At 41.8% G+C, this 69,908-nt stretch overlaps 7 protein-coding genes and 1 long non-coding RNA gene across 19 annotated transcripts; 2 read left to right on the top strand and 6 right to left on the bottom strand.

Moving 5' to 3' along the window:
- On the top strand, positions 434-2,492 carry LOC8059988 (transcription factor MYB52). Its single transcript, XM_002466511.2, has 3 exons — positions 434-963; positions 1,525-1,956; positions 2,082-2,492. Exons 1-3 carry the CDS (start codon positions 849-851, stop codon positions 2,252-2,254), a joined length of 720 nt encoding a protein of 239 aa, XP_002466556.1. The 5' UTR covers positions 434-848; the 3' UTR covers positions 2,255-2,492.
- Positions 10,556-12,876, bottom strand: LOC110434378. Its single transcript, XR_002451817.1, has 2 exons — positions 12,593-12,876; positions 10,556-11,010 (listed from the first exon to the last, which is right to left on the bottom strand). It is a non-coding gene; the product is annotated as an uncharacterized LOC110434378 (long non-coding RNA).
- On the bottom strand, positions 16,081-19,601 carry LOC110431714. Of its 12 annotated transcripts, none has more exons than XR_002449163.1 (5): positions 18,041-19,598; positions 16,912-17,829; positions 16,789-16,821; positions 16,477-16,558; positions 16,081-16,372 (listed from the first exon to the last, which is right to left on the bottom strand). XR_002449163.1 is itself a non-coding variant. In XM_021451113.1 (5 exons), exons 2-5 carry the CDS (start codon positions 18,188-18,190, stop codon positions 16,458-16,460), a joined length of 363 nt encoding a protein of 120 aa, XP_021306788.1. In that variant the 5' UTR covers positions 19,033-19,601; the 3' UTR covers positions 16,081-16,457. The 12 variants fall into 12 exon arrangements, 4 of the variants coding, with proteins under 4 accessions (XP_021306788.1, XP_021306786.1, XP_021306787.1 ...); XR_002449164.1 differs by having other exon boundaries at positions 16,932-17,829; XR_002449165.1 differs by having other exon boundaries at positions 17,731-17,829.
- LOC8059986 (protein ILITYHIA) lies at positions 25,025-47,472 on the top strand. The gene is made up of 60 exons (XM_021450978.1): positions 25,025-25,260; positions 26,571-26,944; positions 27,026-27,157; positions 27,307-27,688; positions 27,835-27,978; positions 28,058-28,242; positions 28,617-28,743; positions 28,825-28,898; positions 29,205-29,281; positions 29,380-29,416; positions 29,572-29,738; positions 29,863-30,046; positions 30,114-30,191; positions 31,419-31,538; positions 31,618-31,677; positions 32,264-32,386; positions 32,592-32,685; positions 32,764-32,942; positions 33,582-33,884; positions 34,024-34,140; positions 34,235-34,336; positions 34,425-34,565; positions 34,709-34,873; positions 35,242-35,418; positions 35,506-35,628; positions 35,758-35,838; positions 35,911-36,027; positions 36,132-36,304; positions 36,536-36,613; positions 36,687-36,834; positions 37,531-37,653; positions 37,740-37,796; positions 37,878-37,988; positions 38,113-38,304; positions 38,431-38,604; positions 38,694-38,804; positions 39,290-39,359; positions 39,430-39,508; positions 39,589-39,691; positions 39,777-39,947; positions 40,094-40,216; positions 40,297-40,410; positions 42,204-42,310; positions 42,382-42,433; positions 42,521-42,627; positions 42,745-42,804; positions 42,913-43,027; positions 43,149-43,259; positions 43,367-43,504; positions 43,579-43,701; positions 43,842-43,913; positions 44,005-44,117; positions 44,793-44,951; positions 45,025-45,121; positions 45,217-45,399; positions 46,106-46,300; positions 46,383-46,550; positions 46,638-46,770; positions 46,901-46,985; positions 47,101-47,472. The coding sequence occupies exons 1-60, from the start codon at positions 25,131-25,133 to the stop codon at positions 47,138-47,140; spliced, it is 7,878 nt and encodes a 2,625-aa protein (XP_021306653.1). The 5' UTR covers positions 25,025-25,130; the 3' UTR covers positions 47,141-47,472.
- Positions 47,433-49,788, bottom strand: LOC8059985. Its single transcript, XM_002463924.2, has 2 exons — positions 49,344-49,788; positions 47,433-49,184 (listed from the first exon to the last, which is right to left on the bottom strand). The coding sequence occupies exons 1-2, from the start codon at positions 49,462-49,464 to the stop codon at positions 47,566-47,568; spliced, it is 1,740 nt and encodes a 579-aa protein (XP_002463969.1). The 5' UTR covers positions 49,465-49,788; the 3' UTR covers positions 47,433-47,565.
- LOC8063362 (calcium load-activated calcium channel) lies at positions 52,179-55,621 on the bottom strand. The gene is made up of 2 exons (XM_002463923.2): positions 54,612-55,621; positions 52,179-52,559 (listed from the first exon to the last, which is right to left on the bottom strand). Exon 1 carries the CDS (start codon positions 55,222-55,224, stop codon positions 54,613-54,615), a length of 612 nt encoding a protein of 203 aa, XP_002463968.1. The 5' UTR covers positions 55,225-55,621; the 3' UTR covers positions 52,179-52,559; position 54,612.
- On the bottom strand, positions 58,880-61,537 carry LOC110436365. Its single transcript, XM_021463300.1, has 3 exons — positions 61,186-61,537; positions 59,468-61,107; positions 58,880-59,382 (listed from the first exon to the last, which is right to left on the bottom strand). Exons 1-3 carry the CDS (start codon positions 61,372-61,374, stop codon positions 59,058-59,060), a joined length of 2,154 nt encoding a protein of 717 aa, XP_021318975.1. The 5' UTR covers positions 61,375-61,537; the 3' UTR covers positions 58,880-59,057.
- On the bottom strand, positions 62,177-63,678 carry LOC110435727. Its single transcript, XM_021461715.1, has 2 exons — positions 62,596-63,678; positions 62,177-62,516 (listed from the first exon to the last, which is right to left on the bottom strand). The coding sequence occupies exons 1-2, from the start codon at positions 63,676-63,678 to the stop codon at positions 62,295-62,297; spliced, it is 1,305 nt and encodes a 434-aa protein (XP_021317390.1). The 3' UTR covers positions 62,177-62,294.

Raw genomic sequence — 69,908 nt, 5'->3', positions numbered from 1 at the left:
ATAATAATAATAATAATAATAATAATAATAATAATAATAATAATCAAAGCATATATAATTCTAATAAAATACGCCGGTTCCTTCTAACTAATGTCGTCATGTGTTGTTGGCACTACAGCATGCACATGCAGATATATGCCTCGCTGCGCTGGGCCCCCTCTGCTGGTCTCTAGCTAGCTCTATGTGTTGCATGTTTGTTGAACAATTGTGTAACCGGCGAGGTAGTTAGTCGATCTTGTGGACCTATAGCATGTAACTAACATTTTCTATTCAATCCCCTCCCCCTGGCGAATGAAGCTTAACGTACAAAACCACCCGTTAGCCCACACGTAGCATCAAACTAACTCTGGTGTAACTATCTCCTAACTCACTATCTTCTCACTCACTAACGATCAACCACAACGAGCGAGAGATCGATCGAGAGCCCAAATAAACTGCCCTGCCCACCACTTTCCCTTCTCCCTCCTTATATACCCCCGGCACCGCGCGGCCCCCTTATCTCCCTCCTGTGCCTCCTTTTGTTGCCCTCCCCTCTTGCATCATCCTTGTTCATCTCGTCTCTCCCCCTCCTTCCCTCCAGCCGCCCAGCGCAGCGTTCTCGATCGATCGATCGATCCGTGTGTTCTTCCTGTGTATCGCCTAGCTAGCCAGCTAATTAATTGTTGATTCTTCTTCAATTCTTCGCCTGCTGCCAATTAATTTATTCCACGCTCGCGATTGCAGCAGTGGCTTTAGTTAATTAGTATAGGAAGCTGAGTAAGAGACGGTGCAGGATTATTGGAAGGAATAGAGACAGGGAGCTTAGCATCAGGCAAGCTGTTGTTGATTGGGTGATCGATCGATCGAGGATGTGTACGAGGGGCCACTGGAGACCGTCAGAGGACGAGAAGCTGAAAGAGCTCGTTGCGCTGTACGGGCCGCACAACTGGAACGCCATCGCCGAGAAGCTTCAAGGGAGATCAGGTCGGTGCTGCTACATGCATATATGATCATCATCATCAAGACTATATATGATCAATCTCTTATAGACAGCATATATATATGTCAAGTTTTTTTTTTGGTTGGATTTGGTAAACTATGTCGGCCAAAGCTAGCTAATTCCTTCTCTTTGGTTCATTAACCTGTTGGCGTTGGGTTTGACTTTGCAATTGAGGTATGCATGTTTAGTTAGAAGAAGTTTAGATCTGTTAGGGTGTCATATCAGAGAGGTGTACGTGTTACGTTTATCTTCCATTCTCCACTATACATACTACTAGCTCCTACAAGATATATTCGCCTTGATGTGCATGTCATATCTGTATCACTTGTAGAGCAATTTTATCTAAAAATATACCCTCTAGTGATTCATCTTTTCTTGTTTTCTAATTTATCTGAGTGGCCGTGTTCTTTCTAGCACAAGCTAGCCCTTGATGGAGTAGCTGCCGCATTCAGATCAGGAGAATATATATAGCTAGCAGCCACTAGCGTGATTGAGGAGCTATAGAGCTAGCTAATTAATTAAAATGGCAAATTAAATCGTTTCAGGTAAAAGCTGCAGGCTGAGGTGGTTCAATCAGCTGGACCCGAGGATCAACCGGAGCCCCTTCTCGGAGGAAGAGGAGGAGCTGCTCCTCGCCTCCCACCGCGTCCACGGCAACCGGTGGGCCGTCATCGCCAGGCTCTTCCCGGGGCGCACCGACAACGCCGTCAAGAACCACTGGCATGTGATCATGGCGCGGCGGTGCAGGGAGCGGATGAGGCTCTCAAACAGGCGTGGCGGCGGCGCTGCAGGTGCGGCTGTCGCCGGCGCCGGTGCTGTGGAAGATGACAATAACCCTAGGAACGCCAAGAAGCCGAGGCCTGATGCGAGCAGCATGGCCTCCTTGCTAGACAAGTACCGAAGAGAATTTTCCGTCGTCCCGTTTGCCATTAACCATAATAGCAACCAGCAGGACTATTGTTCAACTACTAACGAAGGTGAATACTATTTTGCATGCATGATATGACTGAACTTGTGTGTGTATACACACATGTAGTAGGGATTGTGGTAACATATATATCAGCTTAATTAACTAATTATATGCGGTTTCAAATTTGATCAGCCGACACAAACAAATCAGTTGAATTCTATGATTTTCTCCAAGTGAATGCGAACTCGAGCGACACCAAGTGTGGTTCGAGCATTGAAGAGCAAGAGGAGAACCGGGATGATCAAGCTGAAGGGCAGGTGCAGTTCATAGATTTCCTGGAGGTTGGGGCTTCTCATCGCCAGTGATTTATCTATTCTATATATTTAACTAGGGATGCATCCAAAGCAGGTTGTAATGCTTTGTGAAAGAGGCATGCTGCAAATAGCAATCTAACACCAAACGTACTTATAGAGGAAGGAAAATGCACCGTACATATGACATGTAATTTATTGATGTATACATATCTGTCCATATATCCACTGTTGGGGGTACATATATATGCAAAATTATTCTGAGATAAATGAGAAATTAATTATTATCTCAGCTATTTGTAAATTTTATCTGATAATTATAAATAATGTTTAATTTTCTGTCCATGTTTAATATTACAATAATTGATCAGAGCACGCCAATTTCACTACCGTCTCAATTTATATTAATTATGCATAATTCCTTCAGGTTTAGCTAGTCCAATTTACATTAATTCATGGTCATCAAAATATGACGACGATTAATTATATGCCCAGTAGCATATACATATATAGCACATTTATTATGAGAGATATTACCATCGGAATACTTTATTAATGTAGTTGATAATCGTGTGTGTGTGTGTGTGTGATATTGAACTACCACCCTCCGTACGTCTCAAATTATTATATAGGTCGTTTTACTCTTATTTTTTAATAATAAGATATGTAGCGTTTACTATGTAAAGATATATGATATATCTAAGTATATGAAGTTGTGTATTTAAAAAAGACAAAAATGACGTATAAAAATTGAAGCGGGGCCGGGGAGTATATACAACCTTAATTTAGCTATGTACGCAACCGATGATGATGCCGCCATCTCGATCCGATGGTAGCTGTGTACCGTCAATAAATCACCGTGTGCTTGCTTTGTTTTCGACGACTTCCAACTCGTCTATGATAGCATGTTTGATTGAACAAAAAGATTTGGAAAAAGGAGAAAAATAAGATCCAGTAGCTAATTGGTATTTGTCGACTTTCGGCGACGAAACTTGATCCATTCACGTTTCTGTCGAATCGCTTTAGTGACATTATCCTAGCAAGACAGTGTAACGGTGAAGACTCCTGTTGCTACTATATGCTCGACACGACATTTAACAACCTGAAAGAACTTTTACAATGCCGATGTACTGTGCAAAGCTAATTAAGTCACTATAAAGGGACGATCGATCGTTCATATATCATGCACGTGTGTATGGCTTAATAATATTTTAACTAGCTACTCCCACCATCCCAAATTGTAAATCATTCCAAGAATCTTAAAGAGTCAAAGTATTTTCACGTTTGACCAAAATTATAGAGTGAAATACTAAGATTTGTAACGTAAAAATGAGTATACTATGAAAATATAATTAAAGAAAAATCTAATGATATTTAGTTGGTATCATAATAATTATTATTTTATCATGTAAATTTGGTCAAACTTTGAAAATTTTGACTCTCCAAAATTCTTGGAATGACTTACAATTTGGGATGGAGGGAGTATTTTATTACTACTAGTTGTTCACGATGAATAATGGATATATACTATATGTAGGACCAAATAAGTCTAGTACTTGTCGCTTTAGTCAAAACAAAGCGCACGCATTTCCTCTAAATTAGTGTGTTGCCCTTAGCGAAATTGATTGAGAGGAAATTACTGTGAAAATCCATATCTGAAAGCTGATTTATGGTAAAAGAAAAATATTGTTGAATGACTGATAGATTTGGTAGATAAACTCAAACGAGCAGACTCACACATCTATATGCTCACAATCTATCTATCATTACGATGAGCACCTTTGAGAGATTAATCTGGCGTGTGTATATATATATATATATATATATATATATATATATATATATATATATATATATATATATACACACACACACACTTTTACAATCTACCTCTATATATATGATTGACAAAGTGGAAGATCCAAACTTTAGGTGGTGGATAATTTTCATCACATGCAACTTAACCAACGTGGGTTGTCTTGTTCATTTGGCTAATAAGTTGTGGTAGAAAGTAGTGCTGGCTACTTTGTTGTGAGAGAAAACCATTGATGAATGGCTGGTTGATTCGGCTAATAAGCTCAAGCGAATAGGCTCAAGTCGTCATAAGTTGTGCTTCCTCACCTAAAAGTTTACACTCTACCCCATCAAATATTTAGACACATGTATAGAGTATTAAATATAGACTAAAAATAACTAATTACACAGATTGCGACTACTTTGCGAGATGAATCTTTTAAGCCTAGTTAGTCTATGATTTGATAGTAAATACTAAAGTAACACATGTGCTAATGATAGATTAATTAGGCTTAATAAATTTGTCTCGCAGATAATTTATTTATTTTTTAGTATCCGAATACCTTATGCGACATCTTTTCTCCGAAGAGATTCATATTCCAGTTTTTAGAAGAAACGGATCTAAAATTAAATTCTAGTATGTGACAGAACAAAACTTTACACCCTGAAACTAATTAAACAAGTCCACCATCTTTTTCTCCGAAGAGATTATCATATTCCGGTTTTCAGAAGAAACACGGATCCAAAATTAAATTCCATTATGTGCTAGTAGAGAACTAATGAAACTATGACTTTCAAAAATATATTTAATGAAACTACTAGCTAGCTAGCCAGGAAGAAACAAATGAACACACGCTTGTGCGGAAAGGTACTGTGCGCTGCGTGCACCTAATTAAGCATGCGTTGTGTGTTGCCCCGGGAGCGAGCAAAAGTACACATTTTTCGGCCGTTTTGCAACTGATCCGGTACTTAATAATCATTCCGCTCGAGAGGCCAGCATCGTGTTAGTTATAGAGCACTTGCCAGAGATGTCATGTCAGCGTCGATCATAGCAGGGGAAGCTAGCTAGCTCGCGCGCGAGGGTGTACAGCAAGCTGTGCTGTGCCCGGCCGATCGACGACGACGGGGGCTTAATTTGATCTCAAGCAACCTACGCGCGCACGGAAGCGCACGACCGCGCTGCACCACCACGGACACGCCGTCGTCGCCGCGCGCGAGCGCGCACCGGCGTCGCTTTCCAGGACGGTATATCATGGCGCGCGGCCGTGGCGCCGTGCTGCGGCTGCGTGACGCGCGAAGATACCCGGACCCGGCCGCGCGCGCGGGGCTGGGGGTGGATGCGTCAATCCTAGCTGCCGAGCCCACATCGCGTTGTTGGTGGCCGATGTGACCGCGCGAACGGGCGCCGGACGTCCGCGCGGGCGCGCGCAAAGGCGGCCGGTTCAGTAACGGGCAAGCGGGGGACCCGACGACAGCTCGCTCGACCGGTCGCTTGCCGTTTCGTTATTTCATGGCATCGGAGGGAGAGGGGGATCAGCTCGCTCGCGTCGCGTGCGCGCGCGGCGGGATGGATGGATGGTCGGGGTCGACGACGGCGACGTCGATCGATCGAGCTAGCTAGCGTCTGATCAATGTGGATGCAACGTGCGCGTCGTGTGGCTCGTGGGGCCGGTGACGTACGAGTTGGATCATCCTCGCCTGGCCTCCGGGGGGGCAAGGTCCAATGATCCATCACCGGTTTAATTTAGTTTCCATCGGATCAGATGATTTATAGAGCACTCGTGGAATTAGTGGATACAATGTTGCTTTCGATCTTCCCATCTAATAAGATATATATGCACGGTTGGATATAAAGCTTTTCATCAGTGCTATTTATGCTAACTAGACTATATATCCCTGGTTGTTGCGGAATTTTGTAGCGTTATATGGAAAATAGAATTTATGGAGGGAGCATTTGTAGAGGAAAAAAAATTGCGCCATAGTTGAATAATTTTGGCTTCATTATAATTTAATTAAATTGAAATCTTAAACTTGGTAGACAGTCACCCATCTTATACATAAATGACTGAAAAGCTTGACAAAACACCTATCAACTAAACGGTATCTTTTGATAAAGACGAAATGTACATAGAGAGAAGATGAAACCATCATTCCAAATACTCACGTGAAAGCTATAGATAGGAATCCATTATTATTATGAATAAATAATGATGCTATACAAACCATTTTTCCTTCTAAAAAGGAGGACACGAAGGAAAATAATGTATCATTCTTATTTTCCGAGGAGTCAAATGGTTTTCATTTTGACTAAATATAAACAAGAAAATATTAACATTTATAGTACATTATCAGTATTGTTAGATAGATTAATGAATATATTTTTATTTTGAGACATAAATGTTGCTAATATTTTCTATAAACTAGTCAAAATTTGACTGACACGAATGACATTTATTTTTTAGATGGAGGGAGTATATGCTAATAACACCAAAAACATCAAGTTAATGGAATGATGGTCGCATTACAAAAGAAATACTACTGCTTATATTTACGGCAATAGAGAAGGACAAGGCGACAAAGCAAACATATATGCAAAATGAAAAAAAAAAGAACTAGAACCTATTTTAGGCCATCCAAACGGGTAGATTAAACTTTATTAGTTTAATAAGTAATAATTCAACTTTAGTTGTTATCTATCTCTGTAGTCCATATATTGAAACAGTATTATATGACTATAAATTTAATTCAATTTTCTAAATTTTAGTTACCTATATAAACTAAACTTTACATATGGACCAAATGCACCCTGATCTTCCTCAATTCACCATGGATCAATCCTCGTCTTCGTCCTCAACCTCCTCGTAGGCGCACCCATACGTGATATATTAGATTTTCATCGGTAGCTTCATCTGCTTCTTCTTCGCGATCCTGCGGGCTCGCCCTTGCCCTCTATCGCTGCGTCAGGCTTATTCCCCGTCGGGCCTCTACCACGGCATCCTAGGGCGGTTGGTCACGTAGGTCTCCAAGTCGCACTGGTGCCGGCCGCCTCCAAGTTCACTATGCCACTCCCTGCCTCCATCTTGTGCGGGCCAGGGTTTTGTTGTTGCACCAGGACACCATGTCGGCATCGGTATATATGGCGCGACCGCAACTTGGGTGCCCAGAATCTGTCTCCGGCTCCAAGTCTCCAACTCCAAGAGGGCAAGAGCCTGAGAGTTCTTCTTTGAGGCCTTGTTTAGGCCATCCGCAGCGGTATTGGTGATTTCGCTAGATGACCTCGAATGAGAAAAGATTTAGAAAATAAAAAGCTAAACGCATTGATGACTAACCTCAAGAGGAGAGGTCAGACATAACATGACGTCAGCGGACAAAGTCGCTGACCCGGTGCGGACGCCCTTAGTTCTCTTTGCGATTTTTTTGTCGTTATAATAATTTCGTTTGTATTTGACAATTATTTTTCAACCATTGATTAACTAGACTCAAAAATCGTCTCGCAAATTACAGTAAAATTATACAATTAGTTATTTTTTTAATCTATATTTAATGCTTTATGTATATGTCACAAGATTCGATGTGATAGAAAATCTTAAAAAATATATTTTTCGGTGGAACTAAATAAGATCTGAGGCGAAAGAAATTAGTGCAGGATACATATACACAGAACCTTGATTGAAATACGATCTCGAAACATGACAACGCATTGATTGAAGCACCCCCGGCTCCATCTTGTTCAAGTCACCGTGAACACAGACCTGCTCGCCAAAGCTTGGCCGAACCGTATCGTCGTTGGAGACGAACTTCAGAAAACGAGCCCCGGACGGATAAGTGAAGACACTAGACAGCCAAGCCCATTATAAACCAAATACATGGGCGTTTAAAGGAAGCCACAGTGAAAGCCTACCTCGAGAGGCTGGAGCAAGAAGATGAATGAAGCAGTTTTTTTTTTCTCTTTTTGACAAGAGAAGACGAATGAAGCAGTTAACGGCGAGCTGAACTGCTGAAGGCAGGCTCCTAAAACAGGGTAGCTCCCGACCCTGGCCACCGCAACTCGTGACTCGATACACAAGCTCCGAGCTGTAACTGTAAGCGAGCCACCTAACAGCCCCCGGCGTCGTCAGAAGAAACCGTCCGTTCGAAGAAGGGTAGTTCGTGTTTGTTCTATGTCGCTGTCGTCGTCACCGGCTCTTCGCCACGTTCCCTTTTTCGCTCCTCTGGCACGGGAACGGGGTTTGGGCCAGCAGGGCGGCAGATCCATCGAGCACCGCGCCGCTCTGGGCAGGTGGGCTGCAGCCGCAGCGCCGTGAGGCCTCATGTGGCCCTGTTCGATTGTGTGGGCAGGCCGGATTTATGGGCCAATGGAAAGAAGAACTAAGGTCTCTCTTTTTTTTATTATAAGGGTGATGATGAGTTGTTGCTTGAAAACCGAAAGTTATTGCCTTCTCAACTCGAGTCTTCCAAAGTCGAGAGTGATAAAAGAAAACATTTTTCATCGTTAAAAGACATACTCTCGGTTTTCATGATGAAAATATCAGGTTGACCTAAAATAAATGTCGTTATGGTATTCGTGATGGTCAAAATTTTTCAAATTAGACTAGACTAGTATATTGCCCGTGCTAACGCTACGGTAAGATTTAGAAAAAAATTACAAAACTAAAATAAATCATAAAACTAAAAAACAAACCTACCCCACTAACAAAAAAGTCTATATAAAAATTACGATACTTCATTTGGGACCATATATTTGGTTTTAACAAATGCTATGTAGAAAAGTTGAGGAACACAGCTGATCTACAAATGCCCATCATTTGTCTTGTAACCTTGATAACAAGTCCAATAAAAATGAGAGACTTGATTGTAGTTAGTGTAGGTGTATACCTGCCTTACTGGACAAACAAGCAAGAAAAACAAAATTGTAGAGATCGATTAAAGGAATAATAAAACAAAAAATGCCTCACAAAATCAGGCACCTATCTTCAGTCTATCACGCAATGCCAAGAAGACAAGCAAACACTAAATTATACACAAGGCTAAAGGAAAATTAAAATACTCTTGTTCAGAAGTTTCAGATGGTCTAGATCATTGTACAAAACTGCTCCAGATAGGAGAACATAGAATTTATTTATTCTCTCATCACGAATTAAGGGTGCATATAAAGTTGGCATTCTAGTGTGTAACATTATATTCTCTCCATTTTTGGCTGGTGCTCGCGCTGGTAGGACTATCTGCCAAGTTCATCAAAGTTCCAAGAAATTTTCAGTCTTGAATACTGAACCAAGAGCAAAACCACAAATTAAGGCCTGAATATTGAAGACTAAATTAACACCAACTTTTGTAATTCAGGAACACATTTACCATATCAAAACTTAGCAATCACCATATAGAATATTTTACTATAAGCAATTTGTATAATTGTATTGTACAAATACTCAAACTGAGACCATTCCAAGTCTTGATAAATTGATCTGACAATCTGGTGAATTAGACTGAAAAAAAAAACTAATGAGCCTCATCTATTCTCACATCAAACTGGTTCTGTTATTCAAGTGAAATAACATACTGCATGAACAAACTCATGTAAATACTAAAGCCATTGACGGGATGAGTAAAAAAAATACAAGCTCTACTGAGATAAATAGTCACATTTCGATACCGTTCATATAGCCTTTGCCAAACTTCTTGCGGCACCAAAGTATAGTGCTCCCCTTCTCTCAAGGTCCTTTGAAGCTCTGGCTCATCACTACCGTTGATCCTTTCTGCCGAAACAAGCTTCGAGTTATCAATCTCTCCAGGTCTATTCATAGCCTGAGAAAACTGCTCGGTGCCATTCTCATTTTCTCCACGGTTTCTTCCTAGGGCTTGTTTCTTCGATCGCGGATGGAGCAGCAGACGATTGAGATTTATCGACAGCCGTTGGAAGAGTCGGAGTTGTTTTGGGCGCCGATTGAACAAGCGGAGCAGGGACTCTATGGCTTTCTTGGCGATCTGTTGCTCAACATTGCGAGTGGCATCCCCCACGGACTACAGGTAACGAAGATCGCCTCCTCGATTACACTTATCCGTGGGAAAAAGTAACGGGGAAATTGGGAGGCACCAACCTCTGCGAGACGAGATAGCGGAGATCCCCGTGCTTGACATTCTTCTCGGCCTCCCTGGTGAGCGCGTCAACGACCTCCCGCTCCTCCGCCGCCGTGCAAGGGAGGCAGAGCTCGACGCCTGGAGGAACCCCTCCACGCTCGGGATCATCATAACGCCGCCGATATGATCCAACACCCCCGTCCAAATCCAAGCAGCACGGGCGAGACGCCGGATCGGGACCTAGGGTTCGGTCCGGCTTGGCAGGTTGAGCGTTTTAATTCGGTAGGAGGGAGATGTGTGATTGACGCGAGGCTGAGTCAAAATGGGGGTGGTTCAACCATGGATCGAACCGCAACCGATCCACCAACCCATTTGCTGTCAATCCATTTAAATAACTTTCAGCCCCGCGGTGCACCAATGGATATTGCGGTTCGACCCACCCCAATCTTTGTTGTGACCAGTGTAATCTGATTGATCCTCACACACATGCTATTATCAACATATCGTCATCATACCTTACAAAATACTATTGCAGAAGCAATTGTTACAATATGAAATCCAAAACTTTAAGCAAGTTACACATGACACACTATAAGCGTATATGAGCGACCAAGAGATAGTGCCATCAATCTCAGTCCGGTGCATAAAAAAGTACCGTGCAGTCACAACACAATCTTAATAGCATGCCACTTCAGAACTAACAACCACAAAGCTACAGTAGCATTCCCATTTCTAATAAACATTCAAAGGAACAGGATGATAGGAAATGAGTGACCAAGCGACAGTAACTTCCATCTTACAAAAACCAACATCAAGCACACCATGGCTTCTCATGTCTTCCTTAGGTTTGAAAACCAATTCATCTTTCATAAACTTTTTTCCACATCCTCCCATGACTTGATGCAAACTTTTAGATTTCCCATTGCAAATCAGATCCACACCTGGAATACATTAAAGCCACAACACTGCAGTTAGATGGATTCGATCAGTATTACTTTTCTGGAATCTAGAACACATGATGGTAGTAGTCCATACTCCACACTCCATATCATCAGACTTTAACCCACAGAAAGTAACTATAATATCTTCATTCAAACCATACAGATTTGTATTTGAGACAAAAACGTGCATCATTGTTGTGCAATATTACTAAAAAGAGCTGCCAACAGTTTTGTGATTGAGCACAACATGTTCTCATCTGAAAGTACTGGTGATTATATATTGCCTCATCATATTTCAGTCCCAGATGGGCATTTGTTCAAAGGCACAAGACATAACCGGGGATGAAAACGGATCGGATACGGACGGATATCACTGATATCATATTTGTTTTCATATTTTTGGTCGGATTCGGATTCGAATACGGATAATATCAACCATGTCGGATAAGATATGATTGGATGTCGACATCACAAATATACGATTTAAGTATTCGGATACGGATACGGTATCGGATGTTGAATATTCGGACTCGGATACAGACAGATGTAAACCCCTCTAAACGAATTCAGTCTCGAATACGGTCGGAAAATATCTGTACCATTTTCATCCCCTACTGTTACCTCAGCCATGACATTTATTTATTCTTCACTTTAAGTCGTGACATTTTAATTACTACAACTATGACACATATGTAAAATTGAGAACGTCTTATAATAAGAAAAGCCAAAACGTCTTATAATTTGAAACGGAAGGAGTATTATTTTTCCCATTGATATAATACAACTCTTTACTGCTCTGTACAATTTACTTGTCTTGTTTCTGTTACTTCTAGTTTCTTCAATATTATTTTCAAAAGAGATAAACTCTCATAAGAAAAAGCATAACATTTGATAAATATTTTCAGGTATATAAGGATACCTGATAAACCGGCTGCACCTACTGATGTCAACAAATTGAAAGAAGCCACTAAACAAATAGGCTTGGGTCCTCCTCGGCTGAGTAGGACAAGGTCATTATCAGGGACACCTCAAGACTTTAATCAGGCTCCTACACAACCAGGAGGTCGAGCAGCAGCTGTTTCCCCAGCAATGCCAAATGCTGCGATTGATTTCTATGGACTCTATTCCCTAGCAATGCCAACCGCAGCAGTTCCAGTTTCCTCAGCAAGGCCAAGCTCTTCCTCAGCAACAACAATACATGAACCAAAGACACCAGATTTTGAAGTGGCCCAGCCAGCCATCCCTTCCCTGGCCTGTTCGAGTTGCCCCTCGCCAGCACAGCACTAAACGTGTAGTTATACTACTCGAGTCGTCGAGCGCGTGTAGAACGGGTCCGGTCCATCCCGGCCATCCCACCAATCCATGCCGCAGTCCGCAGCGCACCGCCCAGTCTGCGTCTTCCTCCTGGTGGGCCGCGGCCGCCGGACCGCCGCCGGACTCGCTCGCCGCCGCCAACGTGCGGCAGAGCCGCTTCATGGCTGGGACACTGGGTGGTGGATCTAGCACCTAACGGGAGCGTGGAGGAGCTAGAGCTCGGAAAATGCAGTTACTGGCTAAGGGAGAGGAGGTGGGGGGTTGGTACCTTGGGAGGAGGAGAAAGGAGAGCAGCGGATGGCGCCGGTCGTCCTGTGCCCGTGTCCACGGCGGCCTTCTTCTTGGGTGCTTGTGCGGATGGCGCTGGACATGGTTGAGCCGCCGCCGCCAGCATGGGTGCCGGCTCGCCGCCGCACAGATGAGAGGCAGAGGCGGATCGAACCACTCGACCCTAAGGTTCGACATGTTCTAATCCGCTGACCCAACGCGCCTTGATGGATTGAAAGAGGAGCGCATTAGAGTCGCTTGTTTGGGCCGGTTCGCCGAACCGCTGGTCGAACCGAACCACCCTATCTTGAAGGTTGAGGGTGTGTAAGGTTGTGATCATACTTCTAATCTGGGCCGTTAAATCTGTAGGATATGTGCTGTGAGTCGTTGATCTTGCAGGTAGGATTTGCCTGGAGAAGATTTCAATTATAGTAGAGATTTGTAGAAAATATTAGTAATATTCTTATTTCCAAATAAGTTTACTATAAAATAATTTCAATGATCTATCTAGTGATATTAATAATATACAATAAATATTAATATTTTTAAGATATATTTGGTTAAAATTAAAAGAGGTTGACTCCTTTGAAAATAAGAACGACACTTATTTGGGATGAATGGAGTAGTTAGTTTTCATTATAACCATGCATTAAGTTTTTTTTTTGCTTGAGAGTAATTTTTGAAAAAAAAACTTATTATTTGGCTATAATCGTCCTCACTCGATGTTTCCAAACTATGTCCACTTTTTATTTTCTCAGGTAACAGAGAAAGTTTCTAGCCTTTGCATGTCACATCGCCAAGATCTTCTAACATTGTTTTTAGCTAATTAGCCAAAAACATAAACAAGAACATAGTTTGGAACATTTGTATATATGACACACCTCTCATCATCTACAGTTCTACGGGCTTGAAATCATGTTCTCGTGCTTTCCTTTTTTACATTTACAAGTACAGAATACATGTGCGAGTGTACATAAACTTATCACTGCAAAATTAGTACAATCACTCATTTGTGTATATATATGACTACAAAAACTTACGTTGACCAGATACTTGCTGCTCGTGACATGGAGTCATATACCATCTACCAGTATTATTATGTTCCTGGTTGTAATCAAACTACGGTGATTTTTTTTAGAGCTGCACGTGGGAGATTGATTCTATATCAAAGGTTTGTGTCAGATAGATGCAGCAGATCAAATGCCTTAGGGCCTTGTTTAGTTTCAAAAAAAAATTGAGAAATGGATACTATAGTATTTATATTTATATTTGACAAATACTCTCTCCGTCTCAAATTATAAGTCATTCCAAGAATCTTGGAGAGTCAAATTTTTTCAAGTTTGACCAAATTTATATAGCAAAATAATAACATTTTTGGTACCAACCAAGTATCATTAGATTCTTTATTAGTTATATTTTCATAGTGTACCTATTTTATAACATTAATCTTTATATTTTTCTCTATATTCTTTGTCAAACTTAAAAATACTTTAACTCTACAAGATTCTTGTAAAGACTTATAATTTGGAACGGAGGGAGTATTGTTTAATCATAGAATAAATAGATTCAAAAGATTCGTCTCGCAAATTACAAGTAAACTATGTAATTAATTATTTTTTATTTATATTTCATATTCCATGCATGTGCTGCAAGATTCGATTGATGAGGAATCTAAATTTTTTGGCAAAATTTTTTAGAACTAAACAAGGCCTAGGATTCCAGCAATGGAAGAGAGTTTATGAATGTCCTTTCCAAGGCTTTCTGTAGAGATGCACGTGGGAATAGCGGCAGGGACAAGCCAAAAAATAACATAGGGGTGGTCCTGTTTGTTTGAGTTTATCTATAATAAATTAGCGAACAATATTTTCAGTTATTTAATAATATTTTCTTATAATAAATCAGTAAATAATACTTTCAGTTATGCCTTTTCAGACAAGCGAAGAGGCTTGTAGCTATAGATGACGGTAGGAGGGGCCAAGTTCATTTACGTTGACTTAATTAGCACAAAAAATAAAGGTGGTTTTCTTTGTATTAGGTGGTGTGTGTGCCTTCTCTTTTCTCCATAAATAGTATACTTTGGTAAAATGGGCCAACGCCACTGGGCTGTCACTGGCATGGCACTAAAAAAACATAGCCCAAGCACGGTCCGGCCCAACACCTATCATGCTCGTGCCTAGCATGCGGCACGATTTGTGGGCTAACACAAAGCAACCCATTAGATATCAGCCATTGGTTAGTCTCATGATAGATTATAGTCGTTGGATTCAATATATAAGTTTATTTCTCACCAAAACCCTAGATTCAACTCTCTTTCCTCTCTCTCTTGCTTTTCTCACGAGTAGACCAGCTCATGTCAGATGCGGGGATGTGGCATGGCTCCACGCAAGCACGTACAGCGGGTGTGGCATGGCCTGTGCGGCGGAGCCAGCGGCACGTCTCCACGCAAGCACACACAACAGGATGACAAGGCCTATGTGCCAGTAGCGGCGTAGCCTTGCATGGGTGTCCCTGTTATAACGACGCTCAACAGTGACATTGAGCATCTCAGCCATAACAGCTAGCTTCGGGTGGTAGCGGTGACGCAAGACGCGGACTGCATCAACGACGCCACTGCCCCTAAGTCGGCACAAGCACGCTGGGCTGCTGTGCTCCCAGGCACGGCATGACACAGATGTGAGGCCACAATGTTGTGCCTAGCCTGAGATGCCAACACGGCAGCATCGCGTGCCCCGTCGTGTCGTGCCTCACCATGCCAGTGCCATGGCGTGCCTGGACGACTCATTTAGCCATGTATACTGAGTAGGAGTGTAGCCACACAATTATAGTACCCATACCTCTAATATGGGCACGAGGGAAGACAACTCTCTAAAAAACGGCATGAGAGATCTAGACCAAGCATTTATTTGGTAGGATTCTTGGCTCCGACTCCTAAAAAAAGTAGTTTCGACTCTGACCCTAAAGAAGTTGCTTTTTTACTAAATCTAAAGCCCTTCTGGCAAAACATTTGATAAAACTTCTCTTATTTATATGTGAAGAAATCAAATACCGATAAGATCAATAGTTAAGACTATCAGATAATAAGACTGTCCATAGCGTCGGCACTGTAGCAGTAGTGTTGAAAACTAATTCATATGTGTGATGCCAAAAATCGAGTCTTCCTATAGTGTCAGCACTGGTGCTTGTTAGAATGATACAATGAAAAGGTGCGTGAGACTGAGGTGCAGATGAGGACCAACAGATGAATAAAAATATTTTTTATTTGCTAAGCACAAGGGAAGGAACATGCCATGGTGCCATTTTTTTCAACTTAGCATGGTCCACAATGACAGCCACCACCGCTTAAACCTTCTTTTTTCTTTGAGCATCATAAAAAAAAGGATATATTGTGGTCAGTCTGAGTTATTACTCTTAGCAATAAAAGTTGACCTTATATATTGTCATACTAGTAGCTGGCGCGCGCCCTCGCGCGCATGTTCGACTAACTTATGCTGGATAAAAGGTGAAGTTTTATTTAGTACATAGATTGTTATATGGGTAAAATCCATGGAAGGTTACATTTATATGGCATATATCGTAGATGGTATAGCGATAACGATGGGTAGTAATATTATACAATACAAGGAGGTTCTTAACTCGGTAGTCCACTAAATAAAGTAGAGACAAGGATGTCGTAACAGCTTGCTAAAATTGTGGAAGAGCGATTAGTAGTTGATGCTGCGGTCGGATTTACAGCCAGGTTCGTATTCAGTTGAGTTGCTTCTTGCCCAGTACCTGGTATCATCTGATAAGACATGATGATGTTATATGGATGTTAGTATGGGGTCGATTCAATCTCTGAAGCTCAGGAACTCATCTACATTTTTAAATTATGACCTTGAGAAGTACCTCTGAGATGGAAATTTTGTGACAACAGCTAGATCCTGCCAACTTTCACATAGCTTCTTTTGAGTTGTGCACAAAACTGGAACTATACTTATGTTTGCACCGGAGAAATAATCATATCAAGCTTTGGTAAATTTAAGCAGATAAAAAATGAAGTTATGCAGACAGTTGACTTCACTATCAGTAGTTGAATTACGTATGAACTATCAAATTCTAAACCAACAATTTCACGAGAAGCAAACAGGTAGAGGTGCACACGAAGGTTTTCTTAAATTTCTATTAGCACCAAGTTCATCATTGACGATTGAAACCTACCTGAGGTTGTCAAACCTGGTGGCCCTTTGAAACCTACAGTAATATAAAGTGAACCATGACCATTGATCCTCCAATGTTGAAACTATGAAATGAATAATTCATGTGATTATGCAAAGTAAATACCACCGGAGGTCTAAAACTACCATAATAGCTTCATGAGGCTTTTGGTGCTATAAAAAAGGTTCCTTTGTGGATGGTTAAAAAAATATATGAATTGCCGATGCACCCACACGGTCTTCTTTTCTTTAGAGGAGGTCCAGTATTGGTGCATATTCAAAATGGTTTATCAACCTGTCCCATATACATTATTTTGTTAGCTGAAAATGGTTCATAACCAGGTTCAGTCAGTAATATTAAAGTATTGGAACCAATCACTGAGCCAGTTTTCTCAAAATAACTGCTATATTCAAAACCCTTTGCCTTTGGCAGTTAGATGTTGCTAAATTAAGAAAAGTTACGGAATCCCAAACCGTACAACAACTAAAATGGAGTTTTTTTACAATATATGTAGAGAATGACAAAAGCTTTCTGACTGTAACATATCTGGTGTTTCTTTTGCTAGGTCTGTCACCCCTGCATTCAGGCATGCATGCACTATGGTTTGGAATTTAGTACAACATTAAGTTTAAGAAATACTAAGGTATTACAGTCAGATATATGCCTGAATCTAAAAAAACTACAATGCCTCTGATTTTACGCAACAGCAAACAACTTGTAAAGAACATTCAAATAAAAGGTCAAACAACGTGATCCTGTGGCTCACTACACCTTAGGTCAGCTGTTAATAAATATAGCCCTGCACTCATACTCAATCCATGATACAGGCGTACATCTATATGCACCAGCAATGTACAATGTATTATTTCATTAAGCTAAAACAACTGTAAACATGTATGACTATGAAAAAAGGAATTTTCATAAGAAGGTTATGGTAGAGCGCACCCAAAAATCGTGTACTATACCAATTTTGACAGTTGTTGTGATTGGAAAAACCCTAAGGCGGTACCTCTGGATCTCCAGCTTGAACAAGGAAGGCATCAGCTGCATAAGAACCCACACGGTTCAGCAAAGGTTCACTGACCCCGTAAGCACAATAGGCCATTTAAAATAGTGAACATTGCAATGGTTAGATGGAGTGTAATGTCTTAGAAGAGGTGTAAATCAAATTGACGACTCTTGGAATGGAATGGTAGCTCCTTTCAGTAATCAAATGTAGCCTGCATCATGTGATGAACTCTGCATCATGACTTACTCTTTCGACTGAATTGAAGGCTCCAACACCAGCGACCTCGAGGCTATCGGTGATATCCTCTGATGGCTTTTGAGCTTCATGAATAGCTTGATTATGTATTGGTAATTCACCCAGACATACTGGGAAGTTCAGAGAGCAGAACAGAGACATCTGAAAGAACAGGTGCAACAGAAAAATCATAGGCCGATTAACCAAATGTTGTGGCAGCAGTGATTAATCCAACTAACAATGTAAGAGAAGGTGCACACTCTTTCTAGGTAAAGGAGTTTCTTTCCTGCAAGGTAGTAAGCAAAATTTGAGAGATGAGACAGATTAATCCAAAAATGGCATTGCCAAATTAGTAATTGTTTTGGGCTCTATCTTTCTAGAGGGTTGGGTAAATAATTATGGAGCAATAATTTATTTGAGACCAAAAATTTGAGCAGAAAGCATCTAATTGCATAACTCAAATTTAAACAATTAGTTTGACCGTTTGAGGAGGTTTGATGAACTAAATATGGATAACAATTAATTACCTAAGAAGCAAAGTATTGTGGTGTCAAAAATTCAACATATATGCAGGACAACACTCTAGGAGACAACATGTGGCATGCGCGGACTAAAAAACTACTTTCTTAGTCACATGATATCTAAAATTTCTCATCCAGGATGACCCCAATGCAGTGCAGATATTTATGTATTAATATAGATAGCCGCTTTGAGAAAAAAAAAACTTAGCCATATAGAGAAGCTGTAAGTGAAGAAAAATGTGGAAGCCACCAAGATTGTAGCATCACAGCAAATTAGGATGCTATTGAGCGCATGTGAACCCAATCTCGCTTATTGAGCTCATAGTTAGGTCTCTAGCACTATTCTTATGTTTCCCTAAATTAGTGCGAATATTTAAGGATAGAGGACACAAAAAAATGAATAAAAAGAGAGGCTATAGTATAGCTGGTTTACCTGAGGAACAAGGCAAATAGAGAGTCCTAGATAAAAAGATGAGAGGAAACCTGAGCGTAGGGTACATGGCCCACGCCGCTGTTCCAAAATCGAAGGTGACAACCACGGCCATCGCTAGTACGGCGGTGGCGGAGGCCTGCTCATGCTGGAGCTCTCGTGGTCATCGATGAGACTACCGCGCCCGAGCCCGGCACTGGACAGCGGTGTCCGCGAGCACGTAAACCTAGGGTTTCGAGGAGCCTGCCTCGGAGAACACCCGCGCCGCCAGCCACCGAAGGGCCCTGCTCGGAAAGCCCTGTTGATGCCCTGCCGTGGCCGGGGATGAGCGTCGACAGGTCACACAGGCGGTGCTCCGTCGTAGCCTGAGGACATCGTCGCGCCGCAAAGACGCCCCGCGGTCAGGTGGTGCCGCTGGGGCCCGGACTCCATGCCGCCACATCGGGGGAGAGGGAGAGGAAGGAAGGGGCGGCGGGAGCACAGATCGCCGGGGGAGGCGCGCCGTCGTGGCCGCCGCGTTGGGAGAGGCCGGCATGGGGAGACGGAGTGAGCGAGGGGTCGAGAGGAGGCCGCGGGTTGTCTTTTTTTTTTTTGTCGAGATGAGGGGGAGGGGCTGGGACCAGATCAGGAGACAAAGACGAGCGTTTTTTTTCGTAAACAGTAACCGGGATGACGTGGCTATCGTGAGGCACCGGAGAATTCCCGAGCTATTATGTGTGTAGAATGAAATGAATGGATGCACTGTGGCAGCAGTGCACAGCGGAACGTTGATGGAGCGGAGCGGCTGCAGCACACAAGCGACCAGGGGTGGAGCGACTCAGCATGCGCGCCCAGGTGTTGCGACGTTGAGCATGCACCCGAGGTAGGTCCTAATTAGTTTTTTAATGAAATCTCAGTAACATTAAGCATTAACTTCAGACAAATCACCGTACAAGAGTTCAACTACAAATCTAGGGGCTTGGCTCATCAACATAGTAGAGTAAGAGCCAAGAACACATGCTCCATGAGTGACTAAACAATGTGCCACTAAGTTACATTTTCTATTACAGACAGAGACAATACATAATGTAAATTCAGGATCGCACGAAGTCTCTAATCTATCTAATTAAGCAGCCAACTGGACTTCGATCGATGTGCACAGATTTCAGGGCTGACGCTAAAATAGTTGCATTCGTTTCTACGACAATATTCATCATGCCAAGTTGTGTTGCATGTTGAATCAGCAAGTGCTTCGGTCTGCAATGCCAATGCTACATAGACAATATTCCCAGCATCTGTTGCTAACATTTCACCATTACTGTCTCGTATGAAAAATCCCCATCCTCCTATTCTATCACCAGCGAAAAAGAAACCATCAATATTGTTATGTATCCTCACTAGGTGGCACCCACGAAACTTGACTATCCTTCGTGACTTGTTGCACATAAGTGCTTAGTTTTTCAAATTCTGAGAGGTAATATAGGACCGAATTTTGAATTTCAGCAACATTCAACATCTTTCTTTGTAACACTCTGGTGTTAAGCAAACTAAAAGCAGATCATGTCATCATGAGCATTGCATAGTGTTTTGTTAAGCACACCCTGATGCATTAACTTAAAACAAGTTTAAATTGGTTGAGTGTGCTTAGGAATTAAAGTGTGCTTATATTGTGTATGGATGCTTGTGTTGGTGTTTAAAACCTTTGGGTAAAAGGTTTCCGAGAGCTTAAGGGGGGAAACCCTAATTCTTCAACCCAGTTTTTGCCCCTTTTGTGTAACTTAAAAACTAAGCAAAATTTGAAGTTGAGTTTAAAAACAAAGTTGTAGGTCTTGTCAAGATGTACAACTTTGGTGTTTTGAGTTTTTGAAGTTTCAGTACAAAATTCAAAGTAATTTTGAAAATACAGATTTCCGGAAAGTGTCCCCTTTTCTAATTTGAATCTCCAATTCAAAATCTATTTGAAATTTTGAAAAGTGGTCGACATGAAAGTTGTAGAGCTCAAAAAGTTGAACAACTTTCATGTTGGGAGTTTTTCAAGTTGTTATGCAAAATCAAAAGTAATTTTGGAAATTCTGATTTGCCCCAATTCAAAAATTTGAATTTCTTTGGATTGAGTTTGAATTTCAAAACTGTTTGGGCAAATTCACTAGTTTCCACTCAAAATTGGCTTTGGTCACCAAAACATGTTTTGTAGCTCACAAATTTTTGCACAACTTTTGTTTTGGTGGCAATTTGGCTTTAGTTCAACTTTTGGTCGATTTTTGCAAAGGGACAGGAAGGGGGAGAGATATGGACGTCTACAGTAACCGATAAGGAGCTCGGCGCTCTGTCCAGCACGGCCACCGCCCGCGCAGCGCCGCCTGCGTGCGTGAGGGCACGCAGCTGCTTGCTGCCAGAGTCGCCAGGCGACGTGGACGCCCTGGGCTCGCTCCCTTCTCCTCTTGCGCCCCGACGTGGACAACGCCGTTCGTTTTGCTGTCCACGGCCGAAGGAAACCCGACGAGCTTCGCCCTCAATTTGACCGTGCTCAATCCCTCTCACACCAAATTGAGCAGTTCTTTAAGTCCGCCACCTCCTTGCGAACCCAGCGCATTCCCGAGCTCTCTCTCTAACCCTCTCAATCGTCGGGACATCACCATCTTCTCCATCTCCGGCCAGAACTGCCGCCGTGGGGCTCTTCCCGTGGCCACGGTGTTCTAGTCGGTATCATGCTTCTCTGGCATCTGTTTCAAGTTCTATTTGTGTTCTAGTAGCTCATGCGCTCGCTCTTTCGCTTTGGGCACGAACAGAATCGCCGGAACGAGCTCACCGGAGCCGGAGCGCCCGCCCGACCACACGGCCAACGACGCCAGAGCTTTCTACTACTTCTCCCGCCGTGGTGATGTGAGCATCGTGTTCTCTAAACCTCCTTGAGGCTCCCGGTTCCATTTGTTTACGCTCTACCGAGCCCTAGTGGCCGGTTCGCGGCCGGCCATGGCAGCCGCCGCCTTTCGCGTGGCCGAGGTGGGAGAGAGAGGGAAGAGCGTGAGTAGGGGATGTCAATGGAGTCGCGAAGACGAGGCGAGGCCGGTGCGCATGCGCGCGTGGGCTGAAAACCTCGCTAACGGCGGTCGGGGCAGTGGCCGAGCCGTCGTGCGCGTTGAAGACGAAACTGACGGGTGGGGTCTCCCCGTCAGTGTCTTGCAGAGAGAGGGGAGGGGGCAGGTGCAGCGCGCGGGCCGGCTTGGGCCAAAGCCAAACGGGCCGGCCCTAGGAGCAGTGCTCCTTTTCTTTTTTTTTCCTTTATGCAAAATTGTGGTTTATGTTTGAATTTGAATAGAAAATTTTGTACTGATTCAAAAATCATGGAAATGTTTGTGTAGGTTCCAGAGAATATAAAGAGTGTAGGAAAAATGTTAGATTTTATTTTATGGTAGTTTGCATGTATCTATAAATTGCCTCTGTTTATTAATAAATAAATCTTCCATGATTTTTGATAATTTATGGGTATATCCAAAAATCATGAAATTTGACATGTGAACTTATGTTACTGTTATCTAATTTCAGGAATATTTTCAACTCTTTTTGACAAAGTATGATCTGTTCCATAATAAAGCTATTTAAAATAATTATAAAAGAAATAGAAATAATTAATCCTTTTAGGATTTGAGTGATATTTTGGATTGATTGGCAACCAGTGGTCACTTAGCATGATATGCTCCCTGGTTATGGTTTATTTCATATAAATGATCTTTGTGGTAGGCTAAATTCACAACATTATTTAATAAAGATGATAAAATTTGTTTAGTAATAATCCATGCTTTGATAGCTAGATTAGTTTGTTTCTTTACCATGAAGGTAAATTGTACCCGAGATAGTTATGTTTGTTGTTATCATCCAAGAACATGTAACATGTCTTTATCATGTCATGAGCATCATTTGATCATGCATATGCACTTTTACGTATAGAATACGCTCCGGAAGAATCTGATCCTCAGTGGGTTACTTCCGAGTTTGTGGATCCATCCGGTTCTGCTGAGTTGTCGGACTTCCCTTCCGGTCAAGGCAAGCCCCGGACATTAAACCCTATCCTTGTATTTTCATAAAGTTATTTATATCACTTGAGTTAATATGATGCATTAGGTGAATAAGAGTTGAGTGAATCCTATTTGCTGCATTATCCACCTTGATGATTTCCATATTAACCTTGATACTTGTTTTATGAAAATACTTAGTATGCTAGCCCTGCTTATTAGATAGGTTTTCAAATGAGAAAGTTTGAAGGGTTGTTGTGGAATACTTTTATGATCAATAATGTTTCAACTTGAGACCGGTCGGTGGACTTGCTTTAAGAATGGAGTCTTAAAGTAGTGTCTCCAACTGTGTCGATTAAGGACCGTTCCGTTGTTGGCCTGCTGTGATTGAGACCTTTGAGTACAGCCCACATGCGATGGTAAGCCTTACCTATAGCTATTCCGATACTTGAGAACGGCTAACCGCGTACTGGGAGTGGAGAGATGGCGAGAGTAGCGTGTACCCACCTTACGGATCTGAGATGACCGGGAAACATCTAGATTGGCTGTAGGATGGTGGTGTACTGTACTCTCGGGTGACGCTGGACCCGTTCTTGTATGGGAGGATCTATAGAAACAGGTTGACATATGCAAGATTAAGTTTTACATATGTCGTGTGGTACTGAATCCCCAGCTGGGTTTAATCGATTCGAATCGCCGTGTTTCCTCGGATATGGAGCCTCAATCCTCACACCATCATCGTAGTAATAAGTGAATCTTTGGAATAAGAAAGATGTGGTTTGCTTATGAAAGTTTGATAATAATTTTGGTTAGTCATAAATGATAATCTTGAGTTAAAACTTGAAAGTAGGTTTTAATCTTAGTAAGCTTCTATGCAAAAGAAATGCTTTGATCTTGCTAAAAGCTTTACCTTGAATCCCCATAGCCTGCATACCTGAGTCTTCACCTCTTTTATAGTCGGTTAAGTCTTGTTGAGTACTTTTGTACTCAGGGTTTATTGACCCCTGTTGCAGGTGAACCTTTTGATAATCCTTTTGATGGTCGTTGTTACTTTACTCTTGTGGAGGAGAGTGATGATGATGAATCTGATGTGTGACCTTGGGCAAGTAAAGCAAGTTGTGTGACTTATGGTTTATGTAATAATAAGTTCCGAACCTTTTATGTACTAAATACTTATGGTTTGTAAACTATGAACTTAAGTTTCAATCTATGTTATGTAACCTTTCCGCGTTTACTCTGATTTCTCTTATCTATGAAATGTTGTAATACTGTAATGCTTAATGAGGGAATTCCTGGAAAGAATGTAACGTGGATGATTCGGGTTTCCCGAGGACACCCGACAGACTTCTTGAGTCATTTAGAACTCGTGCACGCCGATCAGAAGTCTCTGAGACAATGATGGGTGCATGTGGGCCACTTAATTCAGGAGGTTCTGCCACATTCTTCCTTCATCAACCTTGTTTCTAGTCGACCACCATACCTTCAGCTGTTCACTTTTGTCAAGAGTCCAGATCTTATTTATGGTTTAGCATATACTTACATTTAAAAAAACAAATGGCCACAATCTTCATCCAATCTTTTGCAGGCATAATGTATCAATTTTGACCCCTCACTGCACCAAGTTCCTTTTAATGGGAGGCTATTATGGGCCAATCTCTATATAAACATTCAAACTTTGTTGGGAACTTTAAGCTGCTATATATATTATGCCATTGAAAATCTCCATCATCACATTCTTTACTTTCCGATGTGTAATCGTCCCTCCTCCCAGCAAGAGCATCTCTCCTCGCCCCAAGGAGGCCAATCTTCCATTCATGGAAGAGGAGCCGGAAGAAGCCAACCATGCGGCTCCGTCGGCCTAACACAAAAATGGCTCCGGCTCCGAAGTGCTTCACCTGCGGAGTTGTTTTCTCTCTCATCCTTTGGCAGGGCTTCAGTTGGAGCCGGAGCAGAAGCTGCTCCAAGAGCCCTGACCTGGAGTCCCCACACGTCATTGGGTTGTCGCATCTAGTCTACTACTCGGACTTAAACCCCAATCAACTCGGCAGCCCACAGCCCTCCCCAACCCTGCATTGCGGCTGCGCAGTCTTTGGCCGCCGCAGCACACACCACGCTGCAACCCATCTCCCCGCCCCGCCGCCGCCACGCCCCCCAGCGAAATGGGCGCGCAGGAGGCGGCAGTGGAGGAGGTGCTGCGCGCCGCCGCCGTCGAGGTCTCAACCTCCTCGGCGAAGCGCCGCCTCCGCCTCTTCCGCCACACCCTACCTCCTCTCATCGCGAAGGCCACAGGTACTCATCCCATCATCGTCTCCGCTCTCCTTCTTCGGGATCGCTCGCCCACCGTCATCTGCGTGTTTTGGCCCCCCGTCCCGTGCGCTGCGCTCGTCCCTGCGCACCTACTTTTTGGAGTGAGGGGCTCAGGGGTCAGGGCTCTGCGATCGGACGAAAACTTTTGGCGATGTTTGCGCGAGCTGGATCTCCTCGTGGATCGTGACGGTGTTGCGTGTTTGTTTTCATGCGTAATTCCGCTCAAATTGCAGCGGATCGAAGCTTGTTAGCTCAGCTCCCCCGTGCTTGCTCAGATGTGCTGAACAGCCCGTGTGGATTTTCTACTGAGATTAGCGTGTGGCTTTGTTGAGCTTCTATGACCATATATGTTTTTTCGATGCATACCTTCTCGATTACTCGTCTTAACTTCTCTGATCTGTGGTGTATTGTAGTTGTCGATCATGCATAGGTCAGCACCAACTAGCTGTGTAGTTTCAAGTTACATTTTGTTGTACAGACCCAATCCACCTGTTCTGCATGTGGGATTTCAACATGTGAATGGAGCTTGTGGACAATATATGATGCTTATTCTGTATGGATGATTCTGTTTCATATCTTGTAGTGATCAGTGCAAGGTTTCTTGACTCATGTTATAACCTATTCTATCATGGTCCAACAATTTGAGATAGGCACGAGAGCTCATGTGCAGTGCCACTTGAGCTTAATGTGATATATGTGATTGCCGTGACATTAAAGCGTTAATAACACTTTGTTATTCTGATCATATCGATACCAGGATTCATTGTGCTGACCATGTACTAACACCAATGCTGCAACTAGATTGTTTGTGATCTTGCTGTATGCTTAAGCTATGCTTCACTTTTAGTTGATTATTTATCTGGCCAGGTGCTATGGTTGTTACTACCATGTGTCTGGACAATTGCCAATATTTTGTACACAACATCTTATAGCAGTGGATTCAATGAACTTTGAGAAAGACATGTGCTATTAGGTCACCCAAGCTGAACCTTCCTTCAGATGACTTGTTAATGTTCTTTTTTTTCTCGGTATTTAAAAAACATTCAAATATATTTACACATCCTAAGACAAGTTATCTGCCACTATCCTAGACAATAGCTTTTCTTTCTTGGTGTGTATGTGTGTGTGTGTGCTGTGAATTGATCTCTCTCTCTCTCTCTCTCAAGTATGAACCTTTGTCCCTCTGCAGATTCATTTTCCATGTGAATGTAAATTGATACTTGTGCTGCTCATCTATTTGATACTTATTCAATCATTATGATTTTTCTTAAATTACTTTGTTTTACGTGCAGAGTCACCATCAGATATTGCATTGTTAGTTGATCTCATTTTCCAGACATTGCCAATCTATGACGATCGGGCATCACGAAAAGCAGTAGATGATATGGTTATTCAGGCTCTTGGTGAACCCACCTTCATGAAGCCCTTTGCTGCGGTACTTGTACAATCTATGGAAAAGAATCTAAAGGTTTCAAACCCCCTTACAAGCTTCAAGCTTCTCAGATGGTCACACTATCTTCTGAAATGGAGTCAATTTGCCACACTTTCAAAAGGTGCTTTTACCAGACTGGCCAACGCACAAGCAGTCTTATGTCAAGCCCTTATGGACGGGTCCTTCCGTCGGTGCCGGACTTGCAAACAGTTATTCGTTCATCTTTTCTCTGAGGTAATTATTGGCAATAATAAATAAATTTAGATCAAGTCATAATTGTCTCCTGCCCATATCTTATCTAGTTTCATTTTCCAGCCTAGTGGAATATATAAGATGTACATAGAGGAGCTCAGAGATTTAAGGATTTCCATGAGAGATTCTCCTGCATTTTTGAATCTAATACTGGATTTTACCATTACCTCTCCATCATTATCCACTGAGTACAAGGTAAACCTTCAACCTCATATTTGTCCTGCATTTCCACCTGTTAGTAGTCAAGCAATTATGTATTCATTCATCAAATGTTTGACCTAACTTATTGTATCCTTTTTGTGGATTCCCCTCATGTGTTTGACGATATGTGATATCATTTGCAGTCGGTGTTCCTTGATTTGTATGTCAAAACCATCTTGAGTTCAAAAGACCGGCCACCAAAAGCAGCCACTGAAGCTTTTAAGCCTCTTTTCTTGGAGATTGGGCATGAGGATTTTAAGAATACTGTTATACCATCATGCATAAAGATGCTGAAAAGAAATCCTGAAATCGTACTACAGTCTATTGGATATCTTCTTAAGACAGTCCGTTTAGACCTAAGCAAGTATTCCATGGAGTTTATGCCAGTTGTTCTGCATCAGGCCCGGCATTCAGATGAAGAGAGGAGGGTTAATGCTTTGAGTATTATAGGTACACTAAGTGAGAAGTCAAGTGATCCAGATGCTCTACCTTCCATGGTCAATGCTATCAAAGCTGTTTTAGGAGGTATTACATGTGTATTTTTATTTTCTAATATCTGTTGACCTATCATGTTAAGTGGTGTTAGCGCTTAACTCAATTTTTATGCAGTATTACAGTTTGCAATTTTGTGCTGTAATTCATATCTCTCTTGACAAACTTGGTTTGGGCAGGCTCAGAAGGGAAACTATCACTTCCATACCAGAGAATTGGAACAATAAATGCTTTAGAGCAGCTATCAAGATCTCCTCCGAAGCAAATAGGCAGACTTGCTCCCTCAGTATCAAGTTTCCTTCTAACGTGTTACAGGGATGATGGTAAAGTTCAATAGCTCCATTCTATGCTTCATAGCCTCATCTAATGTCCTCGATTCATAGTTTTTCTATCTTATGATAGGTATCGAGGAGGTGAAATTGGCGATTCTATCAGCAATAGGATCCTGGGCTTTGGTATCAGCTGAAGCTGTCCAACCAGATGTTGTTTCATTTATTGCTGCAGGCTTGAAAGAGAAAGACACTTTAAGGAAGGGGCATCTAAAATTTTTACGAGTTATATGCAAAAACTCGGATTCTTTAACAAAGGTAAGGGAGTTACTTCGAGAGTTTGTATATATGTAAAGAACCATCATCCTGTTTACTTAATTTTTGAGAAGAGACTAAACCAAATCTGGGTCTAGACAAGGTCCCGAAGGCTGCCCGCCCAGGTGCACCCCCATGGACAGGTTTCACAGTGAGGGACCTTTTTTTAATATAAAAAATGAAGCACCAACGGAAACACCACCAGGGCTCAAACCCTGGTGGGGGGCATCCAACTTGACGAACCTACCAACTAGTAGCGCGTCTGCTTTTAGTATTATTACTTTTTCTTTGCTTAAGGAAGAATGGTTCAATGGCAGAAAAAATGCTGATACTAAGCACTGACTCATATTAACTATTGATAAACTGGTCTGCTCCAGGTTGCTTCTTTATTGGATCATTTGATTCAGTTGTCAAAAACTGGCTTCAGCAAGGCAACACAGCGGTTGGATGGAGTCTATGCACTCTTTGCAGTATCGAGGCTTGCTGCTGTTGATACAAAAGCAGGTTTCTACGATTTCTTGTATCCAAGTGCCTTTTTTGTATACTTGCTAGCACATTTTGCCTTAAATATGGTTTGATATGCAGATGGTGCCATTCTGAAGGAGAAACTGTGGACATTGATTGCTCAAAATGAACCCTCATTGATCTCTTTACAGCTGGTAACTCTGTTGTTCTGAATTTCCACCAAGAATAATTTGTTATCCTGCAAAATGACACGAGAAGTGGATGTACTTCAGCATTTCATGCACCGTTTTATTTATTATTTAGAACCTGAGGAGCTACTACATTATGTAATCTGCATTTATGTAAAATGTGTTTGGACTTTGGAGAAATAGTGATCAGTGGTTACAGAAAATAGGGCGTAGTGTTATCATTGGTATTGAATCTTTTAAGATCTTTTGATGCTACCTCGAAACTAAGTCTCTTTGTATTCATGTTTTTGTAACACTGTTTTCTTCTGGCAGCTTCCCAAACTAGCAGATGATGATTGCTTAGCCGTCCTGGATCTTCTTCAATCACTGCTTGTAGAACATTTCTTCAGGTCTAGCTCTAGTTCTAGCATTCACCAAGATTGGGTTTTGTGTGTAGACCAGTACCTTCCTTTTCTGCCCTCAACTTAATTCATATGTTGAATTGCAGGGTTCGAGAATATTTTTCGATCCAGTCATTGCTGCAGGTACATATAGTTGGCTTGAATGCTTTAAATTGTTGAATCTTGTTTTTCTTATCTGAAAGTCTTTTAAAATATTGATATGCACTTTTAGCTTCTTACTACTGGAGAAATACTTATATGGGCTGTAGCATGTATTGATTCATTGTCCTTTTGTACAGCTGCAAATATATCTACTTTGCCATCCAAGCTGGGAAGTGAGAAAGGTAGCTTCTGATGTTACCAAGAAAATCTTCTCAAGCTCCAGTGGTCTAGCCGAAGATATCCTATTCTTATTCACAGATTGGTTGTCACTAGTTGGAGAGAGACTGTCAATATTGAAACAAGGGTAGGCACCTGATTCTTTGTCTTCCTCTTGCAATTATCTGTTCTCCGCTGTGTTGTTACTTTTTCTTCATCTGAATGCTCTGAATTTGCATATCTTGTGTCCTGACACTCTTTTTTTCAATCAGTGATATGGATAGCTCTTCGGATTCCCAGATACCATTTGTTCCATCTACTGAGGTCCTTGTCAAGTGCTTGTTTCTGATTGCACCTTATGCTGTTGTGCATAGTCCGAGATCATATTCTCGAATTATTTTGTGCTCCCACCACCCTTGTCTTTCCAGCTCCTCAAGCCCAGCTGGTGTATATAAGGTTTGGATCTCGTTAGCTATCTTCTACCAAATTATTTTCATGTTTGATTGATTTCATCAAATTTCAGAGGTTGCAAAAAAGGCTGAGACAAGAACAGATTTTCTTTGTTGACTTAATTACTCCCAACATCTCCGTTATCTGCAAGGTAATTCTGAAACTTTAAACTTTTTTTTCAAGGAAAAAAAATCCAAATTATTCTCCTCAAGTTTGAACTATGTCCAAATGTCCCCAATAATTTATTTCAGTTGTCCCAGTTTACCCTGTAACAGGATTTTCTTTGTTTCTTCATGTACAGCTTGAGTTTGAATTTCAAATTTTGTAGAGTACTTTATAATTTATGTTAAATAATAATTAATACATCCTAAATCTTTCATTATTATTTTGATAGGTTAGGGCATTTAATGATAGATATTAGATAAACACTCGACATACAAAATTATACAGAACATAATAATGAAATATTAGTAATTTTTAACATAAAATATAATGACTGCTATCATCTCACCCAATTTGAAATTAAGACTCAACTTGTATGTGAAGACAAAAAAAATGACGAATCTTGTTAAGGGGTAAATTGGACCAACTTAAATAGTTGGGAGAGTAAATCGAACCAAACACTAGTTTAGTGGGGCCATCTGGACATTGGCCTATTTCTGTTTGTTTGCCATACTTTTTTATCCATCAGTAGATATTAGGTCATGATACCTTGTTAAGTTAATAAAAAAATGCATAGAGGTGGAACATGCTAGTAAAAGCATACTATGCGATGCTTTTTTATCATCACAAACTATGAGTTGTTTAGTGGCAGTGACTAGCCTTATCAAAATAGGCACATTTTGAAATCTGCCTGGAACAGGATAGGATCATGGTTGGTTTACTCTAGAGAAGTTCATATAGTTTCCTCTATAGTTTTGGTGGAAGTTTATTATGGTTGGCCTCATTGGTCATATTCTCAAAGTTAGCATTCACATAACTTAAGATGGCAATTTATTGTTTCTTGCAAACATCAAACAAGTGAAAATTCCTTTTTATCTGATGGTGTGGCCTATAATTCTCTGGGGAAATTGGCTAGTTCTGGTGGTCCATCATCAATTATAGACCTGCTTGGTTTTGAGGTTGTAGTATAATAGTATTTGAAATTCCTTTTCATCTGATGGTGTGGCCTACTGACATGTCAGCTGAGAAAAGGCAAACCACGCCGATGCCTTTATCATGCCTAGTTGACTACGTGCTCCATGAATCTAATTTGAATGCTACCATACATTGCTTTTTATGGAAATCCTGTTCTGACAAATTCTTTATTTGTGCCACTTTTTAGTATTATTCTTACATACCATCCAAGTCATCAATAACCAGTAGATTTGTTGTTCAGGAATTACTTTCACAAGACGGTCTATTTAGTTCCAACAAGCAAGTACAGAGTGCAGCATTATGTTCGCTATCGACGCTTATGACAATTACTCCTAACGACACATTTCTAGAGTTTGAGAAGGTTATCTTATCACTTTGTTATCCCAAATGGAGCTTATAATATCTTTCCCTGACATTTTATCCATCTTTTATCTTTCCAGCACTTCATAGGACTCCAGGAGCGCACCTTGCACGATTCCTTCTCTGAGAGTGATATTAAGGTCAGCTTTGAGGACTTCTTGATGAAATTTGGTCTTAAATAAATAAATAAATTTCTTAGAAGTCTTTTTGTTAGTCTATTGCCATAAATTTCGGTCATAATGGTCCAAATTACTCTCAAACTCTATATTTTCGCGTATACTCAAACTCTATTTGATGTCTACGTTATCAGTATAGTTTTATTGTTGTTGTTTTTTTATTTTTTTTTTTGCTTCATGCATGAAAGTTCTTTTTTTTTGTTATGCTCTCACATAGATGGTTTGTGTTGCTTCTTTTGTTCCACAAACTTTCCCACCATATGATGCAGACAATATTCATACCAATCTTCTATTTTCTCGAATATGGCATACCAATTTTCTCACACTGCATAATTTATGCATTAGAATATTTTGAGGTACTGGTTGGTACTAAAGCTCTTGGATTCCATGATATCTGGAGAAGGTTTATAGTTTTTTATGCGAGGTTGTTAGCTTGTGTGCAATTAAGGTCTACTTTCTTTTGCTTTTGTGCCTTTTATCACTAGCCTCATAATTTGCTTGAGTTCTTTTTGAGCATAGAATCTTACAAATTCTTCTAAATCCAATGTAGATATTCTATACTCCAGAGGGGCAGTTGTCAACCGAGCAAGGAGTTTACATCGCCGAGGCTGTTGCTTCCAAAAATACAAAACTTGCAAAGGGGCGTTTCCGTGCATATGATGATCAAGATGCAGTAATGTTTTGTTCTTGCAAATTATTATTATTTTTTAAAATATATTTTGATTGCAGTTTGTGATTAATATGTAGCTTCCGAGTCTTTGCCAGAAAACAATCTACCAAACGTGCAGTCTAATGTATTATTATTATTATTAGATAGTCACGTGAATATGGGTTTAACCTATTGTATATTAAAAATTTGTTGTTGCTATAATTTGTAGCATACAGCTCGGTCTGTTGTCCCTGCAAAGAATGAAAAGAGAGAATCCTCAAGCACTGGCAAGCGAGAAACTGGGAAATCTACAAAAAAGACTGGTACTTCAATCTCTTAGTCGTGACACAACATATGCATAGTGCGTTACTTGGTGAAAACTTATGTACAAAATTTTCCAGCTCCTATAGACAAGGCTAAGACTGCTAAAGAGGAGGCCAGAGAATTGCTCTTGAAGGAGGAAGCATCTGTACGTATGAAGGTTGGGCAAGTGCAGAAGATTCTCTCCTTAATGTTGGATGCCCTTGGCGAATTGGCTATTGCTAATCCTATATTTACTCATGGTCAACTGCCATCACTGGTTAGCAATCTTTTCCTCCCCTCTGTAGCTTCTTTCTGTTTTCACTGTTAGCTGTTACTAGGCTGCCAGCCCATAGATCGTGCTTGTCAGAACTTCATCACAACATTGAAGGTTGCTAGATAGAGGGAGCAATATGCACGTCTAGGAGTAATATTGAACACAGTGGACATACCTTGTTTACTGAAGATCGGATTTCAAACCTAGAAAGCTACCCAAAAATTGAATAATTGATAGGAAGTAAATTGAAGAAAAAGCGACCTTTTCTTTTGTGTCTGCACCGAGGTTTACATTTTTTTTGTGAATTTGGAAATGTTTATATCATATATGTTTATGATTTTTGTCTTAATAAATAGACGCACCGATATGTTATCTTGTTTTCGCACCAGTACTTTTTACGATCAGTCAAATCATGATAATAAAGTATGTTGTAATTGACCCTCATATATTGTCAAAAAACAGTGAAATTTGTATTTGGTTATCAGTGTGTGATAGAGCATATCTTGAAGAAATATTTTAGGTTCTTATATCCTTTTATAATTATTTTTTTGGCATATGACACGGTTGTTAATAGTGATGCACATTCTACATTTGTATTTATCATACCTGTTGTGGCTCAGAATTTGATGGTGTGCCAAGCAGGTAAATTATGTTGAACCTTTGCTAAGTTCTGCAATAGTAAGCGATGCTGCATTTTGTACAATGTTGAGGCTAGCTCGTTGCACAGCACCTCCTCTTTGCAATTGGGCGCCTGAGATTGCTGCTGCAATTCGTGTGATATCTGTTGGTGATTTTGAAATGGTTTTGGATCTTACACCTGTGATCATGGAAGATGATAGCAAGAAGAAGCCTTCATCTGGCCTCTTTGAACAAATAGTAAATGGGCTGACTATTGCGTGCAAAGCGGGTCCTCTTCCAGCAGATTCATTTACTTTTGTCTTTCCGGTATGTCATCCACTGTCTTTAGTCCAACCATAAATTCACTTCTATTCCTCTTGACCTTTCTCTTAAAGCATTTACTTTTCCCTGTTTTTGTCCTTTTATTTATTTATTTATTTATTTATGTCGTTACCTTTTGGTTCAGATCATGGAAAGGATCCTTCTATCTTCAAAAAAGACGTGTCTTCATGATGATGTGGTTCACATACTATCTTTGCATATGGATCCAATACTACCGCTTCCTCGTCCTAGGATGTTATCAGTTAAACATTCTTAGTTCTTTCAGCCTTAATGATGTTCCTTGTTTTATTCTCATAGACTCCTATAATTTACTATCTTAATTTTTCTGTGCCTAGGTTCTTTATCATGTGCTAAGCACTGTTCCTGCCTATCATCCTTCAGTTGGGCCTATGCTGAATGAGCTATGCCTAGGTCTAAGAAGCCATGAGTTAGCACAGGTTGTTATTTTGTAGTCTGTTCTTCATCTTATTTTGTCCTATTTTGTTTCATCTAGTGCTATGTATTCTTATCTCTTTCTTTTTCCAGGCTCTTGTTGGTGTATATGCAAAAGAAGTGCACGTTAGGCTTGCCTGCTTAACTGCTATAAAATGTGTTCCTGTGCACTCTGTGCAACGAGATTTGCAGGTGTCAACAAGCCTCTGGATTGCTGCACATGATCCGGAGAAGGTTTGTAGCATCCCTGTGAACTTGACTTGGAACTGCTCTATTAATCTTGTTTATGTTATTGAAATATGTTGAACTTTTTTTTTCTTTCTAGAGCAAGAAATGATATTTATTTGCTTGTTCTTTGGCTCATGTACCTTCTCTAGGTGGTTGCTGAATTAGCAGAGGAGTTATGGGACCGCTTTGGTTTTGATGTCATCACTGATTACTCTGGTATTTTCGATGCACTTTCCCATAAAAATTACAATGTTCGTGCTGCATCTGCTGAGGCTCTGGCTGCGGCATTGGATGAAAATCAAGACAAAATGCAAGTAAGTTGCCCACAATGCAAAAATTTCTGTTCTGTATTTGCACCCCTTCGGCTACTATATAGATGCTCAAGGATTTTGCAAGACGAGCATGCAAGGCACATTTAAAGACTGCGTTAGTTTAGTTATTACTATTGGGATGGGATGTTGTTTTACTGTATGTAAGGACATTTGAAATGGACATGGACCACTGAACTAAGATGGCATATAAAAAAACTGGAAAATATAATGCTGTGTATTTGGGTACAGTCTTGTGTTTCTACTGTATCATTAGTTTCATATTCATATCAAATTTGAATAGAACCACCTTGATTGGAGAATTTGTTGCCGATTTGGAGTAATTTTTTTTATTGCGAGTGTCATTATTTCAGGATGCACTTTCTACCCTTTTCTCTCTTTACATTCGTGATCTTGGCCCTGGTGTTGAATTTGGAGATGCACACTGGCTTGGAAGACAGGGCATTGCATTAGCACTCCACTCTATCGCTGATGTTTTGGCCTCTAAAGATCTTCCTGTTGTTATGACATTTCTCATCTCACGTGCTCTGGTAAGTAGTTTGCTTTGTTTTTGTGGATCTTATCATTGCAGTGCCACTTACATTTAACTTTTAATTCTTCTCATGGGGAACTTACAGGCTGATCCAAATGTTGATGTTCGTGGTAGAATGATTAATGCTGGCATCCTTATTATTGATAGGCATGGAAAGGAAAATGTTCCTTTGCTATTTCCTATTTTTGAGAGCTACTTGAATAAAAGGGCAAGTACTACTTTCCTATTAATAATTGTACTAGTATTATTCAATATATTACGTTCCTATTAGTAACTTTACTAATATATTATTATGGTTCTTTATTTTCTTATTTGCTATGTAATCCATATGTAACAGGCATCAGACGAGGAAACATATGATCTTGTGAGGGAAGGTGTTGTTATTTTCACTGGTGCTCTGGCCAAACATCTATCAAAGGTGTAGATGGATACTGAGCTATCTTTTATTTATAAGATACATTCACAGTACTAAATATAGTATTTGTAACAGGATGATCCCAAAGTTCACAGTGTCATTGAGAAGTTGCTAGATGTCCTTAACACCCCATCAGAGGCAGTTCAACGTGCTGTCTCAGATTGTTTGTCCCCACTTATGGTATCCAAACAGGTGTGTTTTGTTCATGACTTTGTATCCATTTGTTACCCAATTTTTTTTATGCTTTTCTTTTTATGTTTTATTTGATTAAAATGCTCTATCCTCTATATAACCAGGAAGAGGGTCAAGCTCTTGTTTCTAGACTCTTGGATCGGATGATGAAATGTGACAAGTATGGTGAGCGACGTGGTGCAGCCTTTGGCCTTGCTGGTGTGGTTAAAGGATTTGGAATTTCTTCCTTGAAAAAATATGGCATTGCTGCAACATTGCAGCAAAATTTGGAAGACAGGTTGTCTACTTTGTTACCTCATCCACTAGTGCTATATATAGGGACTTTGTAAATAAAATTAGTATGCATTCACCTGTCATAAATTTTCACTAAATTATGTGCACAGCCTTTTTATTCAGTTTTCATGTCTTGTTATTCTCTAGGCATTTGAATAAAATTTATCTAGAGTATTAAATTGGATTTTTCTGATTGCTAACCATGATAGTGCTGAATTTTTCCATTTGTGTGCAGAATCTCTGCAAAATCTCGTGAAGGAGCTTTACTTGGATTTGAGTGCCTGTGTGAGAAGCTCGGCAAACTATTTGAGCCGTAAGTGAGGCACCTCTTCACTTAAAACTGTTGCTCTGATTCCAAGTGATTCATTATATTTGCTTTCTTGTAGGTATGTCATTCAAATGCTTCCGTTCCTACTTGTGTCTTTCTCTGATCAAGTCCTAGCAGTGCGTGAAGCTGCTGAGTGTGCTGCTCGGGCAATGATGTCTCAGCTCACTGGTCCTGGTGTGAAGCTTGTCCTTCCTTCACTTCTTAAGGTATCAATATATCTTATTTGATTCTACCAAATTGTAACATGTATTGTATCCAAATGTTCTGGAGAGTACAAGTGGTCAATTCATCTTGTTATATATTGAAATCTGACAGCCACTTAACTTTCCGCTGAATATTTTAGGCCATTGGCACCAGAAACTACTAGTTTGTTTCCATTAACTTTAAAGAGCAGAACATCATGAGGTCCATCTATTACTTTTTTTTTATAAAAAAGTCTACACATTCTGGAAATTTCTTCACTTATTTTCATTTGTACTGTTCGTACCTTTATGTTAGTTGTTTAGGCCTTGGTTAGTTCGTGAAATTTTTTGGGTTTGGCTACTGTAGCACTTTTGTTTGTATTTGGCAATTATCGTTCAATCATAGACTAACTAGGCTCAAAAGATTCGTCTCGCAAATTACAGACAAACTGTGCAATTAGTTACCTTTTTTTAATCTATATTTAATACTCCATGCATGCGTCCAAAGATTCGATGTGATGGGGAATCTTGAATTTTTTTGGGAACTAAACAAGGCCTTAAATGAAGATAAAATAGGTGTTCAGATACTTTACAAAATATTACGCTAGTCACATTCACTTTCTAAAAGTGACATACGGTGAATTTATTTAGCTTGTCTGATACGTTCAAAGTTTTCCTTAAAGCACATCTGGATGGAGATCATTAATACGGTTTTCCCAGGGTCTAGAAGATAAAGCATGGCGTACTAAGCAAAGCAGCGTTCAACTTCTTGGTGCCATGGCATATTGTGCTCCTCAGCAGCTATCTCAGTGTCTTCCAAAGATTGTTCCAAAGTTAACAGAGGTATATGACACAATTTCTGTTTGAGCTTATAAGCTGCTTATATAACCTAACATCAAGTTTTATGAAATATGCAATATCTTTGCCAGGTACTAACAGACACACATCCTAAAGTCCAAGCGGCTGGACAGACAGCTCTCCAGGAGGTAATGTTTGCTCATTTACCATGGCAATTGTATGTTATTATTCCGTGTCTCTAATGAACTATGCTTTGTTTCATTTTTCAGGTTGGAAGTGTCATAAAGAATCCTGAAATTTCTGCACTAGTCCCTATTCTTCTGTCAGCTCTGATGGATCCAAATGCCCACACTAAACACTCTCTTGACATCCTTCTTCAGGTAATGAGACCTAAGATAGTATTCAGCCTAACTGGTGGCTTTTGATTGCTTGCATCACTTTGCCAATCAAGAATTCAAGATTGATCATTATTGTTTAGGTTTACATCTTCATGTTTTTTTGCAGACTACTTTTATTAACTCTATAGACGCACCATCGCTTGCACTGCTTGTGCCTATTGTGCATAGAGGACTGAGGGAGAGGGGTGTTGAGACTAAAAAGAAAGCTGCTCAAATAGTTGGAAACATGTCTTCTTTGGTTACGGAACCAAAGGATATGATCCCATACATTGGTTTGCTCCTACCAGAAGTTAAGAAGGTAAGTTATCTGCCTATTCGGACTGCACCACACCTCAGAAGTCAGAAGTGCGCAACTGCTGGTAGTAGTTAGTTTGTTGATTCAGTTGAGTGTATTTTCCTTACTGTGTTTGACCGTATCTTGCAGGTTCTAGTGGATCCTATACCTGAAGTCAGGGCAGTGGCTGCTCGAGCTCTGGGATCTCTTATAAGTGGAATGGGTGAAGAAATCTTCCCAGATCTTGTGCCATGGTTATTGGATACTCTGAAATCAGATAATAGTAATGTTGAACGATCTGGTGCTGCCCAGGGATTGAGTGAGGTTTGTTTTTCTATTTTCTCTTCTTGCTCTGAGTGCCTTTCTTTTGTAGTATCACATTTCTTCCATGTTTGATTATATTCAATTTCCAGGTTTTAGCTGCTCTTGGCCAAGATTATTTTGACCATATTCTTCCTGACATCATCCGGAACTGTTCACACCAAAAGGCTTCCGTTCGTGATGGACATCTTACACTTTTCCGGGTAATTTCTCCCATATTTTCCTGTGTTATGATATGACTATACTCTCTCCATACCCGAATTTGTTGACGTTTAGGACATGATTGTGCTTACCAAGGAGTGATCAATTAAGGGTTAGTTTTCCATCTCTACCCCTAATAAATATGGTTGCGGGTGCATTTCTTTCAAGAAGCAACCAAAGGCTCAAATGGCCAGCTCAGCACAGTGAGGATTGAGTCGTGAGGTCCCAGGTTCAAAGCCCGGCGAGGCCTCTTTTTTGTTGATGCATGGCCATTATTGCATTGCCTCGTTCCACGCGTTGAATGCGGCCGGGAGCTGAATGGGCGGCTTGCCCAGGGGCAAATGCGTCAACAATACACCACGAGGGAGTAGAATGCCAACCTTTGTGAAAACGGGCCTAGAGCCCAGAATGTCAACAAATTCGGATATGGAGGGAGTATTCCTGTAAAATGCAATGTGTTACTAATACCTTATATTCTATTTTATAGTATTTGCCAAGGTCCTTGGGTGGCGTTTTCCAGAACTATCTGCAGGCTGTTCTTCCTGCTATATTAGATGGTAAGATTTTTCAATATCTGTCTCTGCACTTGGCATATTGATTCTCTAATAATTTATTTACTCTTACCAGGGCTTGCTGATGAGAACGAATCTGTTCGTGATGCTGCACTTTCTGCTGGTCATGTCTTTGTGGAGCATTATGCAACTACGTATGCTCTCCTCTTTGAATTAGTTACTTCTGATTTTTTCTCTGCTTCTTATTGACTATGATTCTTTCTTTTTTGAATAGGTCCTTACCTCTGTTGCTTCCTGCTATCGAGGATGGGATCTTCAGTGATAATTGGCGTATCCGGCAAAGTTCTGTTGAACTTCTTGGGGATCTCTTATTTAAGGTCGATATCTCATTTGTTCAGAACTGAACTTAGGTATTAGGTTCACTTTATATGTTGCATCATCTGGTAACAATTCTATCTTTAGGTCGCTGGAACTTCTGGGAAGGCAATCCTTGAGGGTGGAAGTGATGATGAAGGTGCTAGTACAGAGGCTCAGGGGCGTGCTATTATTGAAGTACTTGGAAGGGAGAAACGCAATGAAGTTCTTGCTGCCATTTATATGGTTCGTTCTGATGTCAGCTTGACTGTCCGGCAGGTATATGCTTTATTTTAAGTCATCTTCATTAATAATAGCCCATTTTAGATCAGTGGCGTATGTTGCTTTCTTTATGCTTTTAAAATTTTCCAGTTTTCCACTGTTTGGCATTCCTGGCCCTTGTTCTAATTTTCTCTTCATCTCAGGCTGCATTACATGTCTGGAAGACAATTGTAGCAAATACTCCAAGAACTCTGAAAGAGATAATGCCAGTACTTATGGACACACTTATTTCATCTCTTGCATCATCTTCCTCAGAAAGGCGTCAGGTTTGGTCTATTTCATGTGTGTTTGATATCTGTAGGGATTTATACCATTTTTAATTTTGCTCTGTATTGCTGTTTTGCAGGTCGCTGGAAGATCACTTGGCGAGCTTGTAAGGAAGCTGGGTGAAAGAGTTTTGCCCTCGATTATTCCAATCCTGTCACAAGGACTCAAAGACCCAAGTGCTAGCAGAAGACAAGTAAGTTATCTTAATAAAACATGTCTGGTGGATAACTTCTTTTTTTCCGAAAAGGGGCTGTTCCCCAATTCCATCAACATGAACGGAAATATAAGCACCCAACAGATAAGAGAGTTAAGTAGGAGACAGACCAGCAAACAAGACGCTAGGAGATCCAAACCTGCCCCCAAACAGCAACAATCTGATTCATATTTTGCTACCATTAGGAAGAGGCAGAATCAGAACTTAACTGAGTAATCTATTACAACCAAGACCACCTCAGTTCAGAGTTGAACATCAACAATTACATAAGTCCAAACGTCACATCTATGATGTGTGGTTTATGATGTGTGGTTTGTGTCACTGTTATACAGGTTTCTTATACCCTTTTTTCTTTTTAATATAATGATGATACACAGCTCTCCTGTGTGTTTGATGGGAAAAGAACTTTCTGCATCATGATGCTCACACCTTCAATGACCAACTCCTGCATCTTTCCTAAGTATAGAACTGGCCAATGTTACATAAGGGTGCAGGCATAACATATAATCAAGAGTTTTAATGGATTTTCCATCCAAGGTAACTGTAGTTCATGTTTTAGATGCAAGTATATAACCCAGCAAATTGCTGCCAGTCTCAGCACGTTTGCGCCACCCGAAATGTGTAAATGTAGAGAATAACTAGAATTTGCAATTGGATCGACCTGCTTACATTGTTTTCTGCTCGTCCGATTAATCGCGATTAATCGTCCTTATTGGTACTTAGTACTCGATTAGGCCCTCCGATTAGATCAGAGCGATCAGAAACCTTATCGTCCGATTAGTTGTCGGTTAGTCGTGATTAATCGTTCGATTAGGTCTCTGGCTCGATCATAACTAAATAGACAGATGGGCTGCTTCATTTACTGGGCTATATTTATTTGGGCCAGGCCCATTAGGGTTTTATTATATACCTCATCCGGTCATCCCCACTCTTTCTCTCCTCAGTCTTCACTCCCACTCCCACTCCAGCCATACATATGGAGGCTGGGACAAGAATATGGAGTCAGATCTCACAGGTAAGTAACCAACTAAGTAGAAATATAGTCTTGATGCTCGATAAATATATAGTATATGGTATATATACCATACATATATGATATATAGTCCTGCTATATGATGGACGATTAGGCAGCAATCATCCTGATCGTCGATTAATTGTCTTGATCGGTACTAGATCAATTAGGAACGATAAGCCGATCACAAAACATTGCCTGCCCATGGAGTCATAGTCACTACTCACTACAGAAGATGCCTAAAAGAGACCAATATTATTTAACCATTTTTCTAAATGACATAGGAGCATTCTATGTATATTTCTGAATAGAATGTTGCGTTTTTTTCAGTGGAATGTATATATGCACAAAAGTATATTTAAATTATTAGTAACTTAATAATAAATCAATCCATGTGCCCAAACCTTGGCATAGGCTACTGATTACCTTTTTCTATTCTTCGGTATTAGAATGCACAGTTTACTCTTTATATCACCTATTGTTGTCTCTTGGTTTCATGTCTTGCCTATTTGGGCTTGCTGGATCAGTCTGTTCTGAATGCCCCCAGAAATAGTTCCACTGATGTTAAGGATATTTTTTAAGTAGATATTGACTTCAAAATATTCATATCGTTTCCTGTGAAAATTTCTGCTCGTCTTAAAAGTTCCTTCTAGAGCCACTACCTTTTGTGTTTTTGTTTATGTATTTTGAGCTGAACATTTATTTGTTTAGTATAGGCTTATTGAAATGGTCAACATACTTGAATATTCTTGCTTTTCAGGGAGTTTGCATTGGTTTGAGTGAGGTTATGGGCAGTGCTGGGAAACACCAGCTATTAAGTTTTATGGATTTACTTATTCCTACCATTCGTACTGCTCTATGTGACAGGTATGCTTTCTTGCTGTTCCTTTTTGTTGTTTTTATCTGATGTTCTCATCTAGCCATATCTATTGTAACAGCACCCAAGAGGTCCGTGAATCTGCTGGGTTAGCGTTTAGTACTCTGTACAAGGTATTTGAGCTCAAACCTGTTCTGAATTTCTGATATTACGGATGATTTGTCTTTTTATCTTCTTTTTAACTTATTCACCTTTTATAGAGTGCTGGACTGCAAGCCATTGATGAGATTGTCCCCACATTGCTACGGGCTTTGGAAGATGACGATACATCTGCAACAGCCCTTGATGGTCTAAAACAGATTTTAAGGTTTTCTTTTATTCTATTTTCTGGTTCTCATTAATTTGGTGAGATTAGATGTCTGACTTGAAGTCTCAACTCACAAATATAACTCACAAATATTGATCTTTTGATGTGATTCTACAGTGTCAGAACAGCAGCTGTTTTGCCCCATATATTGCCCAAATTAGTCCAGCCCCCCCTTTCGTGAGTTGTCTACTGAGATATATATATATATATATATATTTATATATTTTATTTACATTCTGAATTCAGATAGCACTGTTTTATTGACAAATTGCTTTTTTGGCGCAGTTCATTTAATGCACATGCATTAGGTGCTCTAGCAGAAGTTGCCGGGCCAGGTTTGAATTCACATATTGGAACTGTTCTCCCAGCATTGATTCTTGCTATGGATGATGAAGATGTGGTGAGATGCATGCTAAACAGAAACATTTTGCATTCTAAACACCAACATTTTCTATCTAGGCATCACTAATACCTGTATATTCTGTTCCTACATTCTCTCTCTCTCTCTCTCTAATCTGTAGGATGTACAAAACTCAGCCAGGAAAGCTGCTGAAACTGTTCTGTTGGTTATTGATGAGGAAGGAGTTGAAACTTTGATACCTGAGCTTCTAAGAGGAATCAATGACAGTCAGGTTGTTTGGCCTGAGTTTTTTTTCTTAGAAAAACTGGGAATTTGAATAATATTGGGCGTTGCTTTTACCCTTTTTTGTTTCTTTCTTAATGTATTATTTGTGTGCAGGCATCAATGAGGCGGGGTTCAGCCTATCTAATTGGTTTCCTCTTTAAAAACACTAAATTATATTTGGCTGATGAGGCTTCTGATATGATGTCAACCCTCATAATTTTGTTGAGCGATACAGATAAGGCTACTGTATCAGTGAGTACTTGCCTTCCCTGCAGTATGGTTCCACTTCTACTTCTGAGACTTAATCAACTTCCGATGATGAACAGGCTGCTTTAGAAGCATTTTCAAGAGTTGCTACATCTGTTCCAAAGGAACAGCTCCCGACGTATATAAAACTAGTGCGCGATGCTGTCTCTACGGCCAGAGATAAAGAACGTAGAAGGCGAAAGGTTCTACTTTGAACTGAACCACTAAAATTTGTGCTATTTGTTGCTGTTACTACTAAAGTAGCCACTAATTTTTAATCTGAGATCTTTGAGGCGGCTCCTATCCTAGAGACCTAGACTAAAACTTCTGTTTCCATTTTCAGGGTGTGCCTATTCTTGTGCCTGGCTTATGTCTTCCTAAAGCACTGCAGCCTTTTCTTCCTATATTTCAGCAGGTATTCATTTGTGAATTTTCATTTTATAATGGTGTACACATATTTAAATTTCAGTCACGAGGACATCTGACACATTTGTATTGAACTCCAGGGTTTAATTAGTGGGTCGGCCGAAACAAAGGAGCAGGCAGCTGAAGGTTTAGGAGAGTTAATTGACGTAACAAGTGAGAAGACTCTTAAGGAAGTTGTAGTGCCAATTACAGGGTAAGTTTTTTTGTCTTCTTGAAATTGCTTCAGTTTTGTGATTGTCCTTTTGAATGTTTCACATATGAGGATTTGTGCTGTTTGAGGGAAGCATGAGGCATCCCACCACAGGTCCAGTTGACAGCTAAACAGCTCCTTAGCATTTTATATTCTTTCAAAGCTAGGCCTTAAAATCTTCTTGTTGGCATAAACTATGTTGGTTATATGTTAATTATTGGTGCTTTATGCAGTTCACCTATTGATGATTTCTTGTTTTTGAAATATTCATTTTTTTTCACTCCACCTATCTGCTGCTTCACAATTTGTTCGATTTCTACCTGATCCCCTGGTGACTGTGGGACAAGGCATAAACCATATGTTCATACATGGGGAAATCAGGAGACAATCCATACACTACAAATTGAATGGTATTATGACATTATTGCTGCCAAGTTTTAGCTTTTGCTGTATTATCTTCTGTACCTTCTGAGCAACTAGAACCAACACCCACCCACACACACACAGTGGAGATAATCTTTTTCAGAAGATGAAGCCTCCTGACAATAAAACAGTACTCTAAACATTCTGTCAAATTGGCCGACCTTGTGTTTGGTAGTTGAATGGTTTTTTTGCTCTATGCCATACCGCCATTGTAGCTCTAATCTAGATTTTTTTTGTGTGTTCATGTGTATGTAGACCTCTTATTCGCATCCTTGGTGATCGGTTTCCCTGGCAAGTTAAGTCAGCTATCCTATCAACCTTGACAATCATCATCATGAAAGGTGGAATTGCACTTAAGCCCTTCCTTCCACAACTTCAAACTACATTTATGAAATGTCTACAGGATAACAATAGGTCAGTATTATCTTTTTCTATGTCCATTTCAGTTACGTTTTTACCTCCACATGTGAATATATTTGAATTGCAGGTCTCTCCGGACGAGGGCTGCAGCTGCTCTCGGAAAGCTTAGTGCTCTTAGCACACGGGTGGATTCTTTAGTTGGCGAACTTCTGTCCATGTTGCAGGTTCCGCGGATGTTCCGTCTCTTCTTTTGTTTATATGAGAAATCATGCTGCTGCAAGTTCAAAAGTAATTAATTTTCTTTCTTTCTTTTATACAGTCAGGAGATGAATCTGTCGAAGAAAGTGTGCTTTCTGCTCTTAAAGGTGTTATCAAACATGCTGGCAAAAGTGTCAGCTCTGCAATAAGGTCACGTGGTTGTGCTCTTCTTGAAGATCTGCTGCAGGCTCAAGTTGATGATGTCCGCAGTTGTGCTGCAAAAGTGATTGGCACATTGTCTCAGGTAATGATAAATCTTGCATCTTTTGTATCCCTTGTCAATTCTGGCTTAAAAGGCTTGATGATATCAGAAATCATGTTGCTTATTTGTCTAACTAGTGTTTGAGCGGTATATACCAAAAAGAACATTCTGCTAACTCAAAGAAAAGGGCAACATTTTTTAGTATAAAACTCGATACACTGTCCTTGAGCAAAATGATTGTCAAATGAGAACTTCAATTGCAATAAGATAATTGATTCTCTTTTCTGAGTTTTTTTTTATTGAAGTAAGAGCAAATGTTGGAGTGGCAACTGCTAGCTTCCCTAATATGTGCATTCAAGGACATATGCACATGCTATGGTTTGCAAGTGTCTGGAAATTGTGTGGAATGTATTTCTGGACTTCTTGTGGCTACTCGTCATCCTGTGTTGCTTCGCTGCATTGCTCATCAGTCATCAGATTAGCTATTGTTCTTTGTTCGTTCAAGGACTGATGAGTAATGCAGCGAACTAACGCAAACTGGCATAGTTAGTCTGCAAGAGTTGAGCGTAAAATTGATAAACAAAAAAAATAAGAGCTCCATTTTCGAGGAACTATCTTGTTCGCCAGTGCATTCATGGATGAACCCTTTGTTTGATCTGGGAAGATTCACTCTTTCACACATTTCTTAGTTTCTTCTTACTATAACTGGTTGCATTTATTGACTGTAATATCCATGTTTTCTTTACAGTACATGGAGGAGACAGAGATTTCAGATTTGGTGCAAACCCTATTGAACGTGAGCACCTCGTCAGACTGGTGTACCAGGCATGGTGCTTTGTTAGCATTCTCATCCATATCAATGCATTCTCCATCAAAATTGTGTCATTTGGCATCCTTTCCATCTCTGGTTGATCTTCTCAAAGATTCTCTTAAAGACGACAAGGTATTGATTGGATCAAGTTGTGTGCCTCTGCTGTTTATAATTATTTTGTGGTGTCTGTAACTCTTGTCTGTGCTGTGTGAAGTTCCCTGTTCGTGAAGTTGCTACAAGAACTCTGGGAAGGATTCTCTGTTTCGAGCTACAGTCAGAAGCCAGCACCTTGCAACTTGTTCAGTTGCTTGTCTTGGCCTTGCGTGATGATTCAAGTGAAGTTAGGAGAAGATCTTTGTCGTGTATCAAAGCTGCTGCAAAGGTTTATCATTGGAGCCTCTTTATCTCAATGTACGTGGTACCTTTGTTCTTGGTGACATGGTGGTAATTTAATGGTTTCTTCGTGTAGATAAATCATTCAGCTCTTGCTACACATCACTCTGTATTGGGCCCAGCAATTGCTGATGCTTTGAAGGACTCTAGCATGCCTGTACGCCTAGCAGCAGAACGCTGCGCCCTTCATGTTTTCCAGTTGACTAAAGGTACTTCCATTTCTTGTTCTTTGTTTCCTACTGCTACGATATCATACCATTCCTTACCAAGCGCTGTTCTCTTTGTAATAAGCAATTCTCCTCGCTGGGAACTGTTTAACGTTACTGTCTCCATTTCCAGGGCCAGATAATGTTACATCAGCACAAAAGTACCTAGGCATGACTGGCTTGGAAGTGAAAAAAATTGCAAAGCTTAACGAGGAGAGGTATGTGTAATTAGCTTGGTACCACCATCTACATCCTATATGCTTGCGATGCTGTCATGTTTCATCGAGTTGGATCGACGATTACAATTTTTGCATTCCTGTTTCCCCCCTGCAGTGATGGCAGTGAGAGCAGTGATGATGACAAGAGGACATAAACTCCACTCGGCAATCTTTTATAGGTTCAGTTGTTATTACGTTTACATATAGTTAGCTACATTGATAGTGGAAGGTGGGGGTCATTTTTCTGTCTGACCCATTTTGTGAACATCCTTTTTTACAACCAAGTGGCAAAGGAAGACACGTCGGCATTTGTCATATTTTGTTGCGGCAAACCGACTATGTTTACGCAAACCAACAAATAGTGTTGAAGTTATTCGATCAAAGAATTATCTTTACCCAGTTTTTCCCAGAGTTCGGACACGGGACTTGTATTCACCTCAATTTGAATGGACAAATTTCAAGAACACAACAGTTATATTGCGATCAACGGCCGGTTCGTTACTTTGAGCACAACACCGCTATCTCAGTTCTACGATAAAGCACGTCAATGTATATCTATCATATCGTCGAGCATTGTTCCCTACCATCTCTCGTCTCCCTCCCAGTTGTTTTTCTCCTTGGGCCCGGTCGGCCCTTCTTCCCTAGACAGCTCGTTGGGCATCTTGTTCAGCATGCTCTCCGCTCTGCACTTGAGCCGGGGAGGCAGGCGCCCGACCATCCACTCCATCCGCTTCCTCGACTTGTACACCACCGTCGGACCCCACTCCCGCATGAACTGCAGCCACTGCGGCTCTACGACGGCGCCCTCGCCCAGATACTCCGCCGCAACGATGCGGTACCTGGCGCTGGAGTCCACGAATAGACTGCTCCGAGCGGCGTCGTTGCGGATGCCGATCCCGAGCGCCGCCGAGCCCTGCAGGTACACACCAGGGTACGCGTAGCTCGCGTGCCCGTTCCTGGACGAGTACACCACGGGCCGGTTGCCGTCGATGTACTCCAGCGCGGAGGCGTCCACCCAGTGCCCGCCGCTGTGCTGCGAGTAGTACACGCCCATGAGCTCACCGGTGAGGTTGCTGACGCGGAACGTGGAGTGCTCCCAGTCCCCGACGTGCCGCCCGGTCTTGCCCAGTGGGAGGCTGATCGGGCCCAGCTTGAGCCTCGCCGGGCCGTTGAACGGGCAGAACACCCACATGGCCACGTCGGTGCACGTGCCGCCCATGGCCGGCTTCACGTGCGCGTAGAGCTCCGCGCTGTCGATGTTGCCGCGGCACACGGCGCGGCCCCGCTCGCCGCTGGGAACGTCGATCCAGTACTCCCCGTCGTTGCAACCGCCGCCAGGGAGGTTAGACCCCTCGCCGTCGATCTCCTCGCCCGCGGCGGTGTCTCCACCTCGCTTGTACAATGCGGCTCCGTTCTTGAAGAACCAGGAGACGGACGACGGCAGGTAGACCTCCTTGGGGTGGAAGAACAACGTGGGGCCGTAGTGCCGGATCACCGCGTGCGCCTGCTCCAGCGTCGGCATCGCCGACAGGTCGAGCTCGACGTTGCCCAGGCACGCCATGCCGTGCTCGCGTGGCGGGAGCCCGTCAGCGGCGCAGCAGAAGGTGCCCACGCACACTCCTTTCCTCCACATCCCTCTGCGCACCGGACGCACGCCCTGCACGGTGAAGAACGACGACGGCCCCGGCAGCTGCAGGCGGAGCAGCGACCCGTGCGGCTCGCACTCGTCCGTGAGGTCCTCGCGGACGCATGCCACCTCCTCGAGAGGTGGACTCTGCCGTTCCGTCGTCACGAGGCACCCGATCGCCCAGTATCCCTCCGGCGGCACGGGGACCCAGAAGTAGGCGTCGCTTCGGCCGTAGCCGTGGCCGGCATTGGCACGGCTGCCACCGGCATGGAATTCCCAGATGAGCGCGTAGTCCAGCGGCTTTGCAAGCGGCGGCGGCTGAGGCGTGGCGCCGGGCGGGCGCTCCCCCGCTCTGGCAACGAGGACGTGGCCGTGCAGCGGGCGGCAGTTTGGCTGGCAGTAGTAGCCCAGGAGGGAGAACCCCGCCGGGACGCCGACCGGCCGGTAAAAGGTGGCGCTGCCGCCGCCACGCCGCCGCGACGACAGGGTGCAGATCTTCTGGAACGCGGTGGCCGCGGCGAGCTCCAGCTCCCCTCCGCCGATGCGTATCCTCCCCTGCGCGAATCCACCGCCTGCCCAGAATGCAACGCCGGATCGATTAACCAAGCAGTCACACACATTTCGCGAAATGGTGGGGTGGATTGATGGAGCAGTCACACTCCCGCGCGCGCAGATGCACGATCCAAATCCAAATGGAGGACAGGAGGGGTAGCCAGTCTCCCTCCACTCACCTGGGGGCCAGAAGGGGAGGGGGTGGGCGAAGGAGAAGACCTCCGGCTCCGGTTCCTCGGGGACGCGCCCGCCCACGCGGACGTCGCCGCCCGAGAAGCAGCTGCCCCACCGCTGGCGCATCGCGCGCGCTGGCTTGCCGGATTGACCCGCGGCCGAAGTGCCGGCTCGATACGAACGGGATGGCCGGATGGGCTCCGCGCTGAACGGCCAGGCTAACGACCGGATGACACACGTCTCATGGACTCACCAGCGACGGTCAAGCACCACGATCCGGCCGCGGCGGCGAGGACAAGGAGGTAGAGGGTATTTGTCATGCTCCCATGTCATGGTAGATTTTGCTTCGTCACTGGTCTGATGTTTACCGGGCGGGCCAGGAAGAAAAAGACACGGCGCCTGCCACTGTCACACCCACACCTGTCCGTGGTCCGTGCCGTGCTGCCGTGCCCGCCTTGGGTTGGTGGAGTGGGGTGGGAATCCGAATCCCCCTGTGACTGTGACTTTTGCCCTCACGGCGCACTGCGCGCGCATCGATGGGAAATGAGCGCGGTTGTCGGCCTCGCCCTGATCCGTCAGTGTTTAGCGCGGTGGACGTGGATGCTGAAACAGAAGTGTTGAGAGAAGTGCAGCAGGGCACAAATTCAGAGCACATTTGGATGGCCGAGAAGCCCCGCTGTTGTTGAAATCCAATTATGCAAGCTCGCTGCGTTATGAGTTGTGATCCAAGTTATTAGGACCGGACCGAAGATTGAACCGGTAAAGCCATCGGTTCATTGGTTCACCGGTCCAACCGTTTAGAACCGATTGAACCGCTGGTTCAATTGTTTTGGACCGGTCAAATCGAACCGGCCATAAACATATTGAACCGGTATACATATATGATATAATTAATAATTGACATATGGTAAAAACACAATTTAATTGTACAAACATAGGATTCATACATACATAGATATAGGTACTAACTTAAATTCAAAACATCAAGTGTATGAACAATCTCGTTGTGATAGTTCAAAACAAAATGACTAGTAGAATAGTAACTGAAAATATTTGCCATTGCAAAAAAACTCTTGAATGCTAAAATGGAGTGAACCATTGCAGAGAGCTCGTTGTGGTAATCAATATAGATATATCATTTATCTAATTTGGAGCTTGTATGAAACATATATAAAATTTCAAATTTATTATATATTATATATTTAAGCTATATTATATAATATATATTTAATTTGGTGACGTTAGCATTACCAAAATTCCAAGATTGAAACGCGACACACATTCTATCCAAGCGTGAACACCGGTGGCAGTAACAGCCAGGTGGGGGCCCAGTGGAACCTACCCACAGCAGTAGCAGGCGCACATGCCACTCACGGACCAATCAGGAGCAAGCTGCAGCGCCGTGTACAGACGACCAGCATCGAACCGTCCGGTTCACCGGTTTTTCAAAAAACTGGCCGGTTCAACCGGTTTTTACCGGTTCAATTACATGAACGGTTTTTTAAGTGAACCGGACCGGTGTAGGTTCTGGTTCGATCTTTTACCGGTCCAACCGCCGGTTCGGTCCGGTTCAAATAACTATGGTTGTGATAAGTACGTTATGTTTTGTCTGCAAATGGCCGCCTAGCAAGTAGCAACCAAAAATGGCAAGGTAGCGGCTGCCACGAGGGTACGCATTGTGAGTACTCTCTCCGTTTATGAGTTAAATATTTAAGAAGGGCCAATTTGATTTATATCTACATAAATTCATATTAATAGCTATATATTTAAATAAATCTGTTTAAAACTATACTCTCACCATTCACAAAATGACATAGTTTAACTTTGACCAAATTTGGACATATACAAGAGTTTTCAAAACTCATTCCCTGTCTTGATTTTTTTGGCAAGATTGATAAAAAATGCTCCCTCTCAACCACAACCTTTCCTTTTGGAGAAACACAACAAACGTACTCTCAGCTTCTTTTTTTTTTTTGAGCCACCGGAAAAACTCATTGATTTACCAATTGTATTTTGGAACTATTGGAGATAGTATTAGCATTTATGACTCTCGACTAAATTTGCTAAAAAAATATATACTACCTCCATCCCAAAACAATACAACTACGGGTCACGTGACTAAGTTTTTAGTAAATAGTATTAACATTTATGGCTTCAAATTAATTTATTATAAAAATACATTTCATAATTAATCTAATGATATGTATTTGAGATTATAAAAAATATATTTTTTTATCAATAATTGATCAAACTTGATACACTAAAACATGACACTGTTACAAGATTGCATTCGTTTGGGGATGGAATGAGTAATTTTTATTAGTTCAATAATACTTATTTTGTATCATAGATGACATTGCTTTTTTTATCTTCTGAATTGTATCCTTTTCATTTTTCTAAAAAAAAATTGCATGTTTTTTTGGATGGAGTGAGTGTGCTAAGATCAATGTAATGATATCATATTAAGTCAAATGTACTTTTTTTACTAACGAGATGATTGTACGGTTGCGAATTACGGATAGTGTTAAAAAGCCTAATAGTACGGTGTCCAGAATGATGGCGGTCGCCGGCCGACATGTCCATGCTTTGCCCGGATGCCCTTGCCGGGTGATGCCTGCTGCTTCAGATTTAACAATGGCCAGCCTATACTCAGATGAGGTAAAAGCGGCATCCGGCAGGATCTATAAAGTTCCCTTGTAACTTTATTCCAAGTTCAGGACTTGCACATGCCGAGCTGCCTCATTGACAGATAGTCGATGGCTATGCATGGAGCCATGGACAGATGAGTAGATGATTGGCAGATATCACACACACACACACACACACAAAACATACAAATATGAGTGACACATTATGTCAATGATGCTAAAACACTGTAACTCACAATGGTATCAGACGTGCATACAATAAAGAGATCGTCGACATCGTCAATCCTAGTATAAAAATGGAGAACCATATAGATGCCGAAAATCAGGCTGCACATTTCTCTGCCTCTCAGCAGGTAATTCATGTTCATTTCGTTTAGTCTATGCAATAAATAAGCCACCTTCGGGTTTGGAATCACCGGTGCAACAGCAAACCGGTGAGTTGTGGAAAAGGAACCGGTGAGTTGTGGAAAATGAATTGGATACGGATATTGGTACAGTCGTACAGAGTCTAAAGCACCTTCCCAGGCGACTATGCTAATTCTTGGTTCGGATTCACTCGTCTTGGAGATGAGCCTGTGGTGATAAAACACAGGGGAAAACAGTTGGCGTATCAGATAGTGAGCTATAAATAAAACGAAAAGAAAAATGATTATGCATAAGAATAAACAGCAATATGTTCAGTAATACTCAAGCGCCTAAAGCAAGAAACTTATCATTAAAGATCACTTGAATAGTATTTAGACTAAATCACTACCTAGAGCTTCAACTGCTAGCAAACTCTTAGGAAAGGTTACACATGTTCAGTCTGTTGGACAATCTTGCTATAGCAAACTTCTCATTAAAGATCACTTGAATAGTATTTAGACTAAATCACTACCTAGAGCTTCAACTGCTAGCAAACTCTTTGGAAAGGTTACACATGTTCAGTCTGTTGGACAAATCATCAACAATAGCATTATGCTGGAATGTGGAGATCCGTTTCTCTTGTGCACCTTGAAACACACAGAATATAATGAAGCCTGCCTCTACACCTTTTAAATTTTAACTACCAATTCCTCAAAAAGTCAAAGTTATTCTTGAGACACTAGTGTTCACAACTATGGCAGAGTCAGTTTTCACTGTGTTAACTGAGATACAGAACTTCAATCATTTTGAAATTAAAAGTTGAGTGCTATAAAAATATGAGTGAAATGCAAGGGGTGTATGTCCAGTATTTGATACTGTAGTCCTTACTTGGTGGTTCCATACTGCCATGTAACATATTGCCATATATCTTCAATTCTAAGTACTGCACCTAGCAAGTGTTCTATATACAAATAACTGAAGGTTTAAATATAAACTGGCAATTGCATGTGTGCCAATGTCTGCACACCTTTTTCTAGTCCAGATTTAATTTATGAATTTATCCATTGAAACAGCAATAAGGCCATACCATGACAGCTTAAGTTATATTATGGTTCCAGATCCTTGGGTGAAAATTTTGGAGAACTGTAAATGTGATTCCTGCTCTCACAAATCGAACAGAGAAGTCATTTAAACTGCTGGAATACCGAGATTTAATCTAGATATAACCATTCAAAGTGTGTGCATATCTCCATGAACCAGAGACACTTGTCCAGAGAAGATCAGAGTCTGAGCTAGTGCTAAAGATTTGCCGTCACTAGAGAGAAGTCTTCCATTATTCTCCTGTAGCATAACTAAAGGATACAGCCTTGTCTTACTCAAAAAAAGGATACAGCCTTTATTAACACTAGTTTTAGGTCAACAGCGCATTAAATATGAAAGATACCAATGCACACACATTTGTATAGTTGTATTCAATCTACATAAACCTATAAATGGGCATTGCAAGGTGCAGGCATTGCCATGCACATTACTTAACTAACATACAATAAAACAGGAAGAGATGCTACACATACGGATGGATGAGCAGTTTAGGTGAATCGTAAACTCTGTGAACTTAGCAACCCCACTGCATTCAGTCTGTAAGGTTAATGGTGAAAACAGTTATCTACCATCTAGATGTCCAAGACACTAGAGATTATCTCCAAATGTAAGCACAATACCCAGAAGTGGACCACCTTGTGTCCAGGGTTGTCTGAATATGCTATCGGTTTGTGTGATCGGGAGCAACACAGAACGTAGATGGAGACCAAAGTGATTAGTGCCATGGATATATGGGACTACTCGTATCTGCGGGATATATGGGACTACTCGTATGTGCATATAAGATTGCCATGCGACTAGCACACGCTAAACCGTAGGAATGGATCACACTAACAAAAACCAACTCAATCTGAAACCACCAATCACTTAACACTCACATGCATCCAGAAGGTCTGATCTAATCAAACAAACACCAAACTCCTGTTTGTAGCTTTGTCAAATCTGAAACCACCAATCACTTAACACTCACACATGCATCCAAAAGGTATGATCTAATGAAACAAACACCAAACTCCCGTTTGTAGCTTCGTTAACAAGTAGATTCAGCAAGCAATTTTCAACAGGGACAAGGATCATGATCTAATAAATAACCTCTGCACTGCAGTTTCGAAGCTCAGCACAATCTTCAATCAATCAAGCGTCCCAACGAAAATTGAAGCAGAGAGATCGATCTAGTACCTCAATTAACTTTCGGATCGGGCATGGGGAAGAGGCCCCCGCCGGCCGCAGCAGCCGCGCGCGGCGGGGCGAAGCCAAGCAGTTTCTGGAGGTTGGTTCGGATGCTCATGGAGCAGAGGAAGTAGAGGAAGACCATGGAGCAGTCGGTGGGATCGTTCCCAGGCAGTCCGCGGTGGCTCATCCGCTGGACGAGCGGGATGGGCGCGAAGGGCAGCTTGGCGACGGTGCGGCCCTCGAAGAGGGAGTTGAGCAGGCCGAAGACGACGAAGAGCACCGCGGCGACGACGGCGCCCGACTTGAGCTTGGCGAGCGAGAGCTCCCGCGCGGCGTCCTTGAGGCTGGTCTCGACGCGGTCCATCTTCTTAGCCCGCGACGAGGCGGGCTGCGCGGAGGAGGCGCCGGCGCCGGAGGAGGAGGAGGAGGAGCTGGAGCCGGACTTCATGGCGTCGAGCTTGCGGGAGTGGCGCTCGATGGAGGCGCGGAGGGAGTTGTAGGTGGCGGTGCGGTAGATGAGGAGCCAGGAGATGGCCTCGCAGAGCACGGCCGTCGCGGCGGAGATGCCCACCACCGAGAGGCTGTCGCCGTAGCGCAGGGAGGACAGCGCCGACGCCATCTCCTCGTCGGTTCTTCGGCTCCTGTCGACGCGACGCGACGCGATGCGCTTGCTGCGGCCGGCCGGGTCGGGGAGGCAGAGGTGGGATTCGGCCCGGGGTAGATGGAGATCTCGATTTGGCTGCGCAACGAAGGTTTGGTTGGGGCTTGACTGCCGCGGGGGTGGTTGGCTTTGGCTCGGCGGCTTTGGATAGTTTGGATGTGCTTTCTGGACTGCCGGTGCTGATTGATTTTTGTTTTCTACGATTCAGATAGACGGATACTTCCGTGTTCCCGTTGCAGTTTTGCTGGCGTTTTCTCTCTCTTTCTGTTGTGGTAAAGCCCCGACGAAACAAACTGAACATGAAGCAGCTGCATGTATATGCAGGCTACGGACTTGTATCACTCAAAAAGCAGGTATTAATTAAAGGGAAATTCATACCAGGTCGACCTTCAAACCGCTACTGTTGTTAAACTAGCAATTCCAATGACCACTGTGGTGACAAATGTTTTGGCATAGGTTAACAGACTCTGTTAGAGTGTTAGTCTCAGAAGGCGTCAAACATTCAAACCCAGTTAAGAAAACATCTTCAGAGAATGCAATCAGCTACCATTGTCAAAAGATGAACAGACTTGGTGAACCAACTACGCTTGTGTCCCCTCTGCAGTATTGCAAGCGTCTCTCTCTCTATCTCTCTTCCTCTCTCTATCTCTCTGTGTGTGTGTGTGTCTGTTATGGTAAACCCTCTGATGTTCGTTTGAATTTATCTGCCGAATCTACCACAACAAATCAACGAACAGTACTTTCAGTTTCAGTCATGGCTTTTCAAACATGCGAATAAGCTAAAATCGGTTGCATGTATATGCAGGCTAGGGACTTAGCAATTAGCACTCAAAAGGCAAATATTAATTACAGGGAAATTCATGCCAGATCGACCTTAAAAGGCTACTGTTATTAAACTAGTAACTTCATGACCAGTGTGGTGACATTTATTTTGGCATTGGTGGCATCAAACATTCAAACTCAGTTAAGAAAACATCATTACAGAATGCAATCAGGAATCAACTACCATTGCGAAAATATTAACAGACTTAGTGAACCCATGAACATTAGTTCTAGACACCACTTTCAGCGTTTAATTCCTATCAGCAAGCAACATCCTCAGGTCAAGTATCAGCAAAATCAGAAAACAAACATCATTCCCCAATATTTCAGGAAGCAAATGTCAACACTAGAAGCACCAATGTATACTGTTTTGGAACAGAACTGACGGATTTAGCAGAAACAGCAGGCGTTCTTTGATCTTATCCTTCCCTTTTATTCAGCGGCAAGATCTGGAAACCGGAGCGCATTGTAATCTGGATTGGAGTCACAGATGTGAGAGGTCAATTGAAAGGATAATTAGTAGATAATGTACACTGATAACACGGGAAAGAACGGAGTTTGCACCAATGTATCTTATTTCACATTTTCCGAAGTATGTTAGTGTTCTAAGATTCTCTAACTTCAACAGATCATCATTCGTCATGAATGAAAGCAACAGTTTATATTGTGAAATGGCTTCTACCAGATTATATCTTCTACTAGCTAAGAAGCTTGGTTAACCCACTTAAAATCAGGCATGGTTTTTAGCATGACCATTGGTTTTAATATCGACCTGTATCAAACTACAAATACACCTTACTGTTGGCTTGTCAATACACCTTAAACTATGAATAGCACTTTAGACTGAACTCCAGCAAAACTATCAAAGTCATAGATGGGAAACTGGAAATATTCAACATTTGCTGCTCGCTGATACTATCCAGTGAATAAACAATAGAATGTATTGAGAAGCAAATCCTAGTGTACGTTCAAAACGGTGTTACCGACCACTAAATTAGTTTCAGAACATACTTATGTACCATTCTGTCCATATGTTTCACTGAACTTACCAAATCTGAGCTTCTATTAGCAGAGCATTTATATGGTTCTCACTTGGTGAATCAACCATGAACGGCCAGCATGATGGTGGGATCATCTGAAATAAGAAAGAAACTCGACCTCAGGAGAACATAATAGTATGTCAGAGAGTTGATCTGTAGAAATGCGCTGAAAGATTCAGCAAGTACTACTCATTAAATCCATTACAGGGAACGAACAAAGCGTGAAAGAACTGAGCACAACAAGCAGCGATTTGTTTGCAGCACTAAGCACTAACTTCGACAAGCGCTAAGAAAATCCGCAACAAGAGCTCACAGAACAGCATTGTGGAACAATCAACTAACTGACCGCAACAAGAGTTCACAAAGCACCATAGTGGAAGAATCAACTAACTGATACAGACGAATAGGAAAATAACCTGCGTTGGCGGGGGGGGCGTGAGGTGGTCAGGGTTCCTTCGCGCCCGTTGTGGCGGTGATGGAGGGTCGACGCCGAGCTCCACAAGGCGAAGCCTGAGATTTCCTGCCTCTTCATCCGCTTCCCGGGAGCTTTTTGGAAATCTAGCACTATGAAAAGTGGGCTTCGGAGATATACCATCCCGCAACGGGGCTTCGCCAGTTTACCATTATGAAACGCGACACAATCGCTAGAATGCCATTGGATGGATTTTGGAGCCTTCTATTCCCCTTCTACCCCTGCCTTCTTGTATATCCTTTCACGAGCTGCACTGGGACGGAACGGCTTAGAAACGGATCGAGCGTGGGCGTGCTCGGTCCTCTCCGACGCCGAGCTCCCCACGGCCAGCACCCACAGCCACCTCCCCCGCGCCTTGGCCGCCTACTCCCCCACGACCACCTGCTCCGCGCGTCTGTCTGTTCTGCGCGCCCGGCCACCAAGCATCGCCTGCAGCTGCGTTGTCCGCTCACCCGCCATGGCCAGCCCTAGCTCGCCGTGGCGCGATAGCAGCGCCTCGACGTCGGTGCTCCCTGCCATGGAGCATAGCACCGCAGCGACGCCCTCAAGGCACAACAAGTATTCAATACCGAGAAGCCGAAGGATTTCAAACAATGAACTCCCTCTCATTCATTGTGAGCACTGTAAGTGTCGGCTTCTCAAGGTCCTTACAGCGAAGACGCCCAAGAACTACGACCGACGGTTCTATGTTTGTCCAACTCGAACGGTGAGAACAAATAGCTGCAAATTTCTATGTGATTATGTGATTTGGTAACTTGATTGGTTTCTATTTATTTTGGCGGCAGAGGGATGGTGGTGGATGTCAATTCTGGGAATGGGAAGAAGGATATGAACAATACTTGGTTGACAATAAATTGGTGCCTCCAGATTATCAACCTGTTTTTGAGTCTACCAAGTTGCCGCAACAAGTGTCAATTATCGACAACAAGCCGAACCGTGGAGAATCGAGACAGAAAGAACAAGTGAAGCTGCTTAGGGAGATAGTATTGTTGCTCAAATGTTTGCTTTTAGTTTGTGGACTTGTGTTAGTTAGCATTATGTATGCAATTATCAAGAGTGGTTGAATCTTGTGTATTTGTTATCTAAATGAATCAATGAATGAATGGAAATGCGTTTGTAGTGTTTTATCTCTGTTTGTGCCAAGCCGCTTGTTTATTTTCAGTTGTTGGCAAGACTGAGTTATTTCAGGATGCTGCAGAGTAGTCGCTCTATAGGGCTGGGGCGTTTTTCATCACAGATAGACACTGACCAGGCAAGAAAAAAAGATGGGTACAACAAGTGAGCAGAAAATAAAAGGATTCACAAACACGTGACCATAAATTCTGGGATGGCCAAAGTTAACAGAAAGATACAGGTTCAAATGACACATGTTCCTCATAGTAAGATACAGCTTCACAAACATAGGTTCATACAAGATACAGGTTAACAAACATAGCTTTATTCTGCAAACATGTTGCTCAGCTTGTTTTCGTCTTCCTTGGGATCAGCTTCTTCGGTGTCGTTTTCTTCTTTATTGGAGTTCTTCGAGTGGTCCTGGATGGCTCATCAGTAGGCTGGACATATGTTTCCATGGTCAGATTGGTGGAGCTGGTTTCTACAAGTGACATTTCTGGAGCAAATGGGACAATAGCTGATTGCTCAGCTTGCTCATCTTGCACTGCTTCCTTAGATTGCTCAACTTGTGCATCTTGCACTTCTTGCTCAGATTGCTTCTTTGTCCTTTTTGTTGGGATTTTAGCATTTGGCCCATATTTAGTAGTATTTTTTCTGGGCTTCCTTTTCCTGCATGGTGGAAAACAATAAATAAACACTTGAAATAACATGGTGCAACCAGTCCATAAATAAAATGAAAAACAAAAGATGCTACCTTTTTTTTGTCCCATTAAGCTTGCACTTGTAGCTAGTTTCTCCATGACCCAATTCACCACACCCCTTGCACTTTCTTTTTCCCATGATTAGTTGCCTCTTTCCCTGAGCAGCTTCCTGGGCTTCCAATTCTGCATCCTTATCAACTTGATTGGCAGCATCCTTTGCATCTTTTTTGCTCATGCCACCTTTTTCCCCCTCCAAACATCCTTTGATTCTCAGTTTTCTGGGCTTTCCAGCAGGTCTTTTACCCAATGGTGCCTTAACAGGAAATTCAAGCTCAACTTCAGGCCACTGGGTCTTATCTGGAAGAGGCTCTATGAGTCTCTTATAAGCATTCTTGAACCTCTCCACTGAGTAATAATCATGAACAAAGTCTTCCATCTTGACATTAATACTTTGTTGTGCTGTTATGAGGCACAAGGCATGCTGACAAGGTTTTCCAGTGTGCTGCCACTGAAGACATGTACATTCATGCAAATGTGATTTGACAACATGCCTATTGTGTGTGCTAGTTGTGTCATGTATCTCTGCAGCAAAAGGACCTGCCTTGACAACAGTTAGGTTTCCTAGACCCCTAGTCCTTGCTTTCAATTGTTGTAGTACTGTTGGTAGGATCTTTCCATTAAGCTTCTCTGAAATTGCACGTCTCTTGTTCCATAGTGTCATTATCATCTCTCTAATCTTGTCAGCAAGCTCAACTATAGGTAGGTCTTTCCAATCTCTGATCCAATTATTGAAGCTCTCAGCAAGGTTGTTGGTAACATAATCACACTTGATATCAGGGTTAAAGGCACTTCTCATCCATAACAAGTTGTGATAGTTTTCAAGCCATTCCAATATTTGAGGGCTACCTGTAACTACTTGGTCGAAGAAATATTTGAAAACTCTAGGCCTATATGTTCTTGCTGCAGGATACATCTTTGAATATGTGTCTCCTCCAAATCTTTTAATAAAATTCTGCATTAGATGCCTAAAGCATTCTCTATGTTCAGCTTGAGGAAACACATTTTTGACAGCTTTTTCTAACCCTTTGCATGCATCAGTGCAAATAGCAAGTACTGGTAGGTGTCCTATGGCCTTATGCAGCTGAGTCATAAACCATGTCCAGTTATCTATTGTCTCAGCATCTATGAAACCAAAAGCAAGTGGATACATCCAATTATGACCATCTATAGCAGTAGCTGCAGCCATATGCCCATTCCATCTACCATTAAGTGATGTTGAGTCGATGCTAACATAAGGTCTACAACCCTCTAAAAAACCCTCAATGCAAGGACTTAATGCACAAAAAAATCTATGGAAATACAATTCCCCATCTACCTCCTTTATGTCAATTTCAATTATACTTCCAGGTGATCGCTGCAGTACCTCTGCCCTCCAATTGAACAACATTTGGAAGCTTTGTCGCCAGCTGCCAAACAACTCATCCATGGCCATTTGTCTTCCCTTCCAGACTGTGTCATAGTGAATCTCACAGTTGTGCTCATCTTCTAGCAGATCCTTCATTCTTTTCGTGCCTATGGTGGAATCCTTCTTGAGGTGATGGATGGCCTTTGATGCCACCCAGCCACTTGATGGAATGGTGGTCCTCCTCCTTGCGCTAGAAGTACATGTATGTCTTTTAATCAAAGCTGTAACCTGCAACATTCCAATAGCCAAATATTAGATATTTCCAAACAAAAAATGGTGACAAACAGTTAGCAAATAGTTATACACCTTCACAGTCGACCCATCAGGTTGTCTTCGGCCATTAATATGCCATGGGCAATCATCATCTTTGCAATCAGCAATGTACCTATTTTTATCTGTTGCGACTAAGCGGTATTCAAACTCCTCATTTATTGCAAATTGTTTCATGGCCAATCTAAACTCCTTCATGTTTGGATACACAGTGCCAATATCCATACAAGGCTTGTTAGGATCATAACCATAAAGTCCTTCCCCTGGCACATGATCATCAACCGGAATTGCAGCACCAGTTGTGTCAATATCAATATCAGTAGTTATATTTACAGCTATGTTGTCCCTCTCTGCAGCGGCTTCCGCCTCAGTCTCACTAGGCTTATCATGCCTATGATCGTCATCAATTCTCAAACCCAAAAAATTGAACAATTCATCCTCATTAAGTATATCTAGCACACCCTCACCCTCTTCATCAACTGTACTTTCAATATGCAGTCTGTCCCAATTAACAGCTCCATAACACTCTATAGACTGTGAACTAACAAGTAAATCGCATGCTTGCTGTGAACTGCCAAGCACATCTCCAATTTCTTCTACTGCATCTACACTATCCTCAGGCTCTGGATCGAGCCTGGTAAAATTAGAAAAATTATACCGTGTTACGAATCATTGGGGTGTTTTGGTTTCCCAAACTGAGTTAGAGGAATACAAACATTGGGAGAAAGAGAAATCATACCGAATAAAATCACTCCATCTGCAGTCCATGGGGAAGGTCACTGCATAGCAGTTCACGGAGATGCAGATGTAGGTGCAGCTTGGAAGAGCAGCAACAGCGTGGGATGGGAAGCTGACCGGGGGGAGCTGACCGCCGTGCGGAGCCGCTCGCCGTGCGGAGCCGCTCGCCAGGGACAGCAGCACCCACTCGCCACAAGCTCCTCGCTCGATCCGTTCTGGGTGGAAGTAATCTGTGCCTCCGTTCCGTCCCAGTGCAGCTCGTGAAAGGATATACAAGAAGGCAGGGGTAGAAGGGGAATAGAAGGCTCCAAAATCCATCCAATGACATTCTAGCGATTGTGTCGCGTTTCATAATGGTAAACTGGCGAAGCCCCGTTGCGGGATGGTATATCTCCGAAGCCCACTTTTCATAGTGCTAGATTTCCAAAAAAGCTCGCTTCCCGGTAAACCTGGGTAGCCTTCTCAATATGGATGCTGCGACCACGATGCTTTATGGCGATTCCGCTCCAATCACCTTGTACCGTAGCCTCTCGATCCAGGGCGCGCTTCTCTTCCCAGAGGCGCTCTACGTCATCATACTTCTTCTCCATCAAAGTGTATGTCTCTTGTAGAAGTTCGAGCAAATCCGCCTGCCCAAATACAACCTCGAGTGAGCAGCAGCGAAGCACCGAATCCAACATAGCAGAACAAGCACGGAACGTTTCTTACCGCCTCATGGGGGTGAACCGGCTGCTGGTCCTCGCCGGGGCGCGCCTGCTCGGCGTGGGCGCCCAGGTCAAGCTGCAGCTGCGCCACAGCGTCGCCGTCCAAGTGCTCGTCGGGCTCCTCAGCGTGGGCGCCCTGGTCCGCGCCTTGGTCAGGCTGCAGCTGCGCCACAGCGTCGCCGTCCAAGTGCTCGTCGGGCTCCTCAGCGTGGGCGCCCTGGTCCTCGCCAAGGCGCGGCAAGATCTGCTCCTCGTCGGCGCCCTGGTCCTGGTTGCGGTGGTTGGGCCCGAGCTCCTCGGAGTTGGCGTCCTGGTGCTGGCCCAGGCCCTCCTCCTTGCGCTCCTCGGTATCGGCACGGCGCGGGGCGACCTCGTCGACGACGAGCTCGTTCTCGACCCTGGCCTCCTCGGCAGCCAGAACATGAAGCCGCTCGTCGACTAACATGCGCCTGCGCTGGTTGTCGAGGTGGACGATGGCGAGGACACGCGGGCGCCCGAGAAAGCCGACGTAGCCCGCCCCCAGCTCGGCGGCCAGAACATTAGCGGGGATGTACAGGGCCCCATGACCACCGCGGGCCAGGCGTTCGCGGAGCCCCTCGACGAGAGAACCCCGTACGTGCCCACGAATACGGCGCCGCGCGTCGAGGATCGGGAGGGCGGCGAGGTGAATGTTGTCCAAGGTGAGAACCGGGGCCCTGACCTCGACCTCCTCGCCGCACGCCTCGGCGGCAGTGGGGGCTCTACCGCCGAGCCGAGGTCCCGCCCGCTGGTAGGCGGGCCCATGGTGACGCAGGTGACCCCGCAGCGCGCCCGCTCTTACGTGCGCCCTCGGCGGTGGGTTCGCTGCTGGTCCGGCGCCTCGGTGAGCAGGCGCGGTAGTGTGTCGAACCGGTCGGCAGGGCGAACGCGGGCGGCCTCCGCGGTGGGGAGGCGGAGGTGGGGAGCGGCGGGGGCGCGGATGGCCCCAGCGTCGTGCACCGCGGCCGCGGCCGCGGTGATTGCCGCCGCGCAGGGGGATCGGCGGCGGAGAGCGGCGCGCACCGCGGCCACGCGGGCTGCCGCCGGAGTAGCCGAGCTTCGACTCCATGGCAGGGGTGGGCTTCACGGCGAGCGGCCGAGGTGTTGGGTTTACTCTGGGTTGAGGCGAACTAGGGTCGAGAGGGAGGGCGTTGGTGTTGTGGAGGGGAGGGGAGGGGAGGGGAGGGGAGGGGAGGGGAATGCTACCGGCTACGGCGCGTGGCCGTGCTCTAGTATATGTACGGGTGCACGGGGCAGGGAAGGGGGAGGAGACAGGAGAGCGATGGCAGTTTGAGCGGCTTGCTAACTGGGTCCCACTCCGTAACTGGGTCCCACTCCGTCCCCACCAGCCAGTCAGCCACCGAGTCGCACGGGGGAGGGAAGGGGGAAGAGACAGGAGAGCGATGGCAGTTTGAGCGGCTTGCTAACTGGGTCCCACTCCGTCCCCACCAGCCAGTCAGCCACCGAGTCGGTCTGGCGTCCGTCGTCTCTAACTACTTGCCAAATATGCCTGGTTGTTCAGCATCGATATAGATATAGGCTAGTTCGGAAAAGTGAAAAGTTTTCGGTACTGTAGCACTTTCGTTTGTTTGTGACAAATATTATCCAATCATGGACTAACTAGGATCAAAAGATTCGTCTCGTGATTTACAGCTAAACTGTGTAATTAGTTTTTATTTTCGTCTATATTTAATGTTCCATGCATGTGCTACAAAATTCGATGTGATGGGGAATCTTGAAAACTTTTTAGTTTTCAGGATCAACTAAACAAGGCCCTAGAGCTGATTTTCAAGATGTTTATAAGCTGTTGGATGGTAAATTTTTTACCAAAATCCTTATTTTTTTAGTATTAAGAAAAGACTTAGAGAGTTTCTTAGTGAGGCTTTAAGTTTGGCAAGTGATCACCAAATGGAAAATGTTGGGCCTATTCACTTGACTAAAAAGTTATAGTTGTAAGTATTATTCGTTGATTTATTGTGAGAGAAAAATATTGTTAAATGGCTGATTGATTTAGCAGATAATCTTAAGTGAATAGGCTTGGTAATTCATATAATGCTATAGACGTTGTAAGATGATTGTCTCCTTTGAGCTATCGAGAGGAATTTGAAGAAATATTCTTCAAGTGTTTGACAAGAAGCTTGAAGGGCTAATCAAATAATGGTTGATACATGTATGATTCTTAGAATAAAAATGATCGATGTATACATCGTCCTTAGATCTTAAGTAGGACACCGTTGCTATTCTAATGTGTTATATTTTTAGCTTCGCATAAATCTAAAATCTAAAACAGAGGGTATTTGTTGATAACTAAAATTATTCATTTTAAAAAATTATCAAAATATGAAATGGATCTCACCATTACTGGATGGAGCTACGTCCTAGGAGGCTAATATCTGGTTCCCAAGTTAGAAATAGAAGATATATTATGTTGGTAAATGTCACCGCTCATCAGTGAAAAAAAAAAGTCTAATGTATACGCTACCACGGGAAAAAAAACTCTGAAATGATCTGGGCTTACCACCCGAAAAGCTTCTTTATAGGAAAAAAAAACTACGGCTTGTTCGCTTGAGTTTGTTGGCCAAATCTATCAGCAATATTTTTTTCTTATAATAAATCAGTCTACTGTACTTTCTGTTATAACTTATCAGTCAAATAAACAAGATCTCTCCTAACTTTCACAATAATCAAAATTTAAAATAATATTTTTTTTGTCTGCTCATTTGAGCCGTCACTCCTATCTTCATTACTTTTGGTCCCCTCCCTCCTCCTCCTTCTCCTTCTCCTTCTCCTTCTCCAGTGATAATCATCGCAGGCGAAAGGAGTGGAATCCATCATTTTTAATTAGTTTTTTTAGTAGATCGAGTTTTTAGGGTTAAGGTCTTTTCATATTAATTTTTTTTGTTTTAAGAATTTATTTTCTCCTCCTTTTCTCTGACAACGGCAAGATGGTAGGGTAGAATCGTTCTTTCCATGGCGGCTCTGTTAAAGATATGAGCAACAACTACGGTGTCAGCATCCTCATCGATTTGACAACATTGAGACGTCTATTTCCGAACAGCGACGTCAAGACGAAGATGGTGTCGCTGTCATAGAATAATTCTCTTCGGTCTTCTCTATTTTATCATAGTTAAATCTAGCCACGATGAAGGACCAGGGAGAATAAGTTTTAGATCAGTCTTCCTCATTCTTCGGTGGTAGAAATAATAATAATAATAATAATAATAATAATAATAATAATAATAATAATAATAATAATAACAATAATAATAATAATAATAATAATAATAATAATAATAATAATAATAATAATAATAGTAATAATAATAGTAATAATAATAATAAGAATAATAATAATAATAGTAACAACAACAACAACAACAACAAGAATAATAATAATAATAATAATAATAATAATAATAATAATAATAATAATAATAATAATAATAATAATAATAATAATAATAATAATAATAATAATAATAATAATAAGAAAGACACTAGAAAGAATAAGTTTCTCAACTCTAACTACATGAATATTGGTTGTCGTTCGTTGGACATCTGTTCTCGGGCTTTTTACCGAGTGTTTGTTTGTGCGGTCATCCATACTGCAAAGCGTCGTATATTTTAAGTTTTAAGATCTAAAGCTATCACAGCTTGAGTATAATTTAGATAAATTTTTGCTAGATATTTGTGTAATCCAAAGTGCTTATAATGTATTTATGTACCTAGCTATCATTAAATATAATTTTTCTTTCCTCGCAAAAAAACTTTCACGATAGTCCATTTTTTCGCCATACACTCCAAAACCAATCTAACTACCTCTCTCAACTTTTTAAATCATGCATTTTATCTCTCTAGAGTGGTTTTGTATGTGGTTTTGCTATGGTGAATGGTGATTTGTTAACGTGACGGTGGTTTTTTCTTTTTTTATTTATTTTGGCTAAATCTTTGAAAAATCATTGTAAATCGCAGAAAATTTTAAAAAAATAAAAAATCTAATTTTGTTGGACTCCACATGTGTAGATCTACACAATGAATATGTAGTATGGTACACTTTAGTGTAAAGCTTTGCTACGAAGGTTTTGCCTTTTCTTTTTTATTTATTTTGGCTAAATTTTTGAAAAAAAAATATGTTAAATTACATGAAAATCATAAAATAGGAAATCTAATTTTGTTAGACTTCACATAAGCATATATATACTGAATATATAATATAGTTACTTTAGTATAATTTTTTATTGTAGCTTTTGATCTATGATTTTCTGTAATTAATAAAAAATAATTCATAGTTGCAGCTTCTATAATTATTTTTATTGAACTAAAGCATACCATATTCTATGTTCATTGTATATATAAACTCATGTAGAGTCCAAAAAATATATTTTTTTATTTTGTGATTTACTATGAGTTTTCAAAGATTTAGCTAAATAAATAAAAAAGAAAAGCAAAACCTTCATAGCAAAAAAATTATACTAAAGTACTCCCTCCGTCTAGTATACAAGGCGTAACTACTTTTTGCTCATGTCCCATAATATAAGGCATGCTCTCTCACAAACATAAATGCACTACTACTAGTGTTGTGAGAGAGAATTAAATGTGTTCTTGGTCTTTGAACCAAAGGTAGTTACGCCTTATATACTGGGACAGAGGGAGTAATATTATATTATATATTCACTGTATAGATCTACTTAGGTCACTCTCAATGCATGTTTCATGAGAGTGTCATGCATATTAAATATGATGCTACATAAGCAAAGTTGCTGACTTGGCAGCGTCATTAAATGAAGAAGTTTCATCAGATAAGAGAGAAGTTTCATCCTCATGAAACTCATGTGGCTCGATTACCTAATTTATAGTCTTGGTAACTGTGTCATAAAACTATGCATTGAGACTGACCTTATGTGGAGTCCAACAAAATTAGATTTTCTATTTTATAATTTTTCTATGATTTACTATGATTTTTTAAACATTCAACCAATTTAATTAAAAAGAAAATTAAAACCATCATCGTAAAACCATCATTTTTTTGCGATCAAGGAGATTTCATTCAGAAGGTTATAGTCTGAGGCCAAAAGACCAGAAACACAAGCTAGGGCAATGGACCACCACCCGACTCGAGTTTCGTGTGACCTGGTAACAAAACCATCATTTGCTATATGCAAACTGTCTTAGAAACCGCTCCAAGAATATAAAATGCACAGTTTAAAAAGTTAGAGAGGTGATTTGTTTAATTTTAGAGTTATTAAAGGATGTAAAAGTTAGAGAGAAAAAGTAGACTTATTTCTGGAAAAAAAAAACTCTCTGTAATGAGCTGGGCTTACCCACTTACCAAAGGTAGTAACATGGGGTTTGCCGGCCATTTTGTATCCTGGGTCCTGGTTCCTAGGTTGAAAACTTTGAAGTGGTACATGGATTGGGCTGTCTTTTCCCCAACCGCGAAAACTAGTCAGGCTGCATATCGACACCTCTGACCTCTCTCTCCCTCTAGCATCGCTCCGTTCTTGTTCTGAGAAAAAGGTCAGACCTGCAAACGGATTATAGATTAGTTGGTTGGTTTCTTATGGTGAAATTGTCCACTTAAGTTCAAGTTCTCAATTTAGCATGGATATTTATATTTTTCTAAATTTATTATTCTAGAATTTAATAGCGTTAAAGTTAGGGTAAATTAGAGTAAAACTTATTATAAAAATATATTTCATAACTAATCTAATGATATCTATTTTATATTATGAATGACAGTAGTTTTTTTATATAACTTTAGTTAAAATTTAAAATGTTTGACTTCTAAAAAACGAGAATTATATTCTTTCATGAGGGAAGTAGGTACCTACGTACAACATATATCAACGGGGCGAGACACATTGTCTGGCCATCTTGATATTGCCCTATTTACTTAAACTTATTAGTCATGGTATGGTATTCTTTTTATAATAAATTAACATCAATCGTTTTATCATCCATAGAAACCATCAGTTGGCAGTATGTACTCCTTTGTTATTGTTCAAATTTGTCGTCGTACTTTAATTTCGTTATGCAGATTGACAATGGCGTTTGTGTGTTCATAAAAGTATTTGCTCTGTTCAGATTGTCAACAACGGATTACTATGTCGACACGGAATTTAGATGTGTACAACACTGAACATTGTCGAATAAAACTCTACTTTGCTCCGGGTGACAGACCGTACACTAATTTTTTGGCCGGTTTTATATGTGTTTCCATGTGAGAATAAACGATTCTTGTGAAATTTCTGTAATATTCCTCTGAAATTGTTGCATTCCAAAAGGCCTCAACGTATTTTACCCCGTTCGTCCAGAAAAGTTTCAATTTCAGATCCAGTTCACATCAAATTACTTTAATTAACTGTTTAACTAAGTTTATAGAAAATGGTATCAACATTTATGACTTTATTAAACATGTAGTATTCTGTAAAAATATATTTCATGGTAATAAAAATCTAATGACACATATTTAGTATGGTAGACTAGATATTAGTGTAGTTTTATAGAAATTTGATTAAACTAAAGAAAGTTTGACTAAATTCCAGTTTTAGAATTACATCCTTAGCTTCCTTTTTGGGATGGAGGTAATACTCAGATATTGCCTGTCAGACCATCCAGATAACTTGCACAGTTATTTCTACAATTCCACGTCAAAAGCCCTAACAACGGTGGTTCAGCTGTGTGGCTACCATTATACATTCCAAATTTTCCCTAATGCTACTTTTCCGAGTGCGCAGGCTCGCGTCTCTATCCGATCCCACGATGAAACAATTAAGCCTGGGTACAAAATACTAACAACCAAATCAAATTTACCGAGAATCGAACTAAATATACTAAAATCGAATTTTTTAGTACCTTATTCAGTTCTTAATTCATAGAAACCGAATTTATCAAGGTAAATTCGACACTTTACTTCAAAGAACCAAATTTATCAAAATTGCAAAATTTGAGTGTTGTTATATTATCGATAGCACTATTTGAGTCTATTATATTATGTATTGTGGTACTTTACTCTTATAGCCTTGTGGACTTTTACATTTGACACTATTATTCTCTATGAAATCATGTCCAAATTACATCAAGAGTAAATTGCACGGCCGGTCCTTAAAGTATTATGTGGTTTTCATCTAGGTCCCCAAACTATGAAATCGCTCGTTTGAGTCCCTAATGTATTTAGGTGTTCTCATCTAGGTCCCTAAACTACGAAATCGTACGTCTGACTCCCCAATGTATTTAAGTGATCTCATGTAGGTCCAAAATACACATAAGGAGGGTTAGAAGCTGACATGATCATCCATA

The sequence above is a fragment of the Sorghum bicolor genome, chromosome 1 (genome assembly GCF_000003195.3).
Source record: "Sorghum bicolor cultivar BTx623 chromosome 1, Sorghum_bicolor_NCBIv3, whole genome shotgun sequence".
NCBI lineage: Eukaryota > Viridiplantae > Streptophyta > Magnoliopsida > Poales > Poaceae > Sorghum > Sorghum bicolor.
This window is presented reverse-complemented; position numbering and strand designations above follow the sequence as displayed.

Bases quoted from the DNA above. Each gene is read 5' to 3' on its own strand.
- LOC8059988 (XM_002466511.2), top strand. From the start codon at position 849: ATGTGTACGAGGGGCCACTGGAGACCGTCAGAGGACGAGAAGCTGAAA. The intron at 964-1,524 runs GTCGGTGCTGCT...AAATCGTTTCAG, and splicing joins GAAGCTTCAAGGGAGATCAG to GTAAAAGCTGCAGGCTGAGG. The intron at 1,957-2,081 runs GTGAATACTATT...AAATTTGATCAG, and splicing joins TTGTTCAACTACTAACGAAG to CCGACACAAACAAATCAGTT.
- LOC110431714 (XM_021451111.1), bottom strand. From the start codon at position 18,220: ATGATTTTTCTGTTGCACCTGTTCTTTCAGATGTCTCTGTTCTGCTCT. The intron at 16,822-17,750 runs GTATAGTACACG...ATATTACTGTAG, and splicing joins CACAACAACTGTCAAAATTG to GTTTCAAAGGGCCACCAGGT. The intron at 16,559-16,788 runs GTAGGTTTCAAT...ACATAAGTATAG, and splicing joins ACCAGGTTTGACAACCTCAG to TTCCAGTTTTGTGCACAACT.
- LOC8059986 (XM_021450978.1), top strand. From the start codon at position 25,131: ATGGGCGCGCAGGAGGCGGCAGTGGAGGAGGTGCTGCGCGCCGCCGCC. The intron at 35,629-35,757 runs GCAAGTACTACT...CATATGTAACAG, and splicing joins AGAGCTACTTGAATAAAAGG to GCATCAGACGAGGAAACATA. The intron at 39,509-39,588 runs GTATGCTCTCCT...TTTTTTGAATAG, and splicing joins GTGGAGCATTATGCAACTAC to GTCCTTACCTCTGTTGCTTC.
- LOC8059985 (XM_002463924.2), bottom strand. From the start codon at position 49,464: ATGCGCCAGCGGTGGGGCAGCTGCTTCTCGGGCGGCGACGTCCGCGTG. The intron at 49,185-49,343 runs GTGAGTGGAGGG...CATTCTGGGCAG, and splicing joins CCTCCCCTTCTGGCCCCCAG to GCGGTGGATTCGCGCAGGGG.
- LOC8063362 (XM_002463923.2), bottom strand. From the start codon at position 55,224: ATGGCGTCGGCGCTGTCCTCCCTGCGCTACGGCGACAGCCTCTCGGTG.
- LOC110436365 (XM_021463300.1), bottom strand. From the start codon at position 61,374: ATGGATATTGGCACTGTGTATCCAAACATGAAGGAGTTTAGATTGGCC. The intron at 61,108-61,185 runs GTGTATAACTAT...GGAATGTTGCAG, and splicing joins CTGATGGGTCGACTGTGAAG to GTTACAGCTTTGATTAAAAG. The intron at 59,383-59,467 runs GTAGCATCTTTT...TCCACCATGCAG, and splicing joins CTTAATGGGACAAAAAAAAG to GAAAAGGAAGCCCAGAAAAA.
- LOC110435727 (XM_021461715.1), bottom strand. From the start codon at position 63,678: ATGGAGTCGAAGCTCGGCTACTCCGGCGGCAGCCCGCGTGGCCGCGGT. The intron at 62,517-62,595 runs GTAAGAAACGTT...GTATTTGGGCAG, and splicing joins CGGTTCACCCCCATGAGGCG to GCGGATTTGCTCGAACTTCT.